This window comes from Rhinolophus sinicus, linkage group LG07, assembly GCF_036562045.2.
Source record: "Rhinolophus sinicus isolate RSC01 linkage group LG07, ASM3656204v1, whole genome shotgun sequence".
NCBI classification, from domain to species: domain Eukaryota; kingdom Metazoa; phylum Chordata; class Mammalia; order Chiroptera; family Rhinolophidae; genus Rhinolophus; species Rhinolophus sinicus.
Window position 1 is genome coordinate 69,500,606 of NC_133757.1, and position 71,544 is coordinate 69,572,149.

Below are 71,544 nucleotides of genomic sequence, written 5' to 3' on the forward strand. Positions count from 1 at the left end.
CGCTTGATTGTTCTCGGCATCCAACACGGGCCTGCGTCTAAATTAGCTGTGCCCAGGAGACACTTGGGAACTTGTTGCTTCGCTGAAGTGCACGGGCGCACAAACACGAGGTGGAGTCCGTGAGATGCGGTACATGGCGGGAGCGGTAATGGAAGTGTTGGAAGCCCCGCCTTCTCACTGCGGCCTTAGCTCGGTGGGCCGAGCTCTTGAGGCCTCCCTCCTCTCACATTCTTCTGTGTTCCAGCAGCAGCAACTTAGGGGGAAGGCCCTGACGGTTCAACAAAGTCTCCGTGGCGGGTAGATGAGACTAGTGGAGATGATGGCGTCAGAAGTGACCACAAAGAATATGGTGGCCGAGTAAAGGGACAGACACCAGAGATCCAAAAGTGCTGTGAAGAGTGGGGCATCATAACTCTTGTCATGTTTGACTCCTGACTCTCAGGGGCTCAGGATCCCTGTTTTCTAGTTCGTTTTAGTTGGTGTTAGCTCAGTAAGGCCCTTCTCCACCAGGACGGCTGAACGACCTTCGTTTGGGGCTCGGAGCATGGGGTTAGCCTTCTGCCACATGGGTTGGGCGCGAAAACAATTCATTCTCTGAAGTTCCAGTGAATGTGGCTCTGTGATGACGTTTGTGGACAAACTCCTGTATGTGTGTGTCTGTTGAGTCCAGACATTCAGTAAGTATTTCTTGATATTCTGTGGAACAGATTGTGTTCTAGGTTCTGCAGTGAACAGAAAAAGCAAAAGATCACTTCCCTTGAAGCTGATGTTCTAGGATACAAAAAACAAGTTATATACCATGTTTCCCCAAAAATAAGACCTAGCCAGACCATCAGCTCTAATGCGTCTTTTGGAGCAAAAATTAGTGTAAGACCAGTCTTATTTTAATATAAGAATGGGTATAATATAATATAACATAATATAATGTAATATACTGGGTCTTATATTAATTTTGGCTCCAAAAGATGCATTAGAACTGATGGTCCGGCTAGGTCTTATTTTCGGGGAAACATGGTGTCGTGCGGGGAAGCCTGCGGGGTCTCTGGTCCCGCTCCCCATACAAGAACGCAGGATATGGTGAGGCCAAAAAGGAACACCCACGGAGCCATAGGCAGGGGAGTCATACCACTACGGTCTCACTGGAGGCTGGGTTCACTGGACGTGCGACCTGCTGTCCCTTTTGTCTGCAACCCACCGGCGACTCTCTTTCACTCTCCTCCACTCTCCTCAGCTCTCCTTCATAGCCGCAGCAGTTATATTAGTGGCTAATGGCTCAATGGCTACAGCTGACGGCCAATCAGTCGCAGCTGATGGCCATCTACTACCCGAGCCAGCACCCCTCCACGTGAGGCCGAGAGCCTGTAAACTACTTTCTGGGGCTCTGCCCCCACACTCCAGCTATACAGGTTCTCGCCTCACAATCTACGTGACAAGCGTCTTCCGCGAGGGTCCCTGTGTCATATTAGCCTACTGACACCTATGGACGAAAAGAAACGGTAGTCTTAGGAACCAATAATGGCAAATCCCTCCCATCTGGGAGGATACATGCTAGCTTTTTGTCCTGGGAAAGGAGGGTTGCTGCCACTGGCACCTTTCCCGGTTTGTGGTACCAAACCTTTATGGCAGTGCTTGGGGTCCCTTGCATAGTTTCAACGTGTAACAGAACAGGGGACCCCATAATAGGCCATAGTGAGAGCACATAGTTTCCTCGCAAAATCATCCCAGTATCGGGACCTCTGTATACTACAGTCACTTGAGGTGGCCACTCAGCCACCACCCCTGGCGTCACTTGCAAATCATGAGTCAAACCGGCCCCCCATGGGGCTATCAGACCCAACCACCGACAGTGGGGGCTTTTGACCTGCCAGGGCCAAGTCCATTGCTGCCGTTCCCCTGCTTTCAAGCATGTGGGTGCTGGCAGCAAAATGTTCCCATTTCTGCCGTAGCCTGGCTTTAACAGAGTCTCACTGGTGGTAACTTGTAATTGAATGGGAGCGGCCGTTCGGTGTAGCAGAGCTTCTACTGGCGCGGGCCCTCCCTTCCGTGGTCTCTCATTCAGGACTCTCAGGACGTCCCATAGACGCGAGGCCCAGTCACGCATCGTGGGAGGGTGTTTTGACACCCGGAGACCTTGCTTCAAAAGACCATTATAACGTTCAATCATGCCAGCTGCTTGCGGATTGTACGGGGTGTGAAACAACCATTGCACGTCCATCCTGGCAGCCCAGTGCTGCACTTCTTGCCCCGTAAAATGGGTACCCCTGTCACTTTCAATGACTTGGGGGCGCCCATAGAGGGCGCACAGCCGTGTAAGGGCAACCACTGTATGCCGCTGATCCGCAGCCGGACAGGGCCAAGCAAACATCAACCCCGTAGCAGTGTCCACTGCTGTAAATGCATATATCGCATTGCGGGCCTTAGGCAGGGGTCCAATGTAATCCACTTGCCAGCGAGTGAGGGGCACCCTCCCTCGTGTAATCTGCTGTGTTTCCCAGGGGAGCCTCCGCCTTTGGGGGCTGTCCTGGGCACAGACGGCACAGTCATAGCAGGCATCTGCTATCTCCTGCCATTTCAAAGGCAGGCCCCAGCGTCTGCTCACCTGCCACATGGTTCGGCTTCCAGCGTGCTGTAATTTCCTATGCAGCCAATGGGCCACATCAGTGGCAGGAGCCCGCTCTAACCATCGTACCCGTGCTAGGGCGTCTGCTTCATCATTACCTGGGGACACTAAGGGGGAGTGACCTGTGACATGCATTAAGGTCACCTCCTTTCTCTGCCCTAGGTCCCAGAGGTCCTGCCACATGGCTTGACCCCACAGTGGACGGTGTCCCACCAACCAGTTTTGGTGTTTCCATGTAGGCAGCCACAACGTTAGGCCCCGGAACACCGCCCAGCTGTCAGTGCAAATAACTAGGGGCCCAGGCTCGTGGCTGATCACCATCCACACAGCCCGTAATTCAGCCCACTGGCTACTCTGGCCCATCCAGTATCAAACCAAATGGTGTCTGTTTTGGGCTGCACACCAATAGCCGTCCAAACAGCTGCAGCCCTCGGCTAGAACCATCGGTAAACCAGGCATCCTCAGGTACTGGGGACTGTCCTTCTTTGTAGGGCGAGGGCTCCAAGTCCTCCCCTCTAGGCAGAGCACTTGGCTCAGCCTGGGCTACAAGCTCCACAGGCCCCAGGACCTGTTGTAGCTCTGTGCTCAAAGGGCTTGAACTAAGGGTGCTACGTTGCTCCAAGTAGGCACCCCACTTGGCGAGGGTGGTGGTCTGTGCCACCCCGTTTTGGGTCCCTGGGTCCACGTACGGACCCACCCCTGGACAGGATACGTTGTTCTAACCAACACGCGTGCCGTTCCTGTGATGGCTTCTGTGGCCACTAGGGCTGCATACACAGCAGCCAGCTGTTTCTCTATTAGAGAGTAGCGGACCTCCGCTCCTTTCCATAATTGGGACCAAAATCCCACTGGCAACCGGAGACGCTCCTGCCGTTGCCAGAGGCCCCATCCATACCCCTCTTGGGTTACGTGAACATCAAGTTCAAATGGGCGGCCTGGGTCCACTACTTGCAGAGCCTGTGCCTGCTGCACTGCCCGTTTCGTGGCAACGAAGGCTTGCTCTATAGCCTCTGTCCAATCCCATGAGGCCCCCTTTTTTATCATATTGTACAAGGGCCTTGCCATTTGTGCTAAATGGGGTACAAATGCCCGCCAATACCCTAGCAGACCTAAATACGTCTGCAGTTGGGAGACCTTGGTCGGCCGGGGAAAGGCTTGTATTTTGTCAATGATTGCCTCAGGTATAACCTTTGTCTTACCCGACCACACAACACCCAAAAACTTGACGGATAAGCCAGGGCCTTGGACCTTTTCCTCATTCACCGCCCAGCCACGTGACTTCAGGTGGTGGAGAAGAGAGGGAGCTGCTTGCTCTAAATCAGAAAGAGAATCTGAGGTTAACAGAATGTCATCAACATAATGAAACAAGGCCACAGAGGCTGGGCGATCCCATAGTGCCAAATCCTGGGCCACAAGCCCGTGGCAGATAGTGGGGCTGTGCAAGTATCCTTGCGGAAGGACTTGAAAAGTCCACTGACGCCCATCCCACGTAAAAGCAAACTGCTCTTGACACTCGGGTGCAATGTCAATGGAGAAAAAAGCATTGGCCAAGTCCACTACATAGTGATATGTCCCCAGGCGGACAGTCAGACGATCCATTAAATCATGAATTGAAGGCACTGCAGCGTGCAAGGGTGGCGTCACCTTATTTAACTCCCTATAGTCCACAGTCATTCGCCAGGTCCCATCTGGCTTCTTGACAGGCCATACTGGGGAGTTAAAGGGACTGTGCGTTGGCCTCACAATATGTGCCTTCTCCAATTCCAATATTGTACGACCAATCTCCTCCTGCCCTCCTGGCAGGCGGTACTGTCGCACTGTAACCATGCGCCAGGGCTGTGGCAATGCTTGAGGAGGGTGGTGAGCATGCCCGCGTGTCACCGCTTTCACCACCCGGATCCGGAGACAGAACTCTCCTACCGACGTCTGTAAGCTGAGGCCATGTAGCACGTCCACCCCTAGAATATACTCCGGAACGGGGGAGACATAAACCTTGTAGGTACGAGGAGGGAGCCTTCCTATACCCAGTGGTAAGGAAACGGCTTTCACAGTCACAGTCTTTCCCCCGTAGCCATCAATGCAGATTGCTGGTCCGGGGAACAGTTCTGGGTTCCCATAAACAAGACTGCAGTCAGCACCAGTGTCAACTAGAGCCAAAACCCTCTGTACATTCGAAGGGGACCAATGTATGGACAGTTCCACGCGGGGCCTCCGGTCCCTGCTTGTCCCCTCTGACTGGGTACCTTGGCCCCACCCCTAATCAAGCTGTAAGGGGTCAGCCTCAAGCGGCTGCATGAAGTCCTGGAGGGACACGGGTCGTGCTTTGCCAGACTCCTCCTTTATGTTTCTCCGGAATTGTTGTTCCGGACGCAACTGTTTCCAAAGTTCAAGCAGGAGTGCGTTGGGTTGCTGGTCTATTTTTTCCTGATCAACCCCTGCTGCCACGAGATCACGCCACATCTGTGCGCGTGTTACTCTCTGAGGCCCGTGACCTCGCCCTATTACCTTTGGTTTGGGCTTCCAGGTCTCAACTGTGCGGACCTCCTGTCTTAACTTCCTTCGCCTCCGGCTTTCAACATCCCCTAGGGTGGCCATGGCAGTTGTAACTTCATGGATCCGTCGCCCTACGTACGGTGTAAGAATAGCAACCAAGGATCCAAAAGCACTCGCAGGTGCAGTGTCCAAAACCAGATCTCTCATGCTGGCAGTAAAAAGCTCGTCATCTGGGCCCTGCATGTTGAGGTTAAAAATAGCAGGTCTCATACCCATTTCACGGATTATTTGCGTAAGTTCCGTATATGACTGCCATTGACTCACAGTGTCTGGCAGCTCGCCAGCCTGTTCCCATACAGTGCGTACCGCAGCCGTGAGCCATGCCATCAGAGAATGGTTGTCCTGGTTGTTGGCCAACCTATGGCAGTTTTGTAACCTTTGTCGCAGGGATGGATGCACTGTCACGAAGGCTAGCTTTTCCATCTCGCCTGGGGAGCAGAGAATATTGTCTGCTCCCTCATCCCATAAACGTAACAGCCAAGCCGAGACTGGCTCTCCAGGGCGCTGTCTGTACCGCCTCCCCAGCTCCTGCAACTCAGTGGGAGTGTATGGGGTGTAGGTAGTGAACTCAGTCACAGCTGGGTTGCCAGCAGCAACGCCCCCGGGGCCCAAAGGTTGCTCATGCTTTACCTTGTGCTTCATGATGGGCCGGGCTTGGGGGTTGGGAGCTACATTGTCTCCACTTGCTTCCTCTGCCTCAGAGTCTCCACCTTGGGGCCCCTGTTCTAACAGGCGGACCCGGGTTTCCAGCGCGTCCAACCGGGACACCTGGTCAGGCACCTGGGCCCTTGCATTAAGCACATTTTCCGTGTTGAGACTCAAAGCCGTGAGGAACATCCAGCCCACGCGGCCGGCTGTAGCCTTCTCCTCCTCCGGCAACTGCTCAGCCAGATCCTGCAGGGCCCTCTCCACGCTGGCTGGAGAGCCGTCCATGTCCTCCCACCCCTCCTTGGGGGTCCAACTCTTGAGAACAGTGGCCACCGAACACCATATACTGTGTGGGGGCCACACATCCTCCTGCCCAGAGTCAGACGCCATTCCTACCTGGTCGGAATCTTGCTCACCGTGGCAGGTGTCTGAGTGGGTGGAGGCCTCGGTGTAAAATGTCCACAACTCTAGGAGCCCACGGCAGCAGCAGATCAACAAAAGGAAGACGACACTTGCTCTGGCCAACAGGGCAGAATGCCATCTGGAGGTTTGAGTCTCCCAGGTAGACCGTGCCTCCCATTCCCGGTGTAGCTCTTCACGGGCCTCCCGAAGCTGAGCTTTTACATGCAATAACTGCTTCACCATCCTTCGGTAGGCCTTGGCCAGCACCACACCCTGCTCGCTGCGCCATTTGTCGTGCGGGGAAGCCTGCGGGGTCTCTGGTCCCGCTCCCCATACAAGAACGCAGGATATGGTGAGGCCAAAAAGGAACACCCACGGAGCCATAGGCAGGGGAGTCATACCACTACGGTCTCACTGGAGGCTGGGTTCACTGGACGTGCGACCTGCTGTCCCTTTTGTCTGCAACCCACCGGCGACTCTCTTTCACTCTCCTCCACTCTCCTCAGCTCTCCTTCATAGCCGCAGCAGTTATATTAGTGGCTAATGGCTCAATGGCTACAGCTGACGGCCAATCAGTCGCAGCTGATGGCCATCTACTACCCGAGCCAGCACCCCTCCACGTGAGGCCAAGAGCCTGTAAACTACTTTCTGGGGCTCTGCCCCCACACATGGTATGTGTGTCGGTGGGAGAGTCTCTTACTGCCTCTGGGACTATTATTTCTGAGGGTGTGTCTTTGATGTGTGTCGGAATGTCCACCTATATTTCCCAGTAATAAAAGTCTGGGTGATCCTACATTTATGTTTGTGGAGACACAGTATGTCTGTGAGGCTACATGTGTCCTAGTGGTGGTACCTGTGTCCAGGTAAGAGTGACTGTTTCACTGCACAACTGTGGTGTTTTTGTGTCTATGTGTGTGTTTCCCAGTATTTGTGTAATAAAATATTAGGGCTTGGCAGTCTCAGATTTACAACTGAGTTGTACTTAACCTTCAAGAGGCACACAATTATCATATTACTAAATTCTTCCAGTATATATGAAAAAAACTAAATGCTTCACAGTTATGTTTAGTAAGTTTGTATGAGTTTGATACTGTATGAAATAGGGTGGGATCAAGCTAACTTATTGAGTAATAACTGAAATAATAAAATACAGATAGGTAAGTTGTGACACATGTATAGGTCCATGAAACCATCCCTGTGATCATAATGAAAGACCAATCTCATTTTTGAATAAAAAATAAGTCATAAATGGAATACTGGACAGTAGAATTCCCAATATATTGGATACCTATCAAAGAGTGGAGCTCATTTCAGGGATAAAAATGTTTCCATGTTATGAAATACAAATATCGCCATATTCCACCAAGAAGATGGCAGCAGGCATTACTGAGCAGTGGTAGAAATGATGACTATGTTAACACATGGACAGTAACAAATGGTTAGCTACAGGGAATAATGCATCTTCTTCCTGTCAGCTCCATGTATGATAATCAACTTATTGAAGATTCACATGCAAAGGAGGAAACTAGAACAGTCTTAAAAGCTACAGCAAGTGTTTTATGACTTCAAAATAGGGAGAAAAGAAAAAGCAATAACAAAAAGGAAAGAACTGAGAAATTCAACTCTTAAAACTAAGAATAGTACAATGAAATATAGAATAAAGGGACTACAAAGATAAACCACAGTCTGGGAGAAATTATTTGCAGTACCTAACTGAAAAAGATTAGGTGGGCTTTGTATTCATGTCCAGAGAATACAAAGAAATCAGATGAAACCAGTAAGCATACAAATGAAGTTAAATGATAAAAATGTCATAGGAGATGAAAGACATTTATGAAAAGTGCTCAGTATCTTTGTTATTATACAATAACAAGGCAATTCCATTTCACATATATTAATCAAAAATTAATCAGTTGAGCAATTCTAGTATCGATCTTGTGGATAAATAAACTTGTGCAGGAATGGTGGGAAGGTAAATTCACGTACTCCATTGGCATTTCCTGGAAATTTGAAATTGTCATAATTTACAACTAAGCAACTGTTCTCCAGTGTGTAAAGAATTTGTTATGCATGGGCACTTGGAAACTGAAACAGGATGATAGGAGCAGTATTTTTCACAGGAGCAAAAAATCTCCCCAAACTTGAAACAGCCCAAAACCATAAGGGCTGGAATGTATGAATAAATTGGGTGACCCACAACCTCAGACCCCAGCATGTGTGAAACAGACTGCGGCAAAGAAACCACTGATGACCATGGTTAGGGTAATTCTATTAACATCCTTTTATAAAAATCTCAAGAGGAAAAGTTAAACAAAACACTGCTTTGTGATAATTGATGGTAAAGCTATGAAAAATAACTGTAAAATTCCCAATAGCGTTCACATCTGGAAGTAGGAGAGAAATGAAGTCAGAGTGGACACGGGGGTGTCTAGTATCGGCCCAGAGTCTACTGATTATTGTTTGTGCCCAGCTTACAAGTTTATACTTGTATAATATTATTTGAAATCAATATAAAACTTTTCTTTTTAATTTTTATTTTTTTAAGTGTGTTTTTCCAAGACCCATCAGATCCAAGTCAAGTAGTTGTTTCAATCTAGTTGTGGAGGGCGCAGCTCACAATGGCCCATGTGAGGATCGAACCAGCAACCTTGTAAAAGCAGCACGCTCTAACCAACTGAGCTAATAAGCTGTCCCCTAATATAAAACATTTCATACAATGTTTTCTAAGTATGATATACCTCACCACAAACATTTACAGAATTATTTACACGTGAAAAAATGTACAATTTAAAAATATTTATTTTACCACATTATCTGATCACCTACACTGTTTTGATTTCAATTTTGGAAGGGATTCTCAAGTCTTTTATACTGGATCTATTAAATTTGTATTAATTTGAGCAGGATTTGAGTAGCAAAAGATTGGGAATGAATTCAGTGTCTATTTAGATGGAATTGGTCACATAAAAATTTCATCATGTACACCCTTATAAAAATTATGGAAGTCAGCTATTGTATGAGAAGAGCTACAGGATTTATTTCTTTCCTTTAAAAAAATTGTTTTTTATTGGAGAATATTGGGGAACAGTGTTTGTTTGTTTTTTCCAGGATCCATCAGCTCCAAGTCAAGTCATTGTTTTCAATCTAGTTGTGGAGGGTGCAGCTCAGTTCCAAGTCACGTTGGTTTTTTTTTTTTTTTTTCCCCCCTGATATAGTTGTGGAAGGCCCCGCTCACCGGCCCATGTGGGAATTGAACCGGCCACCTTGGTGATATGAGCACTGTGCTCTAACCAACTGAGCCAACCGTCCACCCAGGATTTATTTCTAATTGAACAAAAAAAAATCAAAGTGCATATCAATGTGTAAACAATGTTACCTTTTTATATGTCAAAGAGAAAACAGAAAAATACAGAATTGAAATTCCTTCTCTACATAAATACTAACTATATGTACAAAAAACAAATATAATTGGAATTTAGGGGTGCATGGGGCAAGTAGACATGAATGCTAGACGATATGCTAGGAGTGAGTTTTAACGCAGACTTCTAAGTCTCAGGCTGATTTTTTTTTTAAATGCCATTTATTTTAGAAAACCAAAATGGCTATATTTTAAAATACTTTATAAATAAGTGTAATACATTTTTAATGGGAAGCCTCTTTTATACATGCTAATCCGCTAAGCACTATTTTTTACAAAAGGGTACAATACTTTTTGCAAACCATGATTTTTTTCATTGTTTGTAAATAAAATGAGGTGGGGAAGGATGGGTAAGGCCTCAACAATGTCAATGGCCAAACATCAAAACTATCTAGACCCTGCATTGCACGTGGTGACATCACTGTTAAATGTCTGCGTTCTTAAAGAGCACAGATGCATGGGTGACCTCAGGACCCCAGACCAAACCCTAACCTCGGAGGACACCAGGCCCTCCTGTTCCGGCCCAGCCAGTGTTCCCCACCTTCTCTAGACTGCGGGATGATGTCGCTCCACTGGGAAACTGAATCTGGACGCAGGAGGTGCCTCCGAGCTTCAAGAAGACACCTGAGTACGCCCTGGTGACCCACAGCTAACTCTACGTGTACGCAAACACCCGTGGTCTGAGCAGCCAGAAAGGGTCAGCACGTGGGCAACTGTCCAATCAGGAGCGGTGGGGAGAACTGGGGCAGGACCTGGAGCATAGTCCAATCAGAGCCCCGTGGGGCGGAGTGCCCGGAGCACTGTCCAATCAGGTGGCGGGCGACTTCCCAGCCGCGTGGAGATCCTGTAGGAGGCTGCGCCGCGCTGTCCCAGGTTATCCCCCTCTGTCGCTCTCACCTGTCCGGGCCGCGGGGAGGACTGGGCGAGAGCCTGAAGCAGGGCTGCAAGATGGTGAGTGCGCGGGGCTGGGGCCGAGAACGGGAGGGGCTGGTGGGAGCCGGCCGGAAGCGCCTGAGGGCCGGGTCTCCCAGCACCGCCCGAGGACCCAACCCGAATGTCTGCCGTTGGCCGTGGGGTGGGGACCCGGCGTCCTGTCCGGCCTGCGCTGGGTCCGGGGTTTCAGGACGGCCTGTGGTGACCCAGATGCGCACAGCTGCATCCGCCTGGGGGTCGGGGAATATCAGCTCCTGGTCCGCTCCTTCCAGCGGACAACCTGCGGGGCGGGTGGGGAGTCTGGGGAGACCTGCCTAGGGTCCCGGACTGGGACGGATCTCCTGGTAAGTGCTCGGTCCCTAACTGACCCCGACCCCAGGGATAGAGTTGTCAGCTGACCGAACGCTGGTATTGAGGAGAAAAGATGAAAATGATTTGGGTGCCCTGAAGGAGAGAAACTAACCCAAAGGACGGAAAGCCCACCCAGTGAGGTGGGGCAGCCACCTGCAAAGCCACATGCACTTGAGACTCACAGCGGGACACCAGCCAATGTCCTTTGGGAGGGTGTTCAGGGAGCATTTCAGTGAACAGGTGGTGGGGGATTGGATGACCCACGTGGTAGGATGGCCGCGCTTGACCCTTGAGTCATCTTGTGTGTTCCAGTTCAGCACTGCCCCTCCCTAGGTTTGTCACCTTGAAGAGATTTATTTGGTTATTTGAGCCTCAGATTTTTCAGTAAATGTAAAGTATATTAAACTAATAGATGCGGAAATATAAGATAAAATATTTTTTAAAAAGCAAGGAAGAGGTAAATTTCAGAAATAAAAAAGTGTTCTAGTGTTGCATTCCATTTGTTAAAAATTCTTCTGTGCTTTTCTTTTTTCTTTTTTTTTTTTTGCTTCCTGGAGCATGTGTGGTTAAGTTTCTTACATCTGTTGTTTTCTTCTCTGTGATGACAAATGGAATTCCAGGGCTTAGCCTTGACAATGCTATTGGGAAAAAAGAATCAGAGAAAAATGGAGAAAATTTGTCTCCCATTATGGCTGGAGAAAAATGAATACATTTCCATACTAAAATATTTGTTATAGTAATTAGTGAATTACAAGACTTGCCAACATGTTAGTTATTCTCGTTGTGCAGGGTGGGGAGTCTGTGATAATGGATAATTCTCTTCTGTCTCATATTATCTGGACTTCAGAGATTAATGCCAAATCCTATGCCCTGAAATGAGCACCACCTTGAAGTGTTGACATATGATTAATGTCTATGAAACATTTTGTTCCCATGGAAATAATAAGTGACATTTTTATTTTCTGAAAGAAATAGGTACTTGTGGGTTTTCTTCTTGAGCTATAAAAGGTGCTCAAAGTTTTCTTCCCTCCTTTATACGTAAACACTGTGTTTGAGTGGTTTTGCTGGATTCTTCAAACACTGGGTTTTTGAATGAGACATCATTTAAATGATCAACAGGGTCGAACATGCATGAATAACCTGGGGCCAGTGACTCCAAACTGAAGCCAGCCATGAGCCTGCAAAGGGAGGCAATAAAGTGGCTTCTTCCTGGGGATTCTCCCCAGTGCGGGTGTCCCAGCCGGCCCACCCCATTGCGGCTTCGGCGGGAGCTGTGTATGCCTAGAGAAGCTTCAGAGCCCTGGACAGTGTGTGTGGTTGGGGGTGATGCTCTTTCTGAGATTGTGCTTGCCATGGCCTTGGGGCTGTTTCTTGATAGTAGTTTGGATTGGGCGCACTCAGTGGTGGTGTCCTTAGTGTAACCTGTGCAAACTGAGAAAGTCTGTGAAGGTCAGACTTAAAGGCAGACTCTTGGGGTCTGTCTGATGGATAAAGCATTTATGAATTTGGGAATTCATTTGGGTCAGAACCTAAAACTGACTGGCTGAGAATTTGCTGGCTAGTGAGAATTGAAGCCTAGAGAGGGAGGCTTTCCGCACTATGAAGAAGGATGAGGATCTCCAGGGTTCAGTCCTATGTCCTCAGTTCCTCTATCCTGTCACCAGGACTGACCCGTTAGAAGGTTGAGATTTCTGCAGTGAGAGTCTGGAGCCCAAGCTTGTGAAGTGTATTCACCTTCTGAGTATGGGTTTTCCTTGCCAGCTGCGGGTCAGTGGCTTTCTGTGAGCTGATGGAAATGTTTGGTTTTCTTCCCTTCTGATTCCTGTACCAAGTATTGCTGCCATCTTACTCCAGTTTCCCTAAGCATTCAGTCATTTTATTTCCTTGTTTGAGTGGGTAAGATTTTTATTTTCTTGGGTGAATATAAGTGGAGGGAGAGAGAAAATGTAAGACAGTAGAATTTAGGCAGCATACAGAGCTTTTCTTCCTGTTTTGGCAAAAGAACCTCCACATGTGAGGTGAGAGTATTTAAATTCTCAGGTTCATCTTTCACTTTTTGCATAATTTTTTACATCAGTGATTATCCGTGAGAATTTTGAAATTTAAAAGGTTTTACTATTCCTATGACAATTCCTATTTTAACTAATTTGAGGAAAACTACGTTTGGATATGTAAATCCTTGCAATTCATAGTACACTTGATGGGTTAGGCCCAAACCCCTAATGTAGTAAATATTCTACTCATTCTTGGAAATAGTCCCCAGTTTGAGATAGAGTAGAAATACAAACTAAGATGTCACTTGTCATTCTAGTTCTAAAGAAGTTTGAGATATTTCATTTTTTTATGGTTTGCACGTTCATAAACTTTAGTGTTCAGGGGATTAAATTTTAAAATGGTTTTCTACATAAAAGAGTGGCTTCCAAATAAAAATAAAAAACATTAAGAAGCAAAAAATGCTTTATAGAGATTTCTCTTTATGTAAAGTAAATAAATTATGCAAACGTTGAACAAATCTGCAAAACATTGAAGCGTTGAAAATCTAACTTAAGACTCCCTACCAGCATATCTGGTCCACTCCAGTTCTCTTACCCCAGCCACCCTCAGAAAACCAGTTTTAATAATTTCTTGTGCATTGTGTCAGTGTTTCTTTATATAAAAAACAAGCAATTAAAATACAAAATTTTCTTTTTTTGTTATAGGCAAGGTAATGATGTACACATGGCAACACACTTTTCTTGTTTGTTCTATTGATAATCCTGCAGATCTTTTCATATCAATGTCTGGTGCCTTTGACTTTCATATGTTTGCAAACACTGCTCTCTAAATACACACTTGGTCTGTAAAAGACTGTCAGTCAAAACAGACATTTTCATGCTACCCAATAAACAAACAAAAATGTATATTTTTTTCTGAACTTAATTGATGCTTTAAATTTTTATTGTGAAATATGTCACAATATTTCACAATAAACACGTATAAGTTTTAGGGGAAGTTTTAAAGCCAATAATGGTGTAAACATCCGTAGTCTCACCACCTAGATTCATAAATGAGCCTTGTTAGGGTCTCCTGGCGAGTCCCTACCCCAACTCACACCATCTTGTCCCATTGAGGATGCCTGTTTGCTTCTTAGCTTAATCTTCATACCTTTACCATCTGTGATTTTTCACTATGCAGTGTTCTGTTTTGTTGTGCCTCTTCACAACTTTCACTAAATAAAAGAGTAATGGAGTTCACTGAAAGGCTTTTCTGAGGAGTCTTTGCATCAGTTTTTTTCACACATGCTGGTGTCGGAGGCTGCAAGCCATCTGGTTTGTTCTTCCATTCCTGTGCTTATGGGGTTTGGGTTTTCAAATTCGTTTTTTGCCCTTGTGAAAAATGCCACTCCTTTGATTGTTGTTTCAGTGTCCAAGTGCAAATGCATGGCAAATTTTCCACATATTGGAGAAAAATTTCTGGGTTTTAGGTCATGGTCAAGTTTAAAATTACTGGGAACTTCCAATGGAGTCTACCAATGGGTTCTCTAAACATCTGTGCACAACTGCGTATTTGATATGAACATTGACGCATAGGATTAGCTAGTGTTTTGCCTTTCTTGATTTGAAATGGGACCTACTTGAGATTTCATTTTGCTTTTTGCTTATTACCAGTAAGGTTGACTTTCTTTTCCATATGTTCTTTCATCTTTTGTCATATGTGTTTTGGTCATTTTCCTATTTAAACAAATTCAATTGTTTGATCATTCATTTTTACTCTGCACAGTGATCGTTTTATATTTGTATATATTGTAAACCGTTTTCTCTCAAATTATGGTTTATCTGTTCAGTCTCGATTTTGATAAGGTTGAAGTCATCAATCTCTTCCTTTATAGCTTATTTTTTTTCTTATATAAGAAAATTCTCCCAATTAAGTTATACAACATTTCCCTTTAACTTTAGAAAGAGTTCCAGTCTTTCATATTAAATCTATAATTAGTTGATCATTGTCCATGAAATCGATAGGGATACAATGCCTTTTTCCCCTCCCTTGTGTACTAAATTGTATGTTACTTCTGCCACTGCTATGCAATGCCTGTTATGTCATTAATCAAATTTCCATATACACCAAGGTCTGTTCAGGATTCTTTTCCTTTCCATTAGTCCATTTGTTTATCCCTCTGCTAACAACCATACTGCCCAGATGGTTAAAACCATAGTTTTAAATTTCCTGCAGCATGTTAGGCAAGCCCCACCTTGTTCCTCGGAGATATATATATATATATATATATATATATATATTTGATATTTGTTTTTCCTGTTAGGTTTGGAGAAGTCATTGTTGTGAAGTTCTAGAAAATCAGGTTTGGGGATTTAATGGAATTTATTTTAAAGACTATAGGTTTCTTTTGGGGGAGCTGACATGTTAGTGACATTGAGTTATTTTTAAGAATGTGTGCCATCTTTCCACTTATTTCATTTATTATCCAATAAAGTTGAATTTCCCCCATTAGAATATTTTTATACCCTTCATTAAAATTCCATTAATATTTTTTAAATTTATTTTCTTTTTCTTTTCCCCACCCCTTTCTTCCACCTCCCCCCACCCCCACCCCCACCCCGCCATTCTGGTTCAAGCCGTTGTTTCTCAGTCTAGTTGTGTAGGACACAGCTCCCTGGCCCATGCTGGTATTATGAGCCTTGTGCTCCCCTCGGCTGAGGCAGTCGGTGGCCGGTCAGCCGTTCACAACAGCTCACAGCAGCTCTCTCCAGCCTGCTGCTCATAATGGCTGCTGGTCACTCACGCTGGCCACCGGCCACTCATGGCAGCACACAGTAGCCCACGGCAGTGCCCAGCAGGTCACACCGACCTCCGGCTGCTCACGGCAGCCCAGCTCCAGGGAGAGCTGTTGTTCACAATCTTAGCTGTAGAGGGCACAGCTCACTGGCCCATGTGGGAATTGAACCCGTGACCTCAACGTTAGGAGCACATTGCTCCAACCACCTGAGCCACCCGGCTGGCCATAGTATTTTTTTTTAAAAAGCTTTATTAAGATAATTCACATATCATACAATTTGCCAATTTATAATGTACAATTCAGTGGTTTCAATTTGTTCATAGATATGTACAACCAGCATCAGAGTCCATTTTAGAGCATTTTCTTCAATGCAGAAGAAACCTCATACCATTTAACTCTCACCCTCTGTCCTTCTTCCCAGTCATAGATAACCACTAATGTAGTTTCTGTCTGTAGATTTCCTTATTCTGGGCATTTCATGTAAATGGAATAATATCATTTGTAGTTCTCTTTTCTACAAGTTGAAATCACTGTTGAATTCCTCTAGTGACTTAAATTTCAGTTGTTATGCTTTTTAACACCAAACTTTTCATTTGGTTCTTCTTCAATAATTTCTGTCACTTTATTGATGTTCTTTATTTGGTGGGTCATTGTCATCATGCTTTCCTTTACTTCTTTAATCATGGTGTCCTTTAGTTCTTTGAATATGTTTATAATGGTTACATTGAAGCCTTTTTCTGTTTAACCTGACATCTGTTTAGTGTCACAGAGAGTTTCTGTTACCTACTTATGTTTTCTGGTGTAAGGGTCATAATTTCCTTTTTCTTTTCTTGCCTTGTAATTTTTTATTGGAAACTGGACATTATAGATAATATATTGTAGCAACTTAGAGCACTGGCCCCTCTTCTCTGTTATTGTTGTTTATTTGTATTTGCTTGGTGACTGGCTGGGTTATTTTAGTCTAGTCTGTTTCACTCCCATCCCCACCTCCTGCAATGTTAAGCTTCTGATGAGGGAGGTACGGCTTTGTGTGTGCTCTCAGTCTCCCTGGATGGCAGTAGTGTTGGCAGGGCTCTGCTCCTTTCTTTCCCTGACTGTCCGAAACTCCATTCATGCAGGCTGATTGCTCTGTTGTTTCAATTATGCCATGGTGGATACATTGCTCCATAGGTGAATCCAGTCAAATTTGGACTCCTTTCAAGGAATAGTTCCACAGGTCAGTGTTTGATATTTGTTCAGATTCTGTGATGGCTCTTTCCAGCTGTTCCTTTTCCTGTTTCTCTTCTGCAAACAAAGTGGACTACATTTTTGCTAATGTATTGAATCTTTTTCCAATTGCTTTGTACCACAACCTTCACTATTTTTGAGAGCACCCTTAGGTTTGAACTTCTCCATGTTTTGTTGCAAATGAAGTCAGTTCTGTGGGAAGAGACTAAGAACTATCTGCTTTACAGCCTGCTCCTTCCCGCAGTCGAAATGTCTGAACCAGGTCCTGGAGCAGGATGGGGACAATGGCATACTTTTTTCTGAGTGACACCCCACTTTAGGAACTGAGTATACAGTGGAGGAAGGGTAGTAGCCTGAGGTCTTCTCAGCTTGCCAGTCTTGGTGTGGCATCTCCCTTTTATGAGGCACAGCAAGAGCAATTAGGTCCCCAGCAGTCTCAGCAGCCCTGTACCCACCACAGAGCCTTCATTCCACCGGTGGGGGCTGGGTGGAAGGAGGGAACCCCACTTCTCAACCACACTTGCTTGAAACTTAACCTCAGGAACAGGTAACAGGGGTAGGACGAGAAATGCGGATGTCCTCCTCCAGCGGGGAGCCTGTGTACCTGGCTGCAGCCTAAAGTGGAAGTCCAGGGAGGGATGCGGTTGTCCTGGTGCAGGTCATACACTCTCACTTTCCTTCTGAATTTTCATAGACTTTCTTGAATAGCTGTTTGTTAACTTACTGTATGTCCTTAGGACTATTTCCAGAGACTTTAAGTGATGGTTGTTTTCAAACTAATTTTTACCAGTTTCACTGGGGGGAGGTCCACAGAGCTCCTTGTACTGTCATGTAGCTGTGTTACCTTTTTAACATTAACTTTGCAACTTTCCGTTGTTGTTAAATATAATAGAAAGATAATGAATTTTGTTTTTATATTATGTTTTTATTCTGGAATATTGCTAAAAATCTTATTTTATGGTTCTTTTTGTTCTGTTGGGGTCCTACACATACATTTGTTACTGCTATGCATCATTCTAACATTTTATTCTTTAGTAATTCTTGTACATTTGTTTATTTTCAGGTGACACTGGATTGGATCTGTAGTATAATGTTGACTAGGAGCGAGGCAGTGGGGATCTAGGTTTGGCCTTTTTTTGGTAGAAAACAATTAACTTCACATCATTTATGTATTCCTTTTTGAACAGTCTTTTTTCAGTATGCCCTTTATCGGACTATGCACATTACCATCTGTTTCCAAATGCTATAAGGTTTATTTTTCACGTATTTCTGTTGAATATTATAAAATGGTTTTCTATAACTCTTAAGATGATTTCAAGTATATTAATTTTTATAGGTTTTATTGTAAAGTATAACATACATGCAGAAAAGTACATAAGACATATGTACAGTCCATTTAACACTTGTTAAATAAAATCCAGCCCTAGATCTAGACCAATGCTTGACATCAGACACCCCACTGGAAATGATTTCCACTGGTAGGCCTCCTCACTCTCCAGATGTAAGCAATAGCCTGAATTATGTGACAGCAGTATCCATGCTTTTCTTTACACATATACTTTTATCACCTGTGTATGTGTCCTTAAATAAAGGTATTCTGATTGCACATGCTTTGTGTTGCATGTAATATAATCACAGTATATATGCTATTTGTGGCAAGTTTCCTTAGTTCAGAGCTCTCTATCAATATCTCATGGTCTTCCATGGAGTGCTAATGGTTCATTCACCTTTATTACTATCTTGTATTCACTGTCAGGGATATACCATTGTTGTCTATTAACTCTGCTGCTAGTGGCTATTTGGGTCTTTCCAATTTTTTTCCATTATGACTAGTGCTCGTGAAAACATTATTATACACACCCTACTTGGATGTCTTATTCTTATCCCCATCTCAGTATGCCCTGTGCTAAACTCCTCATCCGCTCCCCAAGAACCTAATCCACTTGTGGCCCTCTACATCTCAGGTAATGGAAACTTCCTTATTCCAGGTTTTCCTGTGTGAAATAATCAGAGCCATCCTTAGCTCCCCTCATTCTATCTTGCCCTGTCATCAGGAATCTTCTGTGCTCTCCCTGCATACTCCACTGTGACCACCCAAGCCTACCTGCCTTCTTCTCACCTGGTTATGGCTTTACCCTCCCCTACACCTGTGGCCTGCAGTCTAATCTCGGTACAACTGATGGATCGTTAAAGTATCAGATGAGATTACTCCTTGTGCCAAAGCCTGAAATAGTTTTGCATTTCTCAGAGTCAAAGTCAACTACTTGCCCACAAGATGAAGTGCCCCACCTCCCATTATTCTCCACCGTACTGGAATGTTACTCTCCAGAAAAGTGTCTTCATGCAGCCAGTTGAACCTGTCTACTTGCCAGTGACCTGGAATATGTCAAAACTTAGGGTCTTCTGGCCCACGTTGCAAGTTGGGTTTCCGTGAATCCTTGGGCCTCTCATAGTTGGTGCTGGGGAAAGTATGAAAAGCTGTTAGTCCTTCAGTGTGTTTTTACTTATTAGAATCTTATCCAATGTGTTTTTATTTATAAGAACCTCATCCAGGTTTGAACATGTGGTTCATGTAGTGCTAAGTGATGTAGTGGGCAATAAGGAAAGAGATAAAGTAATTTTTGTCACAAGGAATTGAATACTCATAAAATGGAAATATTTGATTCATTTGTGTACCATTTCTCTCATTTCTCCAATGTGTTTGGGACTATCCTAGACTCTGAAAAAGAGAGAAATCAGACAGGGAGGGTCACAGTAAAAATGTAGAGAGAAATAATTTCAATGTGTTAGTGGTGCTGTTAAAATTAACCACTAGGAAGTGAGTGTGGACATAGATTAGATGCTGCGCAACCATAGGATCTTGTTTGAACTTCCTGTGAGTTGAGTCCACTTTCCCTGTGTTGTCACCCATTCTCTTAATGTATACGGTTTGTTGTAGGACGCAGTGGTCTTTGAGGATGTGGCTGTGAACTTCACCCCGGAGGAGTGGGCTTTGCTCAGTGCTGCTCAGAGGAAACTCTACAGAGAAGTGATGCTGGAGACCTTCAGCAACCTGGTCTCAGTGGGTAAGGACAGCATCATTCCTTCACTTAGTTTTTTAGAGAGTAAATAGGTCTTACTCATTCAGCCTATGTCAAGATTTGGAATGTAGCAAGGAAATACGAGGTCAGACAATTCGCGAACTCATCCTAGAAAAAGTGCTACATACCTCATTGCTGAATATCACTACGGTCACCTTCGAATTACTCCCCTTGGGAAGCTATGCACCGATGCCAGTGCCTAGTCCACCCTTCAAAGCAATTTTGGAACTCTTTTTCTGGAATGGCCATCAGAGCTGTCATCGTATTACCCTTGATGTCCTGAATGTCATCAAAATGTCTTCCTTTCAATATTTCCTTTATCTTTGGGTAAAGAAAGAAGTCATTGGGGGCCAGATCAAGTGAGTAGGGAGGGTGTTCCAATACAGTTATTTGTTTACTGGCTAAAAACTCCCTCACAGACAGTGCCATGTAACCTGGTGCATTGTGGTGATGCAAGAGCCATGAATTGTTAGCAAAAAGTTCAGGTAGTCTAACTTTTTCATGCAGCCTTTTCAGCACTTCCAAATAGTAACCTTGGTTAACTGTTTGTCCAGTTGGTACAAATTCATAATAAATAATCCCTCTGATATAAAAAAAGGTTAGCAACATCGTTGCAACAAGTTCGCAAATTTAATTGTCAGACCAGACCTCGTACATTGGTAAATGAGTCAGACATGGTCACAGCTGTCATGGACCTAGTATCTAATAATTTCTCTAGTAAAAGTCTACATATTAACCTGTGTTTTTCTTTGTCTTGTTTAAAAAACTTAGGATCATTTAATGTCATTAGTGTGGGTATATGAGATCTGACAGTTAAGTTCCCGTGGGTCACTTTGTGGGCACAGAGGGGTTTGTTGTTTGAAACCTTGTGATGGTTTTTCCGTGTGTATTAAATTGCCTACCATTTTTATCTTTTGTGCCTGTTAATAATGAAGTCCTAAAATGTCCAAACTCCTGAATGTATTTCTTTGCTCCCAGGTGACTTACTTCCTCATAAGATTTGTTCACTTTTTTGTTTCAGATGATGAGACTCAACTTAAAACCAGTGGGTCCATTTCTCAGCTGGATATTTTTGGAGAAAAATTATCCAATGAACAGAAAATAGCAAGATTCACAAAAAATGATTCTTGGGCCTTCCTTTTAGAAGAAAATTGGGATGTAAATAAGCACAACAGGGGGAGACATTTGAGGTGAGTTGCACTTAGGAGAAAAAGCAGTATCCTAGTAGAGAATCTTAGTATTTCATGAAATTAAAAAACAAACAAAAAACATAGCTCTAAATTATTTGTTCACAGAGAATTTCACCCCTCATTTTTAAAAAAAATGTGATTTAGACATTGAAAGATAATTCAGTTGAAAACAAGTGTCAGGGAAGCCCATATATGAGAAACACTGTTGTTCTAATGGGCTGTGGTTGAGCCCTCTTCCAAAGGACTCAGCTTATTCCACTTAGAAATAATTCAAATAGGACAGAAAACCTCCATTTATAAAGAAAGTGGTAAAATGTAATTGCAGTACTCATTAATAAATGTTAAGAAATCAATGTGCAAACCATTAATAATGTGCTTCCCTTGTTTAGCAGAAATTATACGGTGGAGAGAGTCTGTGAAAATAATAAAAATAATAAATATGGAGAAAGCTTCAGCCATATTCCAAATCCTAAGCTGTACAAGAAGACTCCTGCTGGAGTAAAACTTTATGAATGCAGTCAGTGTGGAAAAGTCTTCAGGCATCGTTCATCCCTTAAAAGGCACAAAAGAAGTCACACTGGACACAAACTATATCAATGTGAGGAATGTGGGAAAGCTTTTAGTTGTTCTTCATACCTAAGTAATCATGTGAAAACTCACAGTAGAGAGAAACCCTATGCATGTAAATTTTGTGGGAAAACATTTATTCGTTCCCATTCCCTCACTGGACATATAAGAAGTCACACTGGAGAGAAACCCTACAAATGTAAGCAATGTGGGAAAGCCTTCAGTTGTCCTAAGTCCTTTCGAGTACATGTGATGATGCACACTGGAGGGAAACCTTATGAATGTAAGCAGTGTGGGAAAGGCTTCAGTTGTCCCAAATCCTTTCGAGTACATATGATAATGCACACTGGCGAGAAACCCTATGAATGTAAGCAGTGTGGGAAAGCCTATTATTGGCTCACGTCCTTTCAAAGACATGTGAGAATTCACAATGGAGAGAAACCGTATAAATGTGAAAAATGTGGGAAAGCATTTGGTTGGCCCTCATCCTTACATAAACATGTCAGAATGCACAATGGAGAGAAACCGATAAGTGTAAGCAATGTTGGAAAACCTTCATTTGGCCCTCATTCTTCCAAAAATGTAAAAATGCAGACTGGAGAGAAACCATATAAATGTGAAAAATGTGAGAAAGTATTCGGTTGGTCGTCATCGTTACACAAACATCTCAGAAAGCACTCTGGAGAGAAACCTATAAATGTAAGTAATTTGGAAAAGCCTTCATTTGGCCCTCATTCTTCCAAAAACATAAGAATGCAGACAGGAGAGAAACCATATAATTGTGAAAAGTGTGGGAAAGCATTCAGTTGGTCCTCATCCTTGCACAAACATGTCAGAAAACACTCTGGAGAGAAACATAAATGTAAGTAATGTGGGAAAGCCTTCAGTGGGCCCTCATTCTTCTAAAAATATAAGAATGCAGACTGGAGAGAAACCTTATAAATGTGAAAAATGTGGGGCAGCATTTAGTTCCAAATCCTTTCAATGTCATATGAGAACTCATAGCGGAAAGAAATCCTATAAATGTAAGTAATATGGGAAAGTTTGATGGAAAATATTTCATGTATCACAGTTCAGAATATTCACACCAGGAGAGAACTCTTATAAAAGTTATAAATATGTTATTGTCTTGATCATATCTCATCCTTAAAGTGGAACCCTAGCAAATTAATTTCCATTTCTTTTTCAAATAAGCATCGAAATGAGAATTCTGTAAGTACAGCTATAGTATACGAATTTTTATATATAGTGGATTTTTTTCCTCATAAATGCAGTTAATAATTTTTTGTTTCCACTTTGAAGTGTGTTGCAACTGGGGTGATTTGAAGTGCATTTTAAATACGCATTAGGTTTAATTTTTATATAAATATTTTTTATTGTCCTGAAAGTATGGAGCCGTGAGTGACCAATGTAATGATGGTATTTGTTGGGATTTTTTTTTTTAACTGGCTCTGTGTATTCCAAACTGGATATCATTTACCCATTACATATAGTTCACCTTACTATTTTATTGAGAGAACCTACAATTTTTAATGTTAACACTTTTTACTTACATAAGGTATGTATGCTCAGCAATTTTTTTGGCCAAAGGACCATTATTCCATTTTGCTGGCTAGCAAATTTGTAAATATGTAAGTTAGCAGAAATTTGTAAGTATGAGAAGGTCTTGAAAGAGTATAGCTTCATATTAACTACTGTTTTTATCTGTTGCTGTATGCTCTTTGTCCTTGCTTCTGGCTGGGAATTGGACCATAGCTTTGAATTGAGAAGAGAGACAAAGAAATCTAGAGGTGGAGATGGTTCTGTTGGTTTGTGTTATAGAAACATACTGTGTTTCCCCGAAAATAAGACCTAGCCAGACCATCAGCTCTAATGCATCTTTTGGAGCAAACATTAATATAAGACCCGGTATTATATTAATTATATTATATTATATATTATACCTGGTCTTATAGTGAAATAATACCAGGTCTTATATTAATTTTTGCTCCAAAAGACGCATTAGAGCTGATGGTCTGGCTAGGTCTTGTTTTCAGGGAAACATGGTAGATAAGGCTAGGAACTACATTTCCCAAGATGCCTTCTCTATATGATTCCATGATAGAATTCTGTTATAGCCCAACTTACATTAGATTTGGAAAAAGCAATTTTTCAGTTTATTGAGCCATCACTGTACAGGGAGATAGACAGATGCATAGGGACTTTGTGGACCCCAGTCTCCAACTTATTTTCATGATTGCTGGCCCTGCCAAACAAAAGTATCCTCAAAACAAATACCAACTGGTTGAGTTGTGTTTTGTCAGAGGGGTAGGTAGGCTTCCACAGACATCCCTCCCTACTAACTTTCCCATCATGGATACTCCTCCATGGTTAGATGTTCACAGTTCGCATTTTCCTGCGGGCCCTATGCTATCTACCAGGCCACTGATTGGGGTATCATGGCTGTTGATTTTATCTCATGTTCTGACTCCCCTTTTCTCTAGATCTTACCATATATAAAGTCTAATTTGTATAGTGAACACCTCATGCTCTTCATATTTCTCATGCTTTTCTGTTTCTGATTCCACTACAACAGATGCAGTGACACAGCCATAATAGCACATGGTACTGTGTTTCTCTACTGCGTTGTTGAGTGGCTGCACTGACCCAGTACTTCTGTGAGATAAATAAGCACATTATTGACATATCCGGCAGACTGTGTGGGTTTTCTGTTACTTAGAGCTGAGTACAATCCCTCAGTATGTGTTTAGTTATTAAGACTTATGTGTGATGAAACAAATGTGTATTTTTTTGGTTGAACAAAGCTGTGTTTTTGAGAAATATCCTATAACTGTTTTCAAGTAAGTTGTATACTATGTAAATATATAAAGTATTTCTGAAAAATAGCCTATTAACTGTGTTTTTAAATAAGTTGTATACTAACAAATGTCAGGCTCTATTTTTCACTTACTGAAAAGATATATTAAAAATTGCAACTATGAGTTGTCAAATCAACTTTGTAATTTAGTGAATTTAAGCATTATACATTCTCAGTCAATATTACCAGGTGCATACAAGTTTAGGCATTTTTCTAGTAAATTTTATTTCTTATATTGTTATAATGTTATTAATATAACATTCAAAATTGTAAAAACTTAATTTTTTTAAATCAATTTAAGTACTAAATAAGTCTAGCAAAGGATATAAAAACATCCTGATGAAAAACATTTAAAAATTTATTGGGGGGCCGGCCCGGTGGCTCAAGCGGTTAGAGCTCCGTGCTCCTAACTCCGAAGGCTGCCGGTTCGATTCCCACATGGGCCAGTGGGCTCTCAACCACAAGGTTGCCAGTTCAATTCCTCGAGTCCCGCAAGGGATGGTGGGCTCTGCCCCCTGCAACTAAGATTGAACACGGCACCTTGAGCTGAGCTGCCTCCCGGATGGCTCAGTTGTTGGTTGGAGCGCGGGCTCTCAACCACAAGGTTGCCAGTTCAATTCCTCGAGTCCCGCAAGGGATGGTGGGCAGCGCCCCCTGCAACTAAAATTGAACATGGCACCTTGAGCTGAGCTGCCGCTGAGCTCCCGAATGGCTCAGTTGGTTGGAGCCTGTCCTCTCAACCACAAGGTTGCCGGTTCGACTCCCGCAAGGGATGGTGGGCTGTGCCCCCTGCAACTAGCAACGGCAACTGGACCTGGAGCTGAGCTGCGCCCTCCACAACTAAGACTCAAAGAACAACAACTTGAAGCTGAACAGAACCCTCCACAACTAAGACTGAAAGGACAACAATTTGACCATTGCTCCCCAATAAAGTCCTGTTCCCCTTCCCCCAATAAAATCTTTAAAAAAAAAAAAAAAAAAAATTTATTGGATAGTATGAAAGCAGAATGAAGTGAAATATAAACCATGACAAGGGGGCTGACAGGGAAGGCAGGATGAAGGAAGGGGCTTCAATGAGTGAGTTTATGATCATTAACTCATATATATTCACACTAATATGTCTTAAACACTATTTCTGGAACTTTTCAAAGGTGTTAGTAAATAGTGGACAGTGGTACAGAAACAATCCTCCATTCATACTATTTCCCATAAAAATGAAGATATAGTTCAGCCTCATTTTTGCAATGGTTAAATTTTTTAGTGCATGACATATATGTTTATGAGATTGGACATTGGTATCTGGGACCAGAGGCTTCAAATTAATTTGAACCATGGTGTGTGGCTGTTTGTGTTTAACATCCTTGTGAAAGAATTTGAAATTGCCTTATACATTTGGCATTTGTCAGGTGCTCCTGACAAAATTTGTTCTGCAGAAAATCAGAGTTTTTCACAGTCTGAGGAAGCTTTGTGGTTACTTGCACAATTTTAATCCCTTGTGAGTCTTCCCTTGTGAACAGAGTGATATCTTTGAGAGTCCACTATGATTTTCTGATAGAAGCAAGAAGAGCTATAAATGGCAAAGGTGAATGATTGAAATAAGCTGCAAATGGGGTATCATTTTGAGTGATCTCCCAATTTATTAGACATCCTCCAATAAGGAAATTTATAACGCCCCTTTATAGGAGGAGAATGGGCAGACTTTTGTTTTAATATTCCACAAAGCCCAAAATGCCCATTTAGTTTTTCACAGGTATTGTTTCCATATGCCTACACTTCCACTACATGTTAAGAAAGAGAAAAATGCAACAGCTTTGTGTTTAATTAAAGGACAAATGAAGGCTAGTCTTTGTCTTTTTCCATGTTCACTCTTGCTTTCATAGCACTGCAGAGATTAGTGTCATTTCATAACCATGATTACCTTATTTGGTCACCCCTCAACATCCTTCCCATTTTACAAATGACAAAAGTTAAGCACAGGAGCTGAGTTCTGCTGAAACTTATGCACACCATGATGAAGGCCTAATGTGGCCATCACCTGTACTAGGCACTGTCAAAGTGTTTAAATCTCAAAACAACTCTGGAGAACAAGTATAATTACACAGTTTTCAAAATGTAACATCAAATTTCAAACATAGTACTCAAAAGTCTACATTTATATGACATTCTAGAAAAAGCAGAGGTATAGAGAACTAGGAGGTAAGAGTGGAGGGAAAATTTGTCTACACATGGGCACTAGGAAGTTGTTTTCTTGGGGTGAAGTAGTGTTTTTATCCTGATTATGGTGGTGCCTGTATGCATTTATGAAAATCCATGGAACTACACTTTTAATTGGAAATTTTACTATTTTTCTTTTTATTTATTTTATTTTATTTTTAAAAATATTTAACAGTAATTTCTCGTTTTAAATTTTTATTAGGGAATTTTGGTGAACAGTATGTTTCTCCAGGGCCCATCAGCTCCAAGTCATTGTCCTTCAGTCTAGTTGTGGAGGGCGCAGCTCAGCTCCAAGTCCAGTTGCTATTTTCAATCTTTAGTTGCAGGGGGCGCAGCCCACCATACCATGCGGGAATTGAACGGGAACCTTGTTGTTAAGAGCTTGCACTCTAACCAACTGAGCCATCCGTCCAACCCGAATTTTTCTATTTTTAAACGAATTAGTAGAAAACAAAAATCTCTTATGAACTAAGAGGAAATTTAAACCTACCCAAACCTCGATTTTTAGATGTGCAATAACAGTATTTTCCACCTCCCAAAGACTTGTGACCCATCAGGCGTTTGTTGGAACCCCATCTGAAGCTAGTAAACACTCTCCACAGTCACACTTGCCCTCACCACATTACCTGAGAGAAGTGAGAGGGAACCATCTGTGTGTGTCTGTCAATGTGTCACCAACTTCCTTGGGCCAAAACTCTGGCAATGCTGTGGTTTGATATTTCAAAGGAATTCCAGAGAGTTCCACAGGGGCTTCTCCTGGAAAGAAGTGGGGGTGGTGGTGTTTCCTAGTACTTGGGCATTCCCACCAGGTCCTGTTCTGGAACCACTTGCAACTCAGTCCAGGCTACCTGACATCTCAAGGTCAAACCCAGTCCTGATCTTTATTTCTTCAAAACTTCACTAGGGATCCACACCTTGAGCTCTTCTAGCAGTCATTTCTGTGCAGAAATTCCACATGGCAGTGATCAAAGACTCTGGAAGAAGTGGGACACAGTGACTCACATTCTTCCAGGGCAACAGGCTACCAAATGAACTCCGCACCCTATTTCCCCGCTAGACAAACTTGACTTCGCATCTGTCACAGTTGCAACACATAACACATGCAATTTGTGAGGGAGAACATTGCGCCCACAGCAGTGTGCATTCGCACCCATGCCCGCCCACCTTCCCACTATCTCCATCCCGGCCTCCGCTTCCTACCTTTGCGGAGGACCGGGTTGCACATGCGCCGTCAATGTCCTCATTTCCAAACTCCCCAGCAGTTCCAGGTGTAGACTTGTGGGGGACAGAGCCCCAGAGAGTAGTTTAGAGGCTCTCGGCCTCACGTGAAGGGGTACTGGCTCGGGTGGTGAATGGCCGTTGGCTGTGGCTGATTGGCCGTGGGCTGTGGCCGGTTAGCCAATTGGCCGCTGGTATAACTGCTGCGGCTACGGAGGAGAGCTGAGGACTGCCGAGGAGCCGAGCAGAATGGAAGAGAGTAGAGGAACAGAGTCGAGGAGAGTGGAGGAGAGTCGTCGGTCGGTCAGCTGGTGAAAAGGCGGACGGCAGGTCGCGCGTCCGGTGGGCCCAGCCTCCAGTGAGACCATAGTGGTATGACTCCCCTACCTATGGCTCCGTGGGTGTTCCTTGTTGGCCTCACCATATCCTGCGTTCTTGTGTGGGGAGCGGGAGCAGAGACCCCGCACGACAAATGGCGCAGCGAGCAGGGTCTCCCGCCCGACAAGACTCCTCGACCCTCCCTGCCTCACATGCTCCCGCGCTGGCCGGGAAACGCCCCGTGGATCCCAAGTCCTTGGGAGAAGTACAGCTTAGAGTCAAAGCCTCCTCAGACTCCAGCACCCCGCTTTTCCGGTTACTCCTGGCACGCGACCCAGACGCACCAGGTTGGTGCCGCGCAGACACGTGGGAGTTCTGAATTTGTTGACGTGAGCAGGTGCAGCTTCCTGCGTGGCAGACGCTGAGACCACAGTTCTTGGAAGAGCCGGAGAGTATGCAGGCCAGGTCAGCGTGGGAAAGGAAATGCTGAGGAGACCCTCAAATCCTGCTCCCACTCCTAGCTATCAGCTTCCGGGAGGCTCGTTTGTGCCGGAAGTTGCCTGTCCCGGGAAGAGGCGATATCCAAGCTTAAGAGACCTTCACTTTCCCTTGGCAGATTGTGGCAGGTGTGCTGGAAACTGTGACGGTAGATGGTGAAGGTTGCAGGGCGAACGGTGGGAGCTGACCTGGGGACGACAGGGTGGGGATGCAAACACTGGAGAAAAGTGCAGCAGAGATGATGGAGGCCGAGGGACCGCTGCAGAGAGCGTGACAGAAGGGGGAGGGGCTAAAGTGGGGGCGGGGCCGACGCTCTCCTGGCCGAACTCCCCTTGAGAAGCAAAGGAACCAGGGATGTCAAGGAGTGAGGGCCCCTCTCCTGATGGGAACCTAAATCACCGCGAGCGCCGGAAGCGGGTAGTGCCCCTGACCCGGGCAGTCTCAGGCTCCAGTTACCCTAGGGGGTGATGACACCACTGTTACTGACCCTTTCGGGTGGGGGAACAAAACTAAGGTCCTTTTGTCCAGTGCCATTCCAGCCAATAAAATGAGACTGAGTTTGGTAAAGCAGAGAGAAACTTTATTCTTTGATCAAGGAATGGAGAAAAGTGAGCTCGTGTTCTAAGGGCACCTCCTGGGCTGGAAGGAGCGTTCTGTATTTATAGGCTGAGGAGAGGAGTGACTGAATTCTTTTTTAGGCATGTTTAGTTATTCTGCTGCACTTGGTGCTTTTTGCACACGATGCCCCATTGCCATCTTGGTTTTTGTGCTTGGCACCTTGGTCTTTGCGTTCGGCACTCTTCCTTTTGTGGTAGGGAATCCTTTTCACTTCCTGTAAGCAAACACAACTTCTGACAGTTTAGATATGAAAAATGTTAGCATTTTTAGATAATAGCCCGGTAACTACCGCCTCCCTACAGGTTGTTACAGAGACTGGGGCTGGGGTGGGTGCAGACCGGGTTTTGTGCGCAGTGAGAGTTATGCAATGAGACGCCTCTGCCCCAGCATGTCAGTCAAAGGATCTTTTGGGAATTCCCCACCACTCACAATGACAACCTGTATTATTTGGAATGGGGACAGTAACCCTTCACTCTGGGCAGATCAAGTGGATGTGACCCCATGAGTGAGTTCAGACAAATGGGAAAAACTCTGTGTGTGTGTGTGTGTGTGTGTGTGTGTGTGTGTGTGTGTGTATGTGTACCCAGCCTTTCAATGAGAATGTATTTCCTCATATGTAACAGGCTTTGTACTGGGTGCTGTCTGTTTAGCTGTGATCAGAACAGAGGGAATATCCCTGTCATCTTGGAGCTGAAATTCTGAGGGAAAAACAAGGAAATGTAATCAAACTATAAAGTATATCGAATGGTGGTAAGTCGAAGAAGAAAATGAAAATGGGAAAGGGTGCAGAGGGTCTGGGCTGTGTTTGTGTGTTGGGGAGGTCTGTAAGTGTCCATTATCTCTGAGAGTGTGTGTACCTTTATGTTCAGATTCTAAAGTCTGGGTGATTCTGTCTCTGGAGCCACGTGGGTATGGCTGGGATTGTCCATGTCACTGAGTTGTGTTCAGGCAGGAGTGTTAATGAGTCTCCTGCACGACTGTGATGTTTCTTGTCTCTGTTTATGTCTCCTATTCTGTGTATAATAAATAATCTAATGTTGGCCATTTGGATGTCTTCCTTGGAAAATGTCTACTCAATTCTTCTGCCCATTTTTAAATTGGATTGTTTGGGCTTTTTTTCCCCTTCTATTGAGTTGTGTGAGTTCTTTATATATTTTGGATATTAACCCCTTATCAGATACATGACTTGCAAATATATTCTCCCATTTTGTTGGTTGCCTTTTCATTTTGTTCATGGAGAAATTTCTTAAAGTGATTGAAATTTCAACTGTCTCAACCACCTCATACACATTAGGATGGCTACTACAAAAAAAGAAAACAGGAATAACAAGTGTTAGTGAGGATGTGGAGAAATTGGAAAACTTGTGCACTGTGAGTGGAAATATAATATCGTGCAGTTGCTATGGATACCAGTATGGCAGTTCCTCAACATATTAAAAATAGAATTACCATTTGATTTAGCAATTGCACTTTGAGTATATACCCAAAAGAATTGAAAGCAGGGACTCAAGGAAATATTTGTACATCCATGCTCACAGCAGCATTATTTACAATAGTCAAAAGATGGAAGCAACCCAAATGTCCATTGATGGATGAACGGATAAACAAAATGTGGCGTATACATACAATGGAATATTATTCAGCCTTAAGAAGGGGGAAAGTTCTGACAAACGCCATAACATGGATGAACCTGGAGGACATTATGCTCAGTGAAATAAGCCAGACACACAAAAAACCAAATAGAGACAGAAAGTAGAATGGTGTTTGGTTGCCAGCAGTGGGGTGGGGGTGGGAGGCAATGGGTAGTTATTATTTAATGATATATAGTTGTAGATGTGAACAAAACCAACTTCATCTCTGTATCCCGGATTTCATTTCATTTTTAATTTTCATGCTTTGACCTTTTACCAACTTCACTTTCCTTAGCAAGCATATCAAAGTCTTCTGGTTGAAGATTATCTGTGTTCCTTAAAGTATAGCCATAAATGTTTTTGTTAGCGACAGCCAGAATGGCATGACAACTGAGATAAATATCAAACTAGTTATAATATCGATTATAAACAATCACCCATCACAAGACCACCAGGAAGTATGGCCTCTGGTGCTACTACGTTCTTTGTCCCTTAGTCTTGTCAATCATTAGTACCCGAGTTATACTATAAAAACAGTACTGTAATGAGTCTGTTAGCAGAGAATAATTTGTGCACACTACTGAGTTGTCTATCTGCTCCAGTCCGGTCTTCCCATAAATAAATAAATTCCACTATATGCTATGGAGTTGCCTGCTTTGTATGTCAGTCTTAAGATACTTTCTCATTATGGTGGCCATTAGACCTTTGCCCCGCCATCAGACAAATGGGTATGCAGTTTCAGTTTTGCAATATGAAAAGAGTTCTGGAGATGGATGATGGGGATGGTTGCACAACAGTGTGAATGTACTTAATGCCACTGAACTGTATACTTAAAAATGATTAAGATGGTAAATATTAGGTATATTTTACCACAATTTAAAAATTCAAATTCAGATCCAAATTCATACTTAATACAATAATAGCCAGTCTCCCCCGGAGTGAAGGGAAGGGCATGTCATCTTATGCTGAAGTATTGAGTATCTACTGCTGCTTAATAATATCACTCCAAAACCCACAGATTAAAACAACAGTTATTTTGCTAACAGATCTGCTGTTTGGCCAGGGCTGGGTATTGACATCTCTACTCCACACTCAAACCAGTTTGTTGGAGGAGATAATCAAGATGACATAATTGCTGCTGACCCTTGACCTTGACCCAGGCAATCAGAGGCTCCTCACCCCCTCCCATGTCCTTGGAAAGTATGTTCCGCCTACTTTTCCCACAGTGGGAGTTGTTCTAAGGACATAGCCTTGGGTGAGTATGGTGTTGTTGAGACCATCTTGATTTTATCCATGACTGAATCCAGTTAAGGCCTAGGTATAAACTTTGAAGATTCTGGTGGATAGGTGTGGAAATCTACAGATCTTACCTTGCAAGGAATTTCCCTTGCTAATTAAAACGGCCACCTGCCAGTCTTGAGGGCCCTGCCTCTTCAGTCTCTCCTTGCCTTCTGTGTCCAGGAGCCAGTTTGTGAACCCACACAGTTGGAGTGTTCTTCTGGCTAACTAGTTTTTACAGAGCCTGCCATAGCTTCTTATCCTGTGGATCATAGGGAAGTTACAGCAAATAGCAGTGTTAACAAAATGCAGGACGGTCTCTCCCCACCCATTAGTAAAAGTGTCCTTTTTAGTTCACCATTGGTAAATCTGGTCTTTATCCATTCCAAAAGAAAATAAAAACTAAGTCATAAAAGGACAAAGATATTCTTTTGGCTTGGATTCTCATAACTACTATTTAGTGTCTTTTGCAAACCTGTAAAATAGGCTTTCTTTAGTTGTCATTTCCCGAGGTTTAAGTGTATGTTACCAGGAGTCATCACTAGATGGTAGCAGAGAGCGTAAATCAGATTTCAATAGAGGGTTAAGCCAGCTCAAGCGTTTCCAGGCATCATGTGTCTTCGGAAACTAAGTATGCTGTTCAGGCTAAGACTGGAGCTGAGGCACCTCCTGCCAGCACACACATGGGGCTCCTGTACGTCTTGCCAATCAGGGTTCTGATAGTTCAGACCCTTGGGTTCTGGCAAACGGCTGCTAGTGTCCCTAAATAAAGCTGCTTTGGACAGCAGGCTCACTTAGTGCCTCCTGGCTTTGTGATCACAATTTCCCCCGCTTTTGCACACCTCCCTTCTTGTGGATCTAAGCTGAGTCAATTTGGCGGTTTCACCCCTCCCCCCCTTTTTGAGAGCATTCCCAGCCACAAACATGGGTCTGCTGGGTCATGTTTTTACCTTTCCCTTGGGAATTTTATATGGAAATAAAATGTAAATCTCCAATTCATGCCATACATAAAACTTCTTGACAAGTGGACTAAAGATAAATGTGAATCTTAAACAATTTAAGAAAACATAAGAGATCATCTCCATGAATTTGGAATAGGCAAATTTTTTTTTTTTTAAAGAACACAAAATATGTCTTGGTGTGGGCCTCTTTAGTTTCATCTTGTTTGTGAGTCACTACCCTTCCTGGACTTGTGTGTCTATTTCCTTCATTAGGTAAGGGAAGTATTCCATCAATATTTCTTCAAATAGGTTTTCAATCTCTTGCTCTCTCTTCTTCTGGTACCCCTATGATGTAAATGTTGGTATACTTGATGTCCGAGAAGTCCTTAAGTTATCCTCATTGTTAAAAAATTCTATTCTTCCCCTAAGTCCACTGAGCATCCATAAAACTAGTGTTTTGCACTGTGTGTCTGGTAGTTTGCTTGTCTACATTTTGTTTAGTTCTTTTTCTGGAGTTTTGTCCTGTTCTTTCATTTGGGATGTTTCTCTATTCCCTCACTTTGGTTGCCTCCCTGTGTTTGTGTCTGTGTATCAAGCAGATCTGCTGTGTCTTCCAGTCCTGGCAGGATGGCCATATGTAGTAGGTGTCCTGTAGGGCCCAGTGGTGCAAACTCCTTGGTCACCTGAGCTGGGTGCTCCAGGTGTGTCCCCTGTGTGTGTCCTCCTGTTGTGGTCGAGCCTTGATTGCTGCTGGCACGTCAGTGAGTGGGATTGACCCTCAGGTTGACTGGCTATGAGGACTGGCTCTGACTACAGCAGACGAGCTGTTGTGGAGGTCGGACCCCCTAGAGCAGGATTCATTTTATGGTGCTCGGGGGCTTGCTGAATCCATCATTTGGGTGTGTCATTTCTGGAGATAAATGGGTGGTGCTCTGGTGTGGTCTGAAGCTAACCAGGAGGTGGTGTGTTTGTTCTGGGGCATTTGGGAGGGGCTCCAGTATTGACCCAGGTCAGCTGCTGCCTGTATCTGGCCCGGGACCACCTGGTAGGAGCTACAAAGTGATCTGTAGTTGGTAGCTGCCTGTGCTGGACTTGGAGGCACTTGGGAGAGGCTAAGCTGTGAACTGAGGCTGGCTGTCACTAGTGCCAGGCTTGGGGCTGCTTAGCAAGAGGTGTAGGGCATGCCAAGGACAGTTTCTGCTTGTTTGGTATTTGTGGACCTTTGAGAAATTTTAGGAAAGTCTGCAGCATGGGCTGAGACCTGCCGCTTGTGAGGAACAGCCACTGAAAGAGGTTCGGGCTGATGCTTGGTTTGGATAGGATGGGGTCTCAGGGAACCACCAGGATGGGAGTAAACAGTGTTAGCCAGGTTGATGGAGACTTAGATTTAGTGCCTGCATGCTCATGCAGGCTGGGTGGGGGGAAGGTTCAACAAAGGAACAATGGCACCTGCCAGCACTTCTGTCCCAGCCAGAGCTACCACTCCAGCCCTCACCCAGAAGACAATTCAATTCCTCCCCGTATATCCTTGGTGCTTTTAGAGCTGCTGTCCCTTCACTGGAGTTTGTGAGTGAGTGAGTCTTTGCACAGGTCCTTTAGGAGGAATGCCTGGGACTCCAGCAGCCCTACCTCTCACCTGGATAGAACACCTGCTGATTTTCACAGCCATATGTGGGGACTGGTCTTCCCAGCATTGGATGTCCAGTCTGGGGAGCCCAGTGTGGGGCTGGGTGCCCTTGCTCCTCAGGGGGAACCTCTGCAGCCAAGATATTCCTCCCAATTTTTAGCCATCACATGTGGGTATAGGACCAGCCCATTTCATATCTCCACTCCTTTTATCAATACTGACAAGGCTTATTTATATCCTTAGTTATAGGAGTTCTGTTCCTCCTTCAGATGGTTCTCAAGGGTGGTTCTGTAATTTAGTTCTAATTTTGATGTCATTGTGGGAGGATGCGAGCACAGTGTTTACCTACTCCACCATCTTGACTGAAAGTCAGGATCCTTATTTTTATAGTGTCTCAGTACTCTAGTAACTGCATGGATACAGGACTGTGTATCATTCACACTATTTACAAACACCCTTGAGCAGTTCCTGTAACAGTGTTTACTTAAGACAGATTAGGTGACAGAAATAAATATTAATGAACATATCCTCACTCACTGATGCCCCTACTGTCCATAGAAAAAAATACAGACTACATCTTCCTGCTTTCCCTTGTTATGGATTATTTTCTGCCAAAACCCATATTTCCATTTTTATACCAAATCTCTCTTCTTTGCATAAAAATCTTTACCTTTTTTAACATCAGTTTTTCCACAAACATGTATATACAAGAACTGCAAGGACTTGTTTGTTCCTTGCTTCCACATTGACAGCCTACCACACATGCCTTGATTAGTTTCAAGCCTAATTTTTTTTCTTGATCTGTCTATATGTCGGCTAAAATCTGTTTAATTTATTTAGGTTCTCCTATGTTGGGTGCATAGATGTTTACTAGGGTTATGTCCTCTTGTTGGATCGATCCCTTTATTATTATGTAGTGCCCTTTGTCTTTTATTGTAGTCTTCATTTTTTTATTATAGTCTTCATTTTAAAGTCTATTTTATCTGCTATAAGTATTGCTAGCCCAGCTTTTTTCTCATTTCCGTTTGTGTGAAATATCTTATTCCATCCCTTTACGTTCAGCCTGTGTGTCTTTTGATCTGAGGTGAGTCTCTTGTAAAGAGCATATACACTCAGCCACCCTTTGTTTTTTGATTGGAGCATTTAGTCCATTCACATTTAAAGTAATTATTGATAGGTACATATTTATAGCCATTTTGTTATTCATATTTCTGGTCTTCCTTTGTTAGTTTGTTTTCACCTTTCTTCAGCTTAAAGAAGCCCTTTTAACATTTCCTGTAATACTGGCTTGGTAGTAATGAATGCCTTTAGCTTATTGTTTTCTGTGAAGCTCTTTTTCTCTCCTTCAATTTTAAAAGATAGCCTTGCTGGGTACAGCAGTCTTGGTTGTAGGCCTTTGTTTTTCATCACTTTGAGTATTTCCTGCCACTCCCTCTGGAGTTTCAGAAGCCTGCAAAGTTTCTGTAGAAAAGGCAGCTGATAGTCTCATGGGAGCTCCCTTGTAAGTAAGCTGCTGTTTTTCTCTTGCTGCTTTTAGGATCCTAATTTTGTTTAGAATGGCTGGTAGATAAAAAGAGGTTCAAAAATTAACACTGAGTGGGCCGGCCCAGTGGCTCTGGAGGTTAGAGCTCCATGCTCCTAACTCTAAAGGCTGCCGGTTCGATTCCCACATGGGCCAGTGGGTTCTCAACCACAAGGTTGCCAGTTCAATTGCTCGAGTCCCTCAAGGGATGGTGGGCTCCACCCCCTGCAACTAGCAAAGGCAACTGGATCTGGAGCTGAGCTGCACCCTCCACAACTAAGACTGAAAGGACAACAACTTGACTTGGGAAATAAAAGTCCCGGAAGTACACACTGTTCCCCAATAAAGTCCTTTTCCCCTTCCCCAATAAAATAAATAAATAACACTGAGTGAAGAGCATGGTCTCTGAACTAAAAGGACTGGTTTTGAATCCTGACCCTGGGTTTACCACTTGCTAGCTTTGTAATCTGTAGGCCTGTTAATTCACAAAAGGAGATAAAAGTATCTACTTCATAGTTTCAGAGAATTAACTTATGTTAACAGAGTTAATTTATGGGAAACAACTAAACAGTGCCAGATATATAGTAAGCGTACTCAATAGTTTACATAGTGAGAAAGAAAAATCAGCTCTTAAGAACTGGGACATACATGGCCTGGCATTCACTTGTTGGACAGAAACAATTTTACACAACACTATCATCAGACAAGGTCATTGGGTGATTGTTATGGAGCAAGGAAAAAGCGAGAGCCTATAATCATTATGTAATCATGGCATTACACATGGCATTATGTAATCATTTATTCTGCATGGCATTGCAGAATAAAGAATTATGCAAATCACAAAATGAATACATATTCCCCTAGTCTAGCTAATAAAACTGACTTCTTTATAAATTAATTTTAGCCCCAGTTCCTTTTTTTCTGCCTTCTGCCTTAAAATTCCCAATTATACAATTATATTCACTTCCTCTATCAGATGTCCCCAAGAGCATTCTCAGGTGTGATGAAACCCTAGACAGACTGACAAGATTCAGAAGAGCTGTCAGATTATGATTATGGTGAAAAGATACAGATTAAAATCAGCAAAGGGAAAAGGCATATATGGTGAAGTCCAGGAGAAATCAAGTGCAAGCTTCGAGTTGTCCTTTCTCAGTGGAGTTGCATGAACAGCACTCCCAGCAATGGTGAGTGACAGCACATGTGAACTGTCACCAATCACAGAATCTCACCTGAGCTTCGGTCTCCAGCATTTTTAATGGGGGTCATGTAGCCAACGAGCACCCAGGTAACTGAGTTTATCTACTCGGTGTCCTGGTCCCCTCAGAGGTCAAACTGACACATTGTCACCTATGTCCTTATGCATACAGAAACAGGCATTCACCGTAAATCACATTGTTAGCACAAGGCATCTGGTCAAACTGATACAATGTGGCCCAAGACCTCAGGCAGACAAAACATTCTAATCAATCAAAATTTTCCAAGGTCTCAGAATTTATTATCTCTCAGGAACTGACCAAGGACCATTGCTTTCCTTGAAAAGGACAGAGATGGAGCAATAAAGCTTGCTGAGTTAATACTATACTGCACACTTCCTGGTAACAGCCAACTCAGTGCAAAGCCTAACATCACCTGAAATAAGCCCAATTGCTGTTAATCCTTTCTAACAATTTCTGGGATGTCCTGTTGTTCCTCATGCTATGTGGTCACCCCATTGCAATAAGTCAGTAAACCTAATTTTGTTTAACTGCAGTTGTACTTCTCATGGTTTTTGGTTAGTGGGCATTGACATAACGAATGTATAAGCTTTTGTCCTTACAAACAAATAAGTGGTGTCAAGGGAAAAATTGTTTCATATTATAAAAAAGTTTTGAATGAAAGAAATCTAAAATATTTATGTACTATGACCTCAGAACATGTTTTAAAAGACAAATGTAGGATGATTTGACAATAATTGTATTGGAATATTTTAACATATTCTGTCAGCACATGAAAGATTTCATTAATATACAGCAAATATAAGACTAGTTTTACTAGGATTTTTCTAAGAAATATGTACAAAACTTTTGTGTTTGACTAAAAAAAAGTAACCTATTTTACAAATATAAAAATTGTAATGAAATTTTACATATTAAATTTATTGTTTAGAGATTACACTGAGGTGCCTAGTTCTCTCATGGAATTGTCTGGAAACAAAAAGTACAGAATAAATGCAACCACTCAATAATGCAATCAGGAAACAAAGTTCTATGCATTTTCTTTCACCATGTTGTAACTTTCAGGGTGGAGTCAGGAACACGGGGCCACTAGACACATTATAGGAAGATAGTTACTACACAGAGTAAACCTAACATAAATATGTAAGAAGTGGAGAAAAGAGGGGGTATCAGAGGTCACCAACCCAAACCTAAATAAGTTGCCTGGCTGGATGTGTTGGAGCTTGTGGGAAAATCCAAACTATGGATGTGTGAGAATGGAAGTGAATCCATGACAGGAGAGCTACTGGAAATGTCTGTAGAAGGTGCTAATTCTGAGAGAATAAGGCCAAATACTTGGTGTTTGGTTTGTGGAATCAACAGGCCCAGATGAGAAAAATCCACTGGAAATTGGTGCCCACTGAGCCCTTACATACCTATCTGCCTGTAGCACAGCTCCAAATTGAAAGGGGAGGAACACTTAAAATCTCCCTTCTAATGGGGGAGCATTTAAGTGAAACCATGTTGACACTGAGATGAATGCTGAGAAATTCAGGGTATTGGGTCTTCACCCTTATGACAGTGAGCTGCTTTCATAATCGGTGTAACTCACTACACACGAGTAAGATGTTCACAGGTTTCTGTCCTATTAACCTTTACAGATCTCACAAATAGCTAGTTGTGTTGGAAACAGTTGATTATGCCTCTTTGTAAATCTGAGTGTGATTCTGGTACTTCTGTGGCTATAAGTTGTCCTTTTGCTAATTCCAACACTAGTTTACGTATATAGCAAATAAACCTAATGTTTAAATGCCACCAGTAGGAAGCATGTAAAAGCATGCAGGACTACCCTTTTTAGTTATAGGTTGTGCTATCCATCATTTGCCTTCATTTGAACTCTTCTCAGATGTAGCTGAATCTTGATCGTTCCCAGACAAGGGCAGGTAGAATTTGAGATGAATATGGGAGGACAACTGTTTTTGTATGATTGTATGCTCATGGACTGGGCTTGTCACTGCTCATGTAGATACAACAATACAAACTGTAACAGGAACAGTTAACAGCCGACTCAGCTGCTGGAGCCAGCAGAGCTCAACAGAGGACTTGTGGGTCCCCAGCTCCGTGGTTGTTGACAACAGAGTCCCCTTAGATTATCTGCCTGCAGCTCAAGGAGGAGTTTGTGCCACAGCTCATACATCTTGTTACACTTGGATAAACACCCTACATGGAGAATTAGAAACAACCAAGCTTCTTAAACTTGTCAAGTGTCTCAAGAGACATTCCAGTTTCATAACAAGTGCCACTAATTGGTTAGGATCTGAACTGTCAGATATTTTCAGTGGTGCCCACCTCGGATCAGGGCTATTTTCTGGTCTCAATTGCAAATTGTTCTACTCATCATTGTTCCGGTCTTTCTGATATAACTCGTTGTTACATGTTTGATGTTTTGTGTAACCTATTGTGTTAAGTGCCCTGTGAAAACTCACACAATGGTTGCACAAAGATAAAAAATGACCAGTGAAGCCTTCCCTTCTGAAGGACCACTCACCATAGCTGAAATCCTGATAAGGGGCAATTCTGGCTAAGGACTATGCCTAAGACAAACTCCTCCTAACCTTAGTTCTCAAACATGGCCATTGTCCCTATGAGTACGCCTCCTGTTCAATGACGCGTATTTACCCCCCATGTGGGACATGATGTGTTGAAGATAAGGCTTCCTATCCACAAGAGACCACACATTCCAACCACATGCCAAAATGGTTGAGCATTGATGCTTTCTGTGGAAAGATTTTCATCAAAAGGGGAAAATGGGCATGGGAATGGCCATGAAAGAATCACTTATGTGAAGGGAACTAGAATGAAGCTGGGAGATCAGGAAGAGATTGCCTAATTGTCATGTGGGGTGTCATGTGGGGTCTCTGCTCCCGCTCCCCACATAAGAACGCAGGATATGGTGAGGCCAAAAAGGAACACCCACGGAGCCATAGATAGGGGAGTCATACCCCTATATTCTCGCTGGCGGCTGGGTTGGAGACACAGGAAGCAGGAGCCACACAATCTGCAATCTTCCATCCACTTCTTGGCCAACCAACCCCACTTGCTAACTGCAATCCCCACTTGCTATCTTAGCCACAACACTTATATCAGTGGCTAATGGCTAACTGGTAACAGCTGATGGCCACCCAATCACAGTTGATGGCCATCTACTACCTGAGCCAGCACCTTTCCAAGTGAGGCCGAGAGCCTGGAAACTGTCCCCACATGCACTGCTCACTGCTCCTATGAACTTTCGAACCAGCTAGGAGAACACACCCTAAACTTTACTTCCTCCTCACCATGGCAACCAGACCATCTGTACTCTTCCCGTTGAAAGGAGCCACTGCAGTGCACCAGCCAGTACCTTTTGTTTGCATAGAAAACCTCAATGAGGGTGGAGGTCTTAGACTTTTGTGCTTGCCAGGGAAGTACCTTCAGGAACTTGTTTGCCTCAGAATTTCACGAGTTGAACCTGACCAGTCCTTTTTGAACTGGGCATGACACCATGTTAGACAGCCAATAGGAAAAGTTTCTTCTGTTCCAAACTTTGGATTTTGGCTTTATAAACCCTGCCTTTCTGTTCTCTCCAAAGCCCAGTTTGGGTTGCAACCTGAATCTGCATCTCTTGGGTTGCAATCCTTTTGCTCAGATAAATGCTTTTAACTGTTTACTACAGCCTGAGCATTTTTTGGTTGGCAGAATACATAAAGAACCCTTACATCTCAATAAGAAACACACAATCCATTTGAAAAGCAGGCAAAGGAGTTGAAAGAGATTTCTCCAAAGATGCTATTCAAACAGTCAATAAATGTATGAAAAGATCTCAGTATAGCTCATCATGAGGGAAATGCAAATGAAAACCACAAGGAGAAGCGACTTCACACCCACTAGTATGGCTAGAATCCAAACATCAGAAAACTCGTGTTGTTCCGGATGTGGAGAGGTCGGAACACTTGTCTGCTGCAGGTCAGAAAATGCAGCCCCTGTGCAAAGAACTTGGTGGTTCCTCACAACCTTACCCATAGAGGTCCCCTATGACCCCACTATTCCACTCGTAGTTCCATTGAAACAAATACACAGTATGTGTACAGGAATGTTCATTGTAGTACTAGTCAAAACAGGCCACAGGTGATGTGTCCCTAATGCCCACCCATGGCTGAATGGATAAGCCAAGTGTAGCATATACACAGGATGGGATATACTGAGCCATAAAAAGGAAGGAAGGGGCTGGCCCGGTGGCTCAGGTGGTTAGAGCTCCGTACTCCTAACTCCGAAGGCTGCCGGTTCGATTCCCACATGGGCCTGTGGGCTCTCAACCACAAGGTTGCCAGTTCAATTCCTCGAGTCCCGCAAGGGATGGTGGGCAGCGCCCCCTGCAACTAAAATTGAACACGGCACCTTGAGCTGAGCTGCCGCTGAGCTCCCGGATGGCTCAGTTAGTGGAGCACGTCCTCTCAACCACAAGGTTGCCGGTTCGACTCCCGCAAGGGATGGTGGGCTGTGCCCCCTGCAACTAGCAACGGCAACTGGACCTGGAGCTGAGCTGCGCCCTCCACAACTAAGACTGAAAGAACAACAACTTGAAGCTGAACATAACCCCCCACAACTAAGATTGAAAGGACAACAATTTGACCATTGTTCCCCAATAAAGTCCTGTTCCCCTTCCCCAATAAAATCTTTAAAAAAAAAACAACCAAAAAAAAAACCTGTTTAAAAAAAAAAAAAAAAAAAAAAAAGGAAGGAAGCACTGACACGTGCTGCAACATGAAAGAACCTTGAAAATATCCTTAGTGAAATCAGACACAAAAGGTCACACAGCGTATGATTTCAATTATTGCAAATATACAGAAAAAGGCAAATTCATGGAGACAAAAAGTATTTTAGAGGTGCCCAGGAGGTAGGCTTTTCAAGGTTATCACAGCTTTTAGTGTAAAACTCAGTTGTTTGTATACATTCAGAAAGCGTTGGAACATGACTATGCAATCTGAACAAGAAAATACAGCCTTTCATGTCAAAATTCTCTGGGGACTGACTGAAATGTGATCTGACAAAGTTCCTTACAGCAAAATGCACCCCTGAGAATTCTAGGCGGTGAATTCTCACCTGTGGCTGTGCTGAGAGGAATCCTGTACACAGAGCTGGGGCGGGGGATCCACTGCCCACACAGGGTAGTAGATTGCTTACCTTAAACCTCAATGTGGAGGCATAGATGGAGGACAGGGCCTCCGGATACCAGAGGTCATAGTTCCAAAACAATCTGGAACTCCTTACACCCGGTGAGATTACTGGTGAGTGTTTCTAAAGGGAACAGATCCAAGGTGACCGTTCCCCCTGGTCCACCTTTGACCCCGGAGGTCTCCAGGCCCTCCTGTCCCTCCTGTCCCATTCTGAACAAGGTGTGGTTTGTGAGAAAACTGATTCCGGATTTCCCAGATCTACAGGAAAACTCGGGAGAGACCACTGGCGTATGAATTTAATGCCTGGCCAACTCCACCTGGAGCGGGGTTTTTTTCTTTACCCTCCTACCCCTGGGCCAGGAATTGTCTGCAAAGAAGGTGAAGTAGGGAAAGGCGAAGACCCAGAAATGATGACGTTTCTGCCGTTTTGGGCCTGGTGACCTCAATCTCCGTCCATCACTGAGGCTCTACCGCAGTGTAACTGTCCAATCAAGTAATATGGGGGTGGAGCCCGTGGAAAAGCAGCGGCACTGGGCGGGGCCATGGATCTGTAAACGGAAGGGTCTTCACTTCTGTCCAATCAGGGCCCTCTGCGTGCTGAGCTCTGTCCAGTCATAATCTCCCGGTGAGCGAGTGCCTGGGCTACCGTCCAATCAGAGCTCGGAAGATTGGAGTGTCATCCAATCAGACCCGGAGGTGGGTGCATTCGCAGCCGCGTGGGGGCTGCTCTCCGGAGCCATAGCTGTCTTTTATTGCTGTGCCATTGGGTTCCTCGGGTCTGGACCCATCGCTCTCAGTTGCGGTGGCTGCGAGGAGGACTTCGAGAGCCTGGAGCGCGGCCTGCAGATGGTGAGTGCGCGGAATCGGGGCTCAAAACCGCGAGGGGATTGTTGGACGCGGCCGGAGTTTTCTGGAAGCGCGTCTCGACACTTTCTCCGGTTGCCACACCAGGTCCCGACCGCAGACTACTCTTTCGGCCGCAGGGTAGGGTTCCGGCCACCCGTCCGGTCCCTACGTAGGGATCCCGGGGTCCTGACCCAAGTCTACGTCTCGGTTGTGGGATGGATGGAGGCAGGGCAGGACCACCATCGAATTCGGTGGCCAGGGGCTGATGCCGGGCGGTCTGTAGGGACCAGGCAGGGATCTCGGAGCTGTTTCCGCATCTCAAATCAGAAAGGGGCTTCTATTTTCTGGGTAGTAGAGTGAGCTTGAAGTGGTGTGACAGGCACCATGCTTCGCGTACTGAGCACGTTCTCACCGCCGGTCAGCAAGGGCTGGTGCATGTCAGTGCTTGTTCAGACCGGAGGCTGGAGGGAGGACAGAGGCTGAGTAAAGCTTCGATAAAAAATGGGATGTTGTGATCACTTGGTCATGCTCGTCGATTACGAAAATTCCACAGTTTGTGTGGTGCAACTTTCACTTAAAGGAATTACTGCAAGTGTCTCAAGAAGTGGGCAAAAAGAAATTTCCTTTGGTAGGAGTCAACAAACCTGGGAAGGACCAGGTGTGGTTGGGATGGCAGGTCACGAGGCTACCGCTTTCTCAGGGGCTGTCCCCTGGCTGGGTGGGCTTGGGCCAAACTTCAGGAGCCTGGGGCTAGGAGAGAAGCTGAACCAACATCTGGCCAATAAGCATTTGCTCTGATTGGTCACTGTAGATTCACAGTTAATTGCATCAGAGATGCCCCACAGAAGTGAATGGGGGAGAGGGTGGTGCGTAGGCCCCTGGCCTTGCCCTGGGTAAACCCTGGGGGCAGCTCTGAGTCTTACGTGAATTGAATAGGAAGGGAGGTACCTGCAGAGTTCTCTTTCCAGAACAAAAGGGAGGGGCGTTTCCTTTCACCTCCATCAGTGATTCCCGCACAGAGCTCAACGGGATTCAGCATTGTCACCTGACACCTGTGAGCAGCCTCCTCTGTGTCCATCCAGCTCCACTGAGAGCTTTCCCTCATTCCAGCCTCTGGTTTCCGCCGATGTAAAACGACTGAATTCTTTTTGCCTTGTTTCTTCTCCTTAGTGAGGGTGTTAAGGGTCCCTGGTGTTTTCCTGTTTTTCTCACTTTTGTTATTCTGAGTCTGAACCACAGATGGAGCTGTGGAAAAGTGTCTCCGATACAGAAAATATATTTTCCATTAGAATTGCAGGGAAAATGCATGCACTCCACACTTGCATGCGCGGTGGGTTGAGCTTAGGGTTAAAACATTGATATAAACCATAGCGATTCAAATGCAGGGTGCAGAGTGTGTGACCCTGTGATCCTGTCCCACTTCCTGCTAATAAGTGGGCCTCACAGGTTTATGCAAATTTCACTAAATTGGACTTGGGAAACTGACTTGTGTTCACTTCTTATTTGCTGATTTAGAATTTCTTACCTGAGGTTAATACTGAACTGACACCTGTTTTCTGAAAGAGCTAAGCAGTTTCCTATTCTTTTAAACCATAAAAGTGCCCTAGAATGGCTTCCCCCACTTTGTCCTTGAACACTGGTGGAAGGAGTGATTCTGTGGGTCTTACTTACACAGGTGATGGGGTCCTTGTGTCACTTAGATAGTGACCGCCCATGCTTAAAGCTGGTGCATCACCTGGGTGGGGACAGGCTGTGCCAAAGTTGGGCCTGTGAGAAGTGAAAGCAAGTGCAGTGGGGCCTTGCAGGTCACTACCCCTGCAGGCGGCTCCCAGCCCCCAGAACCACCTAGGAGGAGCTGTTGATGCTGAGAGAAGCCACAGAGCCTGGGAAGGGGATCCCACCTGTGCGTGGGCTGGGTGTTTCTCCTGTCTGAGGTGTACTGTGGTTGCCTTGGGGCTGTTTCTAACCCAATGGTTGATTTTTGCATTCTGATTTAATAATAATACGAACACCTGTGGCTTCACTGCCCAGGTGAACAGCGAGGCCCTGGGCAGTTTGTTAGCACACCCACCTTCTGGGTGTTTTTGCCAGGTCTCATTTCCCTCCAGGGTGATGGCTGTCCTGACTCTATTGTTCTTCATACGTTTGTCACTTCTCATTCATCACCCGGCAGGGTATGGTTTGATTTTGCATCTTAATTTCCAGTGACTGTTACTGTCACTACACCAGTATTGTCACATGGGCTTCTCTGTGATTCTCAGCCCCTGTCTGTGTCACACGTGCTGATGTCTCAGGCTCGGTCCCCCGTTTACTCACCCATTACAGTGCTGTGTGGCCTGGGTCCTATCAAGTGTTTCTCATTAGTCAGCAAGGCTACTACAGGGGGATTCTGGGGTTTGTCTCCAAGTGCAAATTCCATCTTAAGGTTCTGCATAAAGAGGCAAATTGTGGGCTTGTAGATTGTGGATGAATTTAAACTTACTAGGAAAAGATGGGGGAGGGTGTCAATTGACTCCCCCCAACACCTTATCTGCTTCAGTATTCATTCCCTTCAAGTGCTGCCAGCACTTAAATCACCAGCTTAATTTTTGTCCTTCTAATGTGTTGACCCAGGATCTCCTTGGGTCCATATGGATTTTACTGATCACCACTGAGGCTGGCCATGTGGTGTTTCACCTTCTGTTAAGTGGTTTTCAGACCTTTGTTTCCTTTGCTTCACTGGCATGTTTACTGATTTCTAGTGTTTTCTGAGAAACTTGGACAGGGGTCCCTTTTCATGTGCAGAACCTGTTCACATTTTGTCTGGAGTGTGGTTTCTTTACTCTGTGCTGGTGAATGGATTCTTACTGTTCATAGTTTTACTCACCCATCTCATCTTTCTAGCTTATTCTTTGTTTCCTTATGTAAGAAAACTCTGTACTAGAAAGTCATAGAACACTTGGCTCTAACTGTTTGTCAACGTTTTCTACATTTAAATCTCTGTGTGTGTGTGTGTGTGTGTGTATACCGGGGGATGCCAATAAACTGTATACAAGTGGACACTGGTCCGTGTTGCTCAAACAGTAGTTCACCGTAATCAGAAGTGTCTGGATGCTGATGGTAACCACTTTGAGCACCTTGTAATTGCAGAAGTCAAACGTGACTCGTATTCATCTTTTGCTATTGGTATATATTCAATATTACATTTAATAGTTTTTCTCTTTCTTAAATTACCTTGGGTGCCAAAAATAAGTATACACTTTTTAAGAAAGGAAAAAACTGTATTAATATTGTGAATACAAGTCACGTTTGACTTCTGCAATTACAAGAGGTGCTCAAAGTGGTTACCATCAGCGCCCAGACACTTCTGATTACGGCCAACTACTGCTTGAGCAACGTTGACCAATGTGTCCACTTGTATCACTGCTCATGCCATTTCAATTTCTACCTAAAGTACTGCCAGTGTAGCCGATATTCTGTGGCACACCACATGCTTTAAGGTCCCCCATAGGGAAGTCAAGTTGTGTTAAATCAGGAGAACGTGCGGGTAAATCAGGAGAATGTGCGGGAAACCCAGCCGCATCTCTTCATCCTATCCACATTGTTCTCGAATTTTAAATACCACTTCAAAATGGTCTTGTGCTCCTTGAACGACAGCCATGGTTCTGCCATTTTCTTTGACTGCCCTGCCTGTCATATTCATTTGATTAATACTATCTTTTGAGCGAACATCATACTACACATTGCTACTATAATTCAACTTCAAAAAGTAATACATAGATAACATCTCTTAAATTGTGTATATAGTTTTTGATACCCCTGATATGTGTATATAGTATCATATCAGAGACGTACAGTAAATTGAAATCTGGAATAAATTGGAGGTTCTCATGAAAATTAGTTTTAACAGTATAGGTTATTTTTTTAAATTTCTCTTAATTGCAGCAGGTAGTGATTGAAAATGAATTGTGATTTATTTTTATATCACCAGAGCATTCTGGAAATTAACTGAAAATTGCATTATGTGCTGCTTCTTGTTCTTTGTGAATCTTCCATAATAACACTTTGAGCTGTGAATATAGGCAACTTGTCTTTCTGCCATAATTCTTATGTGTTTGTCTCCAGTGACCCCTGGTAGGATCTCTACGATGAGTGAGGTAACAGGCCCGTTTTTTACCTAATATTGGGAAAGGGTCTTACTTTCCATCATTGGATGTTCTCCAGTGAACATGCCTTTCCCACATGTCCTTTCTCAGACTCTGCAGGGTCCCACCCATTCCTCAGCTGATAAAGGATGTTGTGGGGATGCCCATGGACTAGGACACACATGTTTTTTATTTATTCAGATGTTGTGATGTTTTCCCTTTAAGGTGGTATTGTGATAAATTTAACTGGTTTTATCGTGGTTAACCGTTCAATACACTGTATGTAGAAAGTGCACAAGCAACTGCACAGCCACCTACACAACCTGAAGTGACCGTCCTGTAAGGACAGCCAGGCCAGACCTGGACCAGGTCTCACACCAGACGGGCCTGCTGTCCAGGTGGGTCACGTGTGTGCTCCCTGAAGTCAGTGGACTCATTTCTGCACTTTTTCTTTTCAGTGCACACGCATCACACCGATGTCCGATTATGTGTCGGTTTTGTATTGTTCTCAGTTCTGTACCTTCCCGTGGAATGTTGGCTCTCTCACTTGTGTTGTTCCTTAGTGTCTCCTGATGGGACTGTACCATTTTCGTTTCTTGATTTCATTGGTGGTGGCCAGGTGGGTGGCTTCAAGGATTTCTTTTATGAAAGTGCTTCTAACCACAGTGTTGCATATCTTGTGCATTTGGGTGTCATAGGCTCATTTTCTCAACATTTCCCACACTGGAATCCTGTCCTCCCCCAAAACCATGTTCCATGTGTGCCTTTCTGTTTTATGGTTCTCCTTTGGGTACCTAATCCCAACCCCACCCAAAATGTGTTTGGACTCCAGAACCATGCCACAGGCACACAGAGGTTGAGAAAATATATCAATCTGGGGTGATCAAGTCAGGTGTGAGCTCTTGCTGGAGGCTAGAGGGAGACTCAGAGGGACTCTATTGTGGCTGGGGTGTGAGGTTTGACCTTCCTAATCCCAGGATCACATGACGTGTGTCACTTGTGGGCTCGTTACCAGTTTGCCTGAAGTGGCCCAAGTAGGATAGCGGGAGGGGATCTGAGACTGTTCCCAGTCAGAGCACAGATCACATCACAGATGGAGCCAGTCTCTTCATGAGAACTCACCCTGATGTTGGCCTGAGACCTGGCATAGGTATCCTCTCATTTCATTTAATATGAATTTGTCTGGGTGTGGATTTTGAAAGCCAAGCACCCTAGGACATATCTTAGTGAGGACCAGCAGGTGTTGGAACCCGCTCCTCCTTGGGATTTGGAGAGAGGCAGGAAATATGTCAGGAGTCGGGCCTATGCTCTAATGTTTAAGCACTGTATTGCTTGGTGTAATGTGCTGCGTCACTGCTGAGGTTTGTGCAGCCCGGTCATTATCCCCTCCAGTGGTGGGAGAGATTGGCTATAAATAAGAAGGAAAACTCGGAGCTGAGGGTTATTGATGAATAAATGGTTATGCAATGAGGGGACCCCCCTTTCATACTAACACCTGGAAAGGGGCTCAGAGCAAGAGTTCCTGTCTTCTCTTAGTTACACCAGATGTCCGAAAGGGTGTAGGCCAGTGTTGCTGAGACCATGGCTGCTTCTGGAACCTGACAAGATCAAGGGGAAGCCTGCAAGTTTGAGTGTCGTCACCCTGGGAGATAGTTCTATGTGATATCATAATGGATATCCAGTTTAGTTATCCATGACTGAATGACATCCTGGGAATGTGTCTCTATCCTGATTGTTTTGCTGTACGGACTCCATGTTTGAAGACCAGGGAGGAATACATGCTTCATTATCAAAATGTATTTCTCATATCTATTTGGTCTTGGTCCATAGTTCTGGCTCACAACTCCTCAAACCCTGAAATTTTCTTCAGTGTTGACAGTACCAAAGGTCTCCTTTGTAATGGTAATGAGGTGGCTTTTGGAAAGCCCCTGAGGATGGGGCTAGTGGTCATTGTAGCCAACCTGTGATTAGAGGGTTGTAACTTTCAGTCCCACCCCCTGAGCTCCAGGGAGGGGAGAGAGGGGAGAGACTGAGTCAATTACCGATGTCCAGTGGTGTAACCAATCGTGTATACATCATGGAACTTCCATAAAAACCAAAGCACAGGGTCTGGACAGTTTCCAGGATTGGTGAACACATGCAGATGTGGGGAGAGAGGGCACCACAGAGGGCACAGAAGCTCCAGGCCCCTTCCCATCCCTTGTACCCCCATCTCTTCTGTTTGCTGTTCTTGAGTTATAACCTTTTACACCAAACAGGTGACCTAGTGAGTAATGTGTTTCTCTGAGTTCTTGAGTCTGTCTGAAATTCAAGGAGAGTGTGTCCTGAGAAGTTCTGTTTTATAGGCAGTTGGTCAGAAGTACAGGTGACAACCTGGCATTGATACTGGTCTCTGAAGTGAGGGCAGAGTGGGTGGCCATCTCAGGACTGAGCCCTAAAAGTGTGGTGTCTGATGCCATTGCTGAGTAGATCATGAGAATGGAGGTAATCCTTGTCACTGAGACACTGAGCTTTGTTCTGATAGTTGTCTGGTGGAGGTGTGCTGTACCGCCCCTGCAGTCAAAATTGACTATTAACAGAACAATTTACATGTCATCTAAAAAATGTATTCCTACAGGTGTTTTATAAAATCTCAATCTGCTCAATCTCTGAAACATATGTAATTTTATTCCTGTTACACTTTCATTTGCCCAGGATTTATTGTTTTTCAATACAATTGCCATTATTATAAGAAGGCTATATTTTTAATCTACCTCAATTTGTTTTTCAACACCTATAATTCAGGTATAATTTAAATACCAGAAACTTTGTTGGAAAAATAAAATTCAATAGCATTCATTACATGAGCGGTATTGCGCCCCCATCCCCATGTTCTCATGTTAAAACAGTTTCATCCTCCCACAGATTCTTATATGTACTGGCACTCACTCCCCATCCAATGTGCCTTTTCTTGGGTTCTAGGCATTTTGTTAATCTACTTTCTATAGATTGGCTTTTTCTATGCATTTCACATAAATGATATTACACTCTGTGTGGTTGTTGTGATGTCCTTAAGGTTCATTGATTGCATGTCAGAGGCCATCACTTCATTCCTCTTATTGCCACATTTATTGTATGAATATCCCACGTTTTGCTTCTCCAAATCTGTTGCACTTTTGAATTTCCACTTTTTGTCTATTATGATTCACACTGCTATACGTGTCTGTGCATTAGTTTTTATGTTGATGTTTGTTTGCTTCCCCTGGGTACGTGGACACCTAGGAGTGGAATTGCTGTGTTACATGGTCACCATGCTCACCATTTTGAGGACCCGCCAGGCTATCTTCCCAAATGGCTTCCCCACATTACTTCCTATCAACCATGTGTGAGGATCCCACTGTCCTCACGTCCTCGCCAGCACTTGTGTGTCTGTCTGCACAGCCATCCTAGTGGTGTGAATAGGAATCTGCTTTGGTTTGATTTGCATTTTCCTGATGACTCATGTCTAGCATCTTTCACGTGCTTATTGGCCATTGGTATTTCTTTGGGAAATGTCTACTCATAGTCTGTGCCCCTTATTTAATCATATGTCTTTATATTGTTGTTTTTTATTTTTATTGTCATATGAGCTCCCCAAATATATTTAGAATACAAATTTTGTAGCTGTTGTATGCTTATTCACCCAGTTGCAACCCCAGTTGAAGTAGCATGGTTTCTGTTGTAGCTGTTTTGGTGGTTTTTTCGATAGGTTTTAAGAACATGTTTTTGTTTTTTAAAATATCATTTTCATAATTGTTTGCTCTTTATTTCTTTGGGTTCAGTGCCATCCTATATTGCTCTAAAGATTCTGATGAGTTATATTTTTGTGTGTTATGTCACGTTGGTCTCTATTTCCATCAGATCCTTCAGTGATTTTTCTTTGTGGGGCCATTTTCTTAAATTCCAGGTCCTCAGTTTTGTATGAGACTCCCTACTGGCTTTACAGATTCTTCAGGAATCAGCTACCTCTCTTACCAACAGGTGTGCCAGGCCCAGGCCCTGGCCTGTGTCTCTGTCCACAGTGTCCCCCACATCCTGGATGGGGTCGTGTCTGTCTCTGGCAGATATGAGGGGACTAGATCAGGCTCCTCGAGAGTGACAACTTTGAAGGCGAGAGTTGTCAGATCAGCAGCCCTGGAAAACTCAGTGTTCATGATATCCTGACCTTCTGGTTCCCGGTCTTGGAGCTGATGTGGAAATAGCTTCTCAGTGGCCCAAGTGTGCATTTTTGTATTACTGAATGATTTCATTTTTCAGTCTTTATCTGATCTCAGAATATTCTCCATCTCAAGAGAATTCATTGTATAGTCATGTGAGAAGTATATGTTGGTTGACAAACTTTGCAGATTCCAAGCACTGACCATCACTGAGTGTTGCACATGTCATTTGCTTGTTCATTATCATTTCCCATGAGAACATGAGCTCAGGAGTCCTAGGAATTGAGTCCAGGTGCCTGACTATCAGCTTCCTCCATCCTCCTGCACACATTGGTGAACAAATGCCTTGCTGAAATAGAACATGTGATATGTTTCAGGACACGGTGGTCTTTGCGGATGTGGCTGTGAACTTCACCCAGGAAGAGAGGGCTTTGCTGGATGGTGCTCAGAGGAAGCTCTACAGAGAAGTGATGCTGGAGACCTGCCGGAACCTGGCCTCAGTGGGTGAGGACGGCTTCATCCCTTCCCTTTGGAATGTGAATATGTTGAACAAAGACAGACCTACTCCAAGCATTCATGGAACAACCTAGAGTCAAATAACTTTTCCATGAGAACAAAGTTTCATATATGAAAGTGGCTATTAATCTCCATCAAAAGTCTGAGACTCCCTAATTTTATGTGTGACCATCATCTCCAGTTGCTGTGGGGCTGTGAGAGCAGCTTGGTTTCTACTCCTGAGAAAGTGACACTGTGATTGATACACAGTTCACGTGGACATTTTCCTGCCATTAATCCCACATGTGACCAACATCAATAGTATTAAAGGCCTAAGTAATGGCCCATCTCATGGGATGTTTGGTGCCCTCCATCCTCAATAATATCAGCCTTTTCTCCAGGAGCAGGGCAGCACCATGCACACTATCCAATCAGCCAATGGCATCTGGGGACCATGATTAAAGCTCCATGTAGGGCCTGTGTGTGTCTGAGAACTGCAGGAGAGTGACAACCCTCGGGGAGCAACAGGTTCTAGATAAGGGAATGACATTTGTCCGTGCGCATCAGAAGCATGACTCAGTCTGTGTTTGAGGAGGGTGATGTTTGTCATGTCTCTGGCTGTCTTGTTGGACCTGTCATCCATCCTGCAATACTTGGAAAGGCTTTCTGTGGGTCCTGTTCTACAGGGAGCACTTGCACACATTCATTTTACCCATTTCTTTCCTACTTTGCATTCTGTGATATTAATAATATTTATTTGAACTTCTGTCTCCATCTCTTTTGACGTAGTTCCTAAAATGCAAGTTATTATTTTGACTTATTTCACCTGTTTCTGCCACAGTCCCAAATCGCTGAGGTCGTCAGTGTTCTTATTTCCTCACATGTTGGTTCATTCCTACATTTGTTTGTATTTTATATCAATATATGAAAATACACAAATGATCTCTTTTCTTATTCCGAACACTTCGTTTACATGAAATTAAATTTTCCTCCCAAATGTTGCAGATTATTGCAGTCAAGTTGGAATCAGTGAGTCACGTTCTCAGCGGAGTATTTTGAACAATAATATACTCAGTGAAGAGAAAACAGTGAGATTTACAAGACTTAGTTCTCGGTCACTTATTGGAGAAAAGCAGTTGATCGATAACAATGGAGACCGGCCCCTAACCCAGGAGACTCCTTTTAGGTGAGTGACTGTACTTGGGTCGAGACAGAATATCTGCATAGTGCTAAATTAATTTTAAAAATTTAAAAAGTTTGTAAATCTTCCCAAACAATTGAGTACCCCAGAATTTTAATAGCACAACATTTTCAAAACTATGATTTAGACATTGAGAGTCTCCATAGAACTCAATGCAAACAGTGAGGAAACCCCAGATGTAAGAAGCACTGAAATTTATGGCCCCATTTCAGCCTTTGGCCTGAGCATTAAGCTTTTTACACCACGTAACAATTCAGACCCTGCCAGAAATATACCCTTTCATTGAAAATGGTAAATATGTAGTCAAAGTAAACATTTACATCATAAATAAAGAAATCACTTATGATTATTGATCCCTAATTGTCTGTTTAATGTTTTGAACAGAAGTCCTTTGCCTGGGAGTCTCTGTGAAACTAACGAAGGTGATCAATGTGGACACACCCTGAATGAGGTCACATCACTTCCTGTGGGTGAGAGATGCCCAGGTGGAGTTAAACACTGTGAATGCACTAAGTGTGGAAAAATCCTCCTGGAATGTTCTTTCCTTCAGAATCAGGAAAGGTGTCAAACGGGATATACATCTGATGTGTGTGAGGAATGTGGGCAAGTTGGCAGGTGTGTCTCGTGCCTAAGCTCTCATGTGGGAACAGACTTTATGGAGAAACCCTGTACAAGTCAGGATAGTGAGACAGCATCTAAGAAATCCATAATCAACATGAGTGATAAAAAAGTTTTTTTCCAGTGTCACAAATGTGTAAAAGCTTTTAGTTGTTCCTCCTCCCTTCAAGCACATATGAGGATACACACTGGAGACAAACGCTATGAATGTGACCACTGTGGCAAAGCCTTTAGGTTTCCTTCAGTCCTGCGCGAACATGTTAGAATCCACACGGGAGAGAAACCGTATGTGTGTAAAGAGTGTGGGAAAGGATTCAGGATTTCCACAATCCTGCAAGAACATGTGAGAACACATACTGGGGAGAAACCTTATAAATGTAAGGGGTGTGGGGAAGCCTTCACTAGTGTCTACTATCTTCAGGTGCATGTGAGAACGCAGAGTGGGGAGAAACCCTACGAATGTAAGGAGTGTGGGAAAGCCTTCAGCCTTTCATGTTCCATTCAAAACCATGTGAGCATGCACTTTGGGGTGAATCCCCATGAATGTAAGGAATGTGGAAAGGCATTCAGTATGCAATCCAGCTTTCATAAGCATGTGAGAACTCACAATAGGAAGGACCCCTATGTATGTGAGTACTGTGGGAAAGCCTTCAGACACCAATCTGCCCTTAAATCACATTCAAGAACACACACTGGGGAGAAACCATATGACTGTGACAAGTGTGGGAAAGCTTTCAGTAAGCGATCCGGCCTTACAGCACATTCGAGAATACATACTGGGGACAAACCCTTTGAATGTGAGCAGTGTGGGAAAGCCTTCACTCAGCGATGCAGCCTTGTATCACATTCAAGAATACACACAGGGGAGAAACCCTTTGGATGTGAACAGTGTGGGAAAGCCTTTAGTCAGCCATTAAGCCTGAAAATACATTCTAGAACACACACGGGGGAGAAACCCTATGAATGTCAGCAATGTGGGAAAGCCTTCAGTTTTAAGTCCTCCCATAAAGTACATATGAGAATGCACACTAAAGTGCATATGAGAAAGCACACTGGAGAGAAGCCCTAAAAATGTCAGCAATGTCAGAAAGCCTTTAGTGGGCCCTCATCCCTATATAGACATGTGGGAAAGTACAGTAGGGCAAAACCCTGTGAATGTCAGCAATGTGGCCAAGCTTTCAGTTTTCACTACTCCCTTAAAGAACATGTGAGCACACACAGGGGAGAAAATGTCGGCAGTGTGGGATAGCTTTAAGTTGTCAGTCTTCCCTTTAAGTACATGTGAGAATGCCCAATGGGGAGAAACCTTATGAATGCAGTAAATATGGGAAATCCTTCAGTCATTATTTCTCCCTTCAAAAACATGCAAGAACACACACCATGGAGAGAGACCTGTGATTCTCAGCAAGGAGGAAAAGCTTTCAATATTCCACAACATGCACACTCATGAAAGGACACATACTGGGGCATACGTCTGAACACAAGAACTGTGGGAAACCTTCAGTCTCCCTTAAAACCATGTCAATCTGAACAGACAACAGAGAGATACCCATGAATATAAAGAATGTGGGAAATTTTTCAGATGTAGCATTTCACATAGGTGGTACCTGAAAACAGCAGGACAGACATCTACATGTTACAAATATGGTTTCATTTTTGTAATGCATCATTTTTGTGCAATGTGTCAGTAGTGATGTCAATATACTAATTTCTAGTTTGTTTTGATAGGCACATTTTAGATCATAAATATTCCTCTATGTTCCCTTCATTTCTAGTACACATATTCTATTATCTCAGATTTTAAGTAATTGTACAATTACATAAAACTTGTCATTTGCATTGTAGTGTCTTTTCAGCCCATGGGTAATACGTTTTTTGTTGTTGTTGTTTTTTGTTTTGTTTTTAATATTAAGCTTGATATAATTTTACACAAAAACTTTTATGACTATTATGACCTTCCTAAATGATCACACTAGAGACCTAAATTGTTGAAATTTTACTTTTGGTGCACTGCTGTGCATACTGGAATTTTCTGACTAGATATCTACTTTTCGCTTCTGTGTTTCTTATTGAAAGATGTCAATTCCATGTTTGTTTGTTTCCAGTGGATATCACATCTATGTTTGTGGCTGGCTGGGAATTGTATGTGATACATTGAGTTACAATTAGGGATTTTGTAGCGTGACAATGATATCTTGTATCCAAATTGTTTCACTGAATTGTGCTGTCAGCATGGGTGAAGTTGGAAGTTTTATCCCAGAGTCTTTGTGATTACGCTTGTGAGGCAGAAGAGGAAGATGCATGAGGTTGGAAGCTGAAGTGAAGAAGCCATGACTCTCAGTTCCTAACCATCAGGAGACAGATGCATGGGAACCCAGTGGGCCTGAGTTACAGCATTCTTCTGACTGCTGACTCTGCCAGACTGGAACATTTGAAACCAAATACATGTTTGATGTTAGTTCCCCTGAGGCAGCAGATTCCTCAGACTTTTCCACAAGCTCACCCATTGTGGATTCTCTTTCAGGTTCACTCAGATTCTTCCATTTTCTGGTAGCATGTTAGTATCCATCAGGCCAGTTCTTTACGGTGTCACACTTAAAGAACAGGTGTCATCCTGTCACCCCACCCCCCACCCCATCTACAATGTTTCTCCTCATTACGTGCTTTCTGTAGGAAACATCTTGTTCCTTTATCAGTAGATCTTTTTGCAGCCTGTACCCAGAAACACTTAGTGCTGCAGCAAATGCAGGAAACTTCCTATCCAGATTGCACTGTGGAGAGGCTGGACTGACCCTGTGTCACTTGGTTATGGATACTTACATGATTGAAATAAACGTTTGTAAAAAGCCAAGAACCATATGATTTCAGTGCTATGTGGTATATTAAACTGAAAACAAAAGAACAAGACAAACAAATGAAATAAAACTCATAGACATAGACAATAGTGATTACCGGAGGGTAAGGGGGCAGTGGGTGGTACATGAGGGTAAAAGGGATCAAATATAGGGTGATGGAAACAGAACTGACTCTGGGTGGTGAGCACAGAATGTGGTATATAGATAATGTATTACAGAATTGTGCACCTGAAATCTATGTAACTTTACTACCAATTGTCACCCCAATAAACTAAAAAAAAAAGAAAAAGAAACTCATGAATATATTTGGCAGTGTGTATAAATTTTCTTTTATAGGTAACTGCTATCTAAGTCATAAACCCATATTTTTACATTCAATTTTGATGTGATTGCCCATTTTATTCTCATATATGGTTGGAAAAGTGCATTTTTATTCAACGTTATTCTCTACATTGTTTTTATATAAATATGAATACATTCTCAATGCTGTTGTATAATTGCAAGATTATTATATGTTTTATATTTAGTGAGAAGATTTGTTAAGCTATCCCTTTCTGGAGGAATAATTTATTCTTTTTTCCCCTCATTCTGCCTCCCACCACCCCACTCCAAGTTGTTTCTGAGTCTAGTTGTGTAGGACACAGCTCCCTGGCCCATGCTGGTATTTTGAGACTTGCGCTCCCCTCAGCTGATGCAGTCGGTTGCTGGTCATTGGTCGGCCACTCACAGCAGCTTTTGCTGGCTGGCCAGCAGCCGCTCCTGGCAGCACACGGTAGCCCGCAGCAGCTCACGCCGACCTCCGGCTGCTCACGGCAGCCCATCTCCAGGGAGAGCTGTTGTTCACAATCTTAGCTGTAGAAGGCGCAGCTCACTGGCCCATGTGGGAATCGAACCAGTGACCTCAGCGTTACGGTATAGTGCACTACCGGAGCCACCGGGCCAGCCCCGACATTCTGATTTCTTGTTGACAACTTAGAAAACATCTTGAAATTAACTCAAAGTTCACAGAGCAGTCTTTCCACAGTGCACTTCTGGATCAAGAAGACATTGCTGGTCATGAACTACAACCTGGAAACATGGTCTATTGGAAGAGAGATCGCCACAAAGATCCCTCCAGCGTCACTGGGAAGCACCGTCTCAGGTGTGGATTACTAATCTCTGTGTTACAGGTGCCATGTATTGACTCGGAGTCACGTTTCTTGTTTAAAGAAAGGTTCCCTCACTTGCACTTGACTCATGTGTTTGGATTTCCCACACCTCAAAGTTATCTGGAGCAGACAACATCTGAAGAAGGTGGCTTGTCCCAAGGTCTGGGACCACCCAGGAAAGCCCACTGCTGGTCCACATAGTCCTTATGTTTATTTCATAGTTGTCACAACAACATTCCTGGCTATATTAGGGATGTTAATTAGCTTGCAACAATCCAGTCACCATGTCTGTGTTTCAGATTGTATATTTTGACCACTCTATGTCATTAGCCTCTGACTATGCAGTTCTTTTTGGTTTCTGTTGTTTTAACCCATGTAAATGGGAAATCTTGACATAGAAACTTTATGATACAGTACTCTTAAAACCTCACTGTAGGGGACCTGTCAGAGTGCTGGATTTGTCATCCGATGCCTGTCTCTATCTTTGGTAACTGATGATCCATAGTTATTCCTGTTAGCAATTTCTCAACTGTCCCTAAATTTATTGTTTTTTGTTTGTTTGTTTTTTAATTGGGGAAGGAGTACAACACTTTTATTGGGGGAACAGTGTGTACTTCAAGGACTTTTTTTTTTCCCCAAGTCAAGTTGTCCTTTCAATCTTAGTTGTGGAGGGTGCTGTTCAGCTTCAAGTTGTTGTCCTTTCAGTCTTAGTTGTGGAGGGCGCAGCTCAGCTCCAGGTCCAGTTGCCATTGCTAGTTGCAGGGGGCGGAGCCCACCATCCCTTGCGGGAGTCAAGGAATTGAACTGGCAACCTTGTGGTTGAGAGCCCACTGGCCCATGTGGGAATCAAACCGGCAGCCTTCGGAGTTAGGAGCATGGAGCTCTAACAGCCTGAGCCACCGGGCTGGCCCCTTATTGTTTTTATTTAAAAAACACCTCTGTGAAGCCACCATGGCAGGAAACAGTCCTATTCAGCCCAGTCCCCTCTCTGCCATTGAAATTGACATTGCAGTATTTTCCCCACAACCCAGTGGGGAAACAGTAGCTGGTTATTAAGGAGAAATTGTAGCCTCATGATCCCCTTATACAAGGAGCTATTTTGGTACAGTGTCCATGTACCCTTGTTTCTGACTCATCAGTGAAGACACACTTGTGTGTCCTGGTCGGACAAAATGCCACTCGTTTATGGACTGTGTGTTCAGATGGAGTCCCAGGGAGCAGGTTCCAGGCTCTTGGCCTTACATGGAAAGGTGGTGACTCAGTTATGTACCCACCCATGTAAACATGCATGCAACGAGTTGGGCATCAGCTGTAACCAGCTGGCTGTCAGCCACTATTGTTCTGTGTGCTCTATATCTGCTGTGGGTACGTTAGCTAGCGCCATGTTGTGGGTCTTGTGGATACTACTTCCTTTGTTTCGACCGGCTTCCATCGAGAATATAGTGGTATGATCCCCCATCCATGGCTCCGTCGTTCCTTTTCAGCCTCACCATATCCTGCATTCACCTGCCAGGAGCTGAGCTCATTAGCCCCTTCATTACAGTATTTTATGTTCCTTTTATCTTGCTTCTAATACTAAAAGGATTTGTAACCTCTCTATGCATATCTGACCACGTTTTTAAGTGGAAAGGACCTGTATTTCAAGTGAGGTGATACAGAGCAATGTGGTAAAGTAAAAATTGATGACTAACAGAAGGAAACAAAGAGGCCCAAGTGACCTGTACTCCTTTAGGCAGTGAGAGGGGACAAGCATCTCTTCAGTGACAACATCAAAGGTTCACGCTGTGACTGCCTTTTGAGTGATGGGTGAAAGAAGGCTTTGCCACATTCACCCTTGACTCAGTTCCTGCCCCATCCCTGATTACGTCCTTGAGCATGTATCTTTGCCCAACACTTTAGCAGGTGCTTTAGAGAACACATGAAAACAATGAGACCTGGTCCTACTTACTAATTTTAATTTAAGAGAGAAGATCCAAGTCTTTTCTGACAATTAGGGAACTGAGTTCATTGGCAGTTGGTCTTAACTTCTCATTCATTGGTCCTGAAATATATTTCAGCAAGAGACATGGGTTTCTGGCAGACAGGCTTATTGCACAATACTATGAATATTCTGCAACCAAGAAATCCAATTAATTGCATTTTTTAGAGCACCTACCTCAGCCCAGACACTGTAGTAACTATATCAGATTCATGAGAATGAGCAAAAGTGGTAGTGAAATTAAATTGTCCCCTTTTCACCTCTGAAAGTATGATGATGCATTGAAAAGGGTGGAACATTTATAATGTCCCTTATAATGGGGGAATATTTAGGTGAAGCCATGTTAACACTCAGGTGAATGCTGAGAAATTCCGGGGTGTTGGGTCTTCACCCTTATGACAGTGAGCTGCTTTCGTAATCGGTGTAGCTCACTACATGTGAGTGTGATGTTCATGAGGATTCTGTCCTGTTAACCTTTACAGATCTCACAGACAGCCCTTTGCCTTGGAAATAGGTGATTGTGGCTCTTTGTAGATCAGAATGTGATGCTGGTACTTCTGTGGATGTAACTGGTACTTTTTTCTAATTCCAACACTAATCTATGTATATAGCAAATAAACCCAGTTACACAATTTTTAAATGCCACCAGTAGAAAACATGTAAAAGCACATAAGACTATTCTTTTTGGTTACAGGTTGTGATTTCCATCACTTGCCTTCCTTTGAACTCTTAGATGTAGCTGAATCTTGATCATTCCAAGACAAGGGCAGGTAGAATTTGAGGTGATTATGGAGTGATACCCGTTTCTGTATGGTTGTTGGCTCATGGACTGGGCTTGTCATTGCTCGAGTAGATATAGCGATGAAAAATCTAAAACAGGAACAGTCAACAGCCAGTCAGCCACTGGAGCCAGCAGAGCTCAACAAAGGACTTTCTGGTCCCCAGCTGACAACAGTCCCCTTAAATTATCTGCTGCAGCCCAAGGAGGATTTTGTGCTACAGCTCACATATCTTGCTATAGTTGGATAAATACCCAACAGGTAAAATTAGAAACAACCAAACTTCTTAAACTTGCCAAGTGCCTCAAGGGACATTCCAGTTTCATGACAAGTGCCACTAACTAGTTAGGAACTAAATTGTCTGGTATTTTCAGCTGGTTCCCTCCTGGGCTCAGGACTACTTTCAGGTCTGGATTGCAAATTGTTCTACCCCTCATTGTTCCGATCTGTCTCATACCTCATTGTCAAAAGGTTTATGTTTTGTGTAACCAAGTGTGTTAAGTGCCCTGTGAAAACCCAGATGTTTGCTCGAAGATCAAAGATGACCAATCAAGCCTTCCCTTCTGAAGGACCACTCGCCATAGCTGAAATCCTGATAAGGGGCAGTTAGTTCTATGCCTAAGACAAACTCCTCTTAACCTTATTTCTCAGATGTGATTATTGTCCCTATGACTTTGACTCCTGTTCAATGACACCTATTTACTTCCTATTGGGACATGATATATTGAACATAAGCCTTCCCAACCTCAAGAGAGCACATGTTCCAACCACATGCCAAAACAGTTGAGCATCAATGCTTTCTATGGAAAGACCTTCATCATAGGAATAATGGGAATGGAAATGGCCATGATAGAGTCATTTATGTGAAGGGAACAAGAATGAAGCTGGGAGATCAGGAAGAGATTACCCGATGCTCACTGCACCTATGAACTTTTGAACCAGCTGTGAGACCACCCTGAACTTGACTTACTGCTCACCATGACAACCAGACCATCTGTACACTTCCTGTTGAAAGGAGCCACTGCAATGTACCAGCCAGTACCCTTCATTTGCATAGAGGATCAACAAGTGTGGAGGTCTGGGACTTTTGTGTTTGCTGAGGAAGTACCTTCGGGACGTTTGCCTCAGAATCGCACCAGCTGCCACTGAGCAATCCTTTTTGAACTGGGCATGACACCATGTTAGACAGCCAATAGGAAAAGTTTCTTCTGTTCCAAACTTCGGATTTTGGCTTTATAAACCCTGCCTTTCTGTTCTCTCCAAAGCCCAGTTTGGGTTGCAACCTGAATCTGCATCTCTTGGGTTGCAATCCTTTTGCTCAGATAAATGCTTTTAATTTTTCGTTACAGCTTGAACGATTTTTTGGTTGGCAGAATACGTAAAGAATCCTTATATCTGAATAACAAACACACACACAACCCAGTTAAAAAGCAGGCAAAGGAGTTGAAAGACATTTCTCCAAAGATGCTATCCAAACAGCCTATACATGCATGAAAAGATCTCAGTCTCGCTCATCATAACGGAATGCAACTGAAAACCACAAGGAGATGCAACTTCACCCCCACTGGGATGGCTAGAATCCAAACATCAGAAAACACGTGTCTCACAGTTGGAGACATTGGAACCCTGTCCACAGCAGGTGGGAAGGTGTAGCCCCTGTGCAAAGAGCTCGGTGGTTCCTCACGGAGTTACCCATAGGGGTCCTATGACCCCGCTATTCCAATCCTAGCTACACTGAAACAGATACTCAAGATGTGTAAGGAATGTTCATTGTAGCAATATTAAAAACAGCCCACAGGTGACACGTCTACAATGCCCACCCATGGCCGAATGGATAAGCCAAGTGTAGCATATACACAGGATGGGATATTGCTGAGTCTTATGAAGGAAGGAAGCACTGACACGTGCTGCAACATGAAAAGAGCCTTGAAATAAGCTGAGTGAAAGCAACTAGACAGAAGGCCACATAGTATATGATTCCAATGATAGCAAATATCCAGAAAAGGCAAATTCATGAAGATGGGAAGCATTTTAGTGGTGCCCAGGAGGTAGAGTTTACATGGTTACCATGGCCTGTAAATTTGTTCCTAAAAGTGGGGATGTAATTCACAGACCACAATATTCACAGTTTTTAGTATAAAACTCAATGGTTTTGTTACGGGAATGTTGGTTTTTCTTGTCAACATAGTGAAGAATCAGAGGTCAGCAAGCTGATTAGTATGCGAGCAGGTCTATTAGTGATACGTCCTCAGGGAAGAGAATGGGCCTAGTCGAGGTGGAGAAGAGAGAATGTAAGACTGAGAAAGACAGAGAGAGAGTGAGAGGGCATGAGCAAGGGAGGGAGGGAGAGAGAGAGCCCTTGTCCCAAGGACTTATAGTTTGCTGGGTGGGGTGAGGGAGTTACATATTGATTTTGCTCTTCCACAGGAGTTGTGGCCTCCTAAGATGGGTGACAGTCTGGTAACTCAGATCCTTGTCTTGCTCCATATCACCTCTCTGTTGTAAAAACCAACATGTGGCTGGAGGCAGTTAATCAAAGTTAGTTATGAGCTTTTTCTGTAGGTACCATGGACCCCCCTCCCACCCCTCCCCTTCGCCTACATTTTCTAATTTCTACCTAACATTTTCTCCCCTCAAGCAATAGGAACCCAACTCTTTGGGGACTTTGGGGCAACGATCACTCTGGCTGCTTTCTGCTGTAATGGGACATTGAGACTTCTTTGGGTTCTGTCTGCTTGCTAACTGTTGATCAGAGAAAGTGGAGGGAAGTGTCCATCCATCAGTCCATGATAGGTGCCTGGAACTTCAGGTCCTAGGGATCAATAGTTGTTTATGAAGATCATTTGTAGCTTTATAGCCTCCATTCTAGGAGAGATACATTTAGTTAGTGAGCTGATTATCATCGGTCCAAACAGTAACACCACTAGTCTGGTTAATAGCGGGGTTGCAAAACAAAGAAGTAAAGACATGAGCCATGAATTTGAACCCCAGAATGAGGTTGAGGTCTTGATCCTAGATGCAGATTCAAAGATGCTCTGAGTGTTCTGTTGGACTTGTCCTGATTTGTTAGCATAGAAGCATCACTGTTCCTTCAGATATATGCATGTTCCCCCAGCTGAGGCTGTAAGTAGGTCTAATGCCCTTTGATTTGGGAGGGCAACTCCAGCTAATGAGTCCTGTTCTTGGAATGCCACAAGCGTTTCCACTGTTTCAGTTAATGGCTCAGCCATGTCCTGTGATAGGCAGTGGTGGATTCCTAACGAAGCACCCGCTGCCACTGTTCCCGTAGCGGAGAGTGCCAATAAGTGATATTAGAGGACTAAGAGGAGCGCCCCTCTAGAAAAGGTGTCCTTGTCCTCATAATGGGAACAGGAGTGTGGTGTTTGCCCATGCTGTGGAAATGTCAGAAAGAATATACCCAAGAGAGCAGATTCCTCTGCATTGCGGAGGGAGGGTCCAGTATGCCTGGGATCTGCAAATCCAATAGACTCCTGTCGCAGCAGATATTTCTGCTCCCAAAGTGATCTCTGTGAGTTTCACTGGCTGGGTTTCTACAGAGATATATTTGCCATTGACCAGTTGTTTGTTTCTTGGGTATTTAGTACCCACCATTGTAATCCCTGTGCTGCCAGTGAGGCTGCAACCAGGGGGTCTATTGTGGGACTGCAAGACCTTGTGCTATTTATGAATTCATTAAAGATAGAGCCCCTCTTTAAAGCCCCTTTCAAAATGTATGGCAGTTTGAGAGCTGCGGTAAAGAGTTATACAGTACTCCCTTTCCTGTGGGAAGAATTCATTAACTTGAAAGGATGGCCTGCCTTGGCAGTAAGCTGTTTTTTTAAAGGTGGGCTAAGAATAGCTGGCTTTGGAAAATGGATATGTATGAAATTTGTTTTGTCCCCTGAGTTAGGAATTCTTCCAGAGGTATAGGGTATTGTGGTGAGGAAAATTCCATGAGTAGTATTTTGTAAGAGAAGGATTTGGGATTAGAAAATTCTGTTGGCTTTGGCTATTGGCAATCCTTCTTACAGACGTGCCTCCTGGAGCATTATTGGCAATGCAGACAGATAGCCAATCTGAAGATGGTTCATTATGTGAGAGAATAGAGCCCATCTAGGGGAGCATTGACTGCTAGTGGAAAAAAATCTTGAGTAACAATTTAGCAAGGTTTTAAGTAGCTCTGGTGCCCCATGAGTTGGAATATAGAGTCTTTTAATGGAGACAGCATAAGTGAAAAGGGTAAGTAGTGAAATAAGGAGCTACTTATCAGATTCAAAAGTAGTCTGAAAAAGGAACTTGAGGTCTTCCACTGGCTCACAGGAGTAGGTAACGTTGTCCTGCTGTTTTGGAAGTCCTAAGAATTCAGTTAATTCCTTCCACGGTTTGACTTGAAAATGGTGTATCCAGCTGTGGATGCCGGGGACCTTGCCGGCTATTGGAGAAGGCACAAGAATAGGGAGGGGTCCCTTCCATGAGGGTTGTAGTTGAGAACTAGGGGAACTGTCCTTCCAAACTTTTATGAAAACCTGGGCTCCTGGGGCATACAATGGAGTAGTTGTATCCTGGTTAGGTTTTTGCTGTAGGCCAGATTCCCTGAGGGTGGCCTGAAACTGAGCCACCGTCTGTGTGTCTGCTTCCAAAGAGGAGGCCTCCGTGTCTAACAAGAGGTCTGAATATAGAAAAGGCTGACAATATAATGTTTCAAAGGGATTGAATGTCAAGCAGATTTTGGGGGCCACCCTGGTGCAGAGCAAAGCAATCAGCCAGGCTTCTTTCCATTTAAGAGAGGTTTCCTGTGTCATTTTTCTAATGGCAGGTTTTAAGAATTGATTGGCCCTCTCTACCTCTTCCCATGACTGGGGCACAGTGGAGTTTAGAGTTTATTCCCAGGGCTTTGGGGATTGTTTGAGGTATGGTGGCCCTGTTATTGCTCTAAAGTGAACAGGGTAACCCGAATCTAGGAATAATTTCATGCAGAAGCTTTCTAGCTGCTTCTTGGGCCCTCTCAGATCAGGTTGGAAAGGCCTGTATCCACCCTGTAAAGGTGTCTGCAAAGACTAACAGGTAACTGTGTGCTCTCCCATGTAGGGGTGAGAGTATGCAGATGTTTTTCACTTTGTGTACCTGTTTGCGTAACATTTGGAGGGACAGGATTTTCTCCTATAACTATTTTGGTTCCTAACAATTGGAGAAGCTCCCTCCTGAGGAGAGGTGTTGGGCATTCAGGGACTACAAGAAAGTAATGAATGAAATAATATCCATCCCAGAGACAGTCCAAAGGAGGAATGAAGTTCTTAGTGGTGGGCTTTCCCACCACACCCAGGACAGGGCAAGTTTGGGAGGAAAGGAGTTCAGAGAAGGCAATAAGGACAGTGTAGGTGGCCCTAGCATCCAATAAAAAGGTTATTGTCCCACCTGCAACATCCATGCATACCCTAGGTTCCAGTCCAGTAATGGTGACCTCTTGAGTTGGGGCTGACTGGGTCCGGCAACTTCCGTCCTGAGTTACCATACGCAAGGCAGTCGCAGCCTCAGGCCTGGGGGCCCTTCGGCCCTTGGGACAGAGGGCTGCCCAACGGACTGTACTCCTGCATTTGTAGTAGGGCATCTGAGGAGGCTTATTACCATTAGGGCACTCCTTTGACCAATGCCCTGCCTCTCGGCACATGTGACACTTAGTGTCTTTTGGAGCAAGCCATGCAGGGCCTGCAGGATGTGACTGAATGTCCCGCAAACGCGGCTAAAACTTGGGTGTGCCTAGTCTCCTTCCGTTTCTCCTTCTCTCGAGCCCTGGACTCCATCTCCTAGTCGCGGTTGTGAAAGACCACGTTGGTTGTGGTCAGCATTTCATCCAAGGAAACTCCAGGTCTCTGGAGAAGCTTTTGTAACTTTCTCCTAATGTCAGAAGCAGATTGAGTTAGAAATTTGTCCTTTAATATTACTTGTCCCTCGCAGGACTCTAGATCTAAGTTAGTATGTTTAATGGGAGCTTCCCTCAGCCTTTCTAAGAAGGTAATAGAATTTTCATCCAGGCCCTGGCTAATGGCAGACACCTTAGAATAATTAATGGCCTTTTGATGGCCTGCCTTGAGTATCACCTTAACACAGAGTAAGAAATGGTTTCTCTCCCACTTTGGGGAATTGCTGTTATAATCCCATTCAGGGCCCATGGGGGGGACCTTATTTCTCCTATAGGGTATTTGTTGTCAGACAGATGTAAATTGTTAGTGATGTAGGAAATTTTCTGTGAGTGCCGGGATCATGTCTTGTGAAACCGAAGAATGGAAGCACAGACCAAGGAGAGGCGAGGAGTTGTAAAAGAGGATAGTTTATTAAAAGCAAAGAATCACAGCTCTCGGAACGAGAGAGGGTCCCCGACTGGGGTGCCCAGTGACTGAGGCAAAAGCTCTTACTTTTATACCTTCCATTGCCTGCTTGGAGAAGGGGAGCTGGTGCCTTCTAATGGAATTCGTCTACCAGTTTGTCCTGTTTGCCCATCCTGAAGGGATTAACAAACCCATTCTTATCAGATAATTTATTAACCTAAAGGTGCTGTTATATTTTGTCCTGGAGTGAAGGAGTTTGTTCAGAACCTGAAGTTTCAGTGTTACAGATACCAGGACCGGAAAGAACCCAAGCGGCACTCAGAGAGTTAGGAAGGTCAGATTTATTATGCCGGCAGGCTCAGCGGGTTCCTCCCAAATACTGAGCCCCTAGCAAGGTTTTGAGCAGGTTTTTATGGGTTGGGGACTTCCTGGAGTTGGGGAAGGGGTAGGTGTCGTCTGGTGCTTGGCTCAGGGTGTGGCTTGGAGGGGGTTCTGCGGAAGTGGGCTGGGGCTTAGGCTGGGGACTTCTCTCTTCGCTCAGCCACCATTTTAGGTCAGTTTCACGTGGCAGGGAACCATTTTAGGTCAGTTCCCCCCATCATCAGGATATGGCTTTGTTTATTTTACCAGGGACCTCCCTGTCTACCTAACAACATGCTAACTAACCTGTCTCAATGTTAGCAAATTTTCTGCCCCCTTAATTACTTTTTCCTATTCAATGTCTAACAAAGTTTGTCCCAGAACTATCATCACATCTTTCCAGGTCAGTTCATATGCTGACATAAGATGTTGGCAAACATCAACATATTTGTCCAGAATTTCCGAATAGCTCCTGTGGGGACAGAGCCCCAGAGAGTAGTTTACAGGCTCTCAGCCTCACGTGGAGGGGTGCTGGCTCGGGTGGTGAATGGCCGTTGGCTGTGGCTGGTTAGCCATCGGCTGTGGCCGGTTAGCCGATTGGCCGCTGGTATAACTGCTGCGGCTACGGAGGGCCGAGGAGAGCGGAAGAGGAGAGCCGAGAGAGAGGAACAGAGTCGAGAGAGGAGAAGAGTCGTCGGTCGGTCGGTTGGCGGAAAGGCGGACGGCAGGTCGGCGTCCGGTGGGCCCAGCCTCTAGTGAGACCGTGGTGGTGTAGCTCCCCTACCTATGGCTCCGTGGGTGTTCCTTTTCGGCCTCACCATATCCTGCGTTCTTGTGTGGGGAGCGGGAGCAGAGACCCCGCAGGCCGCCCCGCCTGAAAGATGGCGCGGCGAGAAGGCCTCCGCGCACGACAAATGGCGCAGCGAGCAGGGTCTCCCGCACGACAGCTCCCAAGGTCAGCTTTAATTTGCCTGAGCTCAGTGAGGGAGATGGGTCTGTGTATTAGTTGGGGCCAGATTCTCCCGTCGTTTCTATCAGGGGCAAGAGCTTAGTTGTCATCACACCTTTAGGGGCAGGAGAAGCAGGGGCCGGTGGTTGTGCTGGGGACCCTGGGTAAGGGGCAGTGAAGAAGGCAGAGAAAGGGCCTTCTCTGGGCTCACTGGAGCCGGGTGGGTTCAGTGAGCATTTAGGGATCATTAGTAGGGCTAAGTTACACTTTTTACATAAATCCCTATGGCCCCTCAAATAGAAAAATACGTGTATGTAAGGAATCTCTGACCATTTTCCAAGATGTTTACAAAAAAGGCTGAGTCGTAGAATTGTGTTATCGTTTAGGGTCCCATTAAGGGGCCAAACCTCCCCTTCCCCTAGTTGGTATTGGGGCCAAGCTGTGTTACCAAAAAAAAAGATTAGTTGGCTTTTTTTTTTTTTTTTTTTTTTTTTAGGATCAAATTGCGACCAATTAGAAAGGATACATCTCACAGGGGTACTAGCGGGAATGGACTCTTGATTCCCCATCTAGAAAAGGGAAAACACCATATGATTTGCTGAGATGAGGTAGGTTGCCCCAGAGAATGGGCAGTGGCAAGACTGTCCCACCTTTCTCCTGATTTCTGGGGATTGAGAAAGAGTCCTGGTAGTTACTGCATTCTTCTGGGAGTTGAAAAAGGTTCGGCCAGGAGTGGGAAATTATAGAGGGCTGATAGGGAAAATCCAGGGTAGATTTTGATTATTCTACCCAGAATGAAGTACTCAAACCCTCACGCAAGCAGTTGTCCCTTTGTTCCTCCACCTACGGGTCTGCTGGTATTAGCGTTACCCCCTGTTGGGCAACAGTGATCAAAAGCAGCATGGCCTTAAGGGATTAGATTGCTGCTCAGCTTGAAAACAAGCATGGCAATTACTCTGTGGCAGAATCGACAGGGGGGTGGTAGAGATGTAAGTAGAGTAGTCAAGAAAGGCATTGAAGACTTGTGAGAGGCAAATTGGAGCGAGCAGGCATAGTTAAAAGAAAGAGGCCTGAAAAGGCCGAGAATCTCCCCTGAAGGTTCAACTCTTGTCTCCTCTCCAGAACTAAACCTAAGTCGGGGGTGTGCAGCAGGGGTGGGAATGTGATTGCCTCTGGGGACAGTGGAACAAATGAAAGATTTAGGGTGGAGAAAGTAACAGGAGAGAGCCTAGGCGGGGCTGGTGGTAGCTCATCTGTAAGTCAGAGAAAGAAAAGGGGAGCCCTGGATACAGGATCAGGGGGTAACGCTGGGTAGAGCTGTCGCTGCCCACTGCTCCCCTGGCTGCAAGTCTCCTTGGGATCCTCAGAATTTAGGAGAAAATAAAAAGTTCATGCCTGAGAAGGGGCATGGGCTGCTCTAGGGTGAGTCTGCCTGAAACTGGAGGCCAAACGTGTCTGGGGCTCGTGCCGCCTGTGCCGCTCAGCCAACAGACCAACATAGGAGTCGGGTCGTAGAATAAGCATTTATTATTGTTCAGCATGGCCGGAGGAATGAGTCGCAGGAGAGCAAAACTGGTCTATTAGAGTTTATTTGGCGTGTTTGAGCTGCGGGAGGTCAGGCTAGAAAAGACCATAACCTCTCTGAGCAAAAGGGGTATGGAGTTTTATAGGAGGGGGTAAACGAGGTTGTTCCCCCTTCAATGACAAAAGGTTTCAGGGCATGAACAGCTCCACACCCTGGCCCCAGGTCACTGTCTGGACTGCCCAGGTCCACTGACCACAGGCCCCTAGGAGATAAAGCAAGACAGGATCAAGACAAGATGGCTTTTAAGACAAGGTTTCTGCTCCTGGCCTGAATGTGACTTAACAATTATCAGAGCACTGGTGGTCTGAGAAGGCAGCAGGTTAACACCTCCAAAACTGCCTTAACATTCTCAGACAGGCTTGGGGTTTTTAAGGGAAACTCTGGGCGTTCCTCCAGAGGCTACATGACGGTTCCGGGGGTCTGCACGGAGCCTTCCCTCTGGCAACGTGATTCTATGATGGAGTCAGCAACCCAAGAACAATGATGGGATTAGCCTGGAAAGAATGCTAGACCATAGAGATTGTGATCAATAAGCCTGAAGGTATTAAGCATAAGTTTCAGGGTGATTTTCTACCGTGTTTCCCCGAAAATAAGACCAGGCCAGACAATCAGCTGTAATGCGTCTTTTGGAGCAAAAATTAATGTAAGACCCGGTCTTATGTTGTTTCTGCCTCCAAACACAGGCCTAGCATGTTTGAATATGCCTCCCCCACAATGTGGCATTGCTCTTTAACCCCAAAGGTGGGAAAGGCAAGAAAAGCTTGCCGATCCGTATTCACTGCCTTCCAAATGGCTGGAGACAAAGGGTACAATCAGAGTCACAGCACCAAAATGTTACTGGAGTCTCGGTTCTTCTTGCTGACACAGGGAAGAATCAAAGGTCAGCAAGCTGATTCGTATGCGAACAGGGCTTATTCGTGGTAGTTCTCAGAGGAGAGAATGGGCCCAGCCGAGGTGGGAGAGAGAGGCCTAGGCTCCGTGTATTAGTGATATGTTCTCAGGGAAGAGAATAGCCTAGCTGAGGTGAAAGAGAGAGAGAGACAGACAGACATAGAGTGAGACAGAGAGAGCAAGAGGACTAGAGAGAGGGAAGGCGAGAGAGAGAGAGCCCTTTCCCCAGGACTTACGGTTTCCTGGATGGGGTGAGGGAGTTATATATTAACTTGGCAGGAAAAGTGGTACATACTCTTCCATGGGAGGTGACACCTGAGATGTGT

The 71,544-nt window shown here is 44.2% G+C and overlaps 2 protein-coding genes and 1 long non-coding RNA gene across 4 annotated transcripts; 2 read left to right on the forward strand and 1 right to left on the reverse strand.

Moving 5' to 3' along the window:
• Positions 1 to 575: 575 nt before the first annotated feature.
• Positions 576 to 24,741, forward strand: ZNF556 (zinc finger protein 556). Its single transcript, XM_074337535.1, has 5 exons — positions 576 to 677; positions 19,862 to 19,988; positions 21,025 to 21,193; positions 21,583 to 22,569; positions 22,730 to 24,741. Exons 1-5 carry the CDS (start codon positions 648 to 650, stop codon positions 22,791 to 22,793), a joined length of 1,377 nt encoding a protein of 458 aa, XP_074193636.1. The 5' UTR covers positions 576 to 647; the 3' UTR covers positions 22,794 to 24,741.
• A 72-nt stretch (positions 24,742 to 24,813) lies between these two features.
• LOC109454011 (uncharacterized) lies at positions 24,814 to 30,088 on the reverse strand. Of its 2 annotated transcripts, none has more exons than XR_012497999.1 (4): positions 28,437 to 30,088; positions 28,032 to 28,194; positions 27,458 to 27,805; positions 24,814 to 27,145 (listed from the first exon to the last, which is right to left on the reverse strand). It is a non-coding gene; the product is annotated as an uncharacterized LOC109454011 (long non-coding RNA). The 2 variants fall into 2 exon arrangements; XR_012497998.1 differs by having other exon boundaries at positions 27,458 to 27,587; positions 28,437 to 30,073.
• Positions 30,089 to 43,605: 13,517 nt separating this feature from the next.
• LOC109439352 (uncharacterized) lies at positions 43,606 to 57,503 on the forward strand. Its single transcript, XM_019719662.2, has 4 exons — positions 43,606 to 43,737; positions 52,411 to 52,537; positions 53,534 to 53,714; positions 54,114 to 57,503. Exons 1-4 carry the CDS (start codon positions 43,735 to 43,737, stop codon positions 55,414 to 55,416), a joined length of 1,614 nt encoding a protein of 537 aa, XP_019575221.2. The 5' UTR covers positions 43,606 to 43,734; the 3' UTR covers positions 55,417 to 57,503.
• The last annotated feature ends 14,041 nt before the right edge of the window (positions 57,504 to 71,544 follow it).

Bases quoted from the DNA above. Each gene is read 5' to 3' on its own strand.
- ZNF556 (XM_074337535.1), top strand. From the start codon at position 648: ATGTGTGTGTCTGTTGAGTCCAGACATTCA. The intron at 19,989-21,024 runs GTAAGGACAGCA...TTTTTGTTTCAG, and splicing joins CAGCAACCTGGTCTCAGTGG to ATGATGAGACTCAACTTAAA. The intron at 22,570-22,729 runs GTCCTCATCCTT...GGCAGCATTTAG, and splicing joins TGTGGGAAAGCATTCAGTTG to TTCCAAATCCTTTCAATGTC.
- LOC109439352 (XM_019719662.2), top strand. The intron at 52,538-53,533 runs GTGAGGACGGCT...CAAATGTTGCAG, and splicing joins CCGGAACCTGGCCTCAGTGG to ATTATTGCAGTCAAGTTGGA. The intron at 53,715-54,113 runs GTGAGTGACTGT...TGTTTTGAACAG, and splicing joins ACCCAGGAGACTCCTTTTAG to AAGTCCTTTGCCTGGGAGTC.